This window comes from Schistocerca gregaria, chromosome 4, assembly GCF_023897955.1.
Source record: "Schistocerca gregaria isolate iqSchGreg1 chromosome 4, iqSchGreg1.2, whole genome shotgun sequence".
Classification (NCBI taxonomy): Eukaryota; Metazoa; Arthropoda; class Insecta; order Orthoptera; family Acrididae; genus Schistocerca; species Schistocerca gregaria.
Window position 1 is genome coordinate 672,386,140 of NC_064923.1, and position 72,089 is coordinate 672,458,228.

The following is a 72,089-nucleotide window of genomic DNA, read 5'->3' on the forward strand; positions in this document are numbered from 1 at the left end:
AACGAGCTACAGTCGCACGATGTTGTTATGACATTTAAACTGTATGACGATGTCAACTCGCAATGCGCGTTTCGCTCTATGAACACACTGATTTCAATTTCAAACTAGTAAATGACTTGAATGTATTCTAAAACGAAGCACAGATCGCTTTTGTAGTTTCATAGCTGATCTTAGTAGACACCCAACTTCTCATTACCACCATCCATAGTGGTGGTAATGAGAGGTGTTTTCGACAATGATAATTAAGTAAGAGATTTGTCTTTCAGTGTTTTACATTCTCCGGAAATGCAAGCAGTACTTCAAAGTGATCTAGTGCTGAAAATGGTTATGAGTTTGCACCATCTCATTTAAAACGTCTTCGTACTACGACGCTGACTAAATAAAGTGAATGGGACTGGGAAAAAAAGATAATAACCCTGTCATCTTCCCATCGAATATTTACAGTGGGTTTTATAAAGAATTGCTGAACAAATATAAATCACAGCGAGCATTTGAACTATATATTTTTATGATACGTTGAGCATTTTTCGGTCATTTTTGTGACGAGATCAATTTTTACCCATGAAAGAATGTGGACAAAAAATTAAAAGATGTCGATAAGTAGTTTGAAACGACGCTGAAAGAGATTAGATCATATTTTGAATTACTTATTTTGAAGTCAGAAGTGCTAAAAACTGAAATCTTATTGTACTGGAGCAAAAACAGGCGTTTAGAGATATCTGTTTGTCATGAAACAAAGTATTGAGAGAGATTCCTTCTTGTTTCATGTTTCACGCATTTTATGGATAATGAAAAAGCAGAGTATCAGGACGGAATGGGTGGCTTAGACCTAGAAGACCAGATGACAGTCCTATTTCGCATACAAGCGACTCACACTGAACGGGTATAGAAGGATATTTTTTATCTTCACGATATGTGCATCATCAACTCATTCACTGTGGATTACAAGATCAGTTAAAAAAAAGACTTAATGTAAAAACACTGGCTGCTTTGGTGATGAGAAGAAATGATTTCACAGAAAGGTGTATTGTGTACTACTCGAAACGAAAAAGAAGTGTGCATACTTAGTATAAAGCATGGTAATGCTCTACTTTTCCAAGACTTTCGAGATGTACCATACGGAACAACCATACTAGGTGCTATGTAAAACAATCATATTGATGAAATGTATTAAATCCACAGCAACCAGCATCTTATTTAAATAGGAACTCATTGGCTTAATTAAAGACAACTGCGAATGTGTGGTTGCGGGCCATCACTGACTTCGGTATGAAATGTTGTCTAGATAAGGTAAATGTATTTGAAATGTAAGCATTTCGATGAAGTCCGCTTGTAACTAGGGCAGTAAGCCACACTGCAGCCGAAAGCATCTTGCAACGTCGTATCTCGCTAACGGCTTGTTTGCGGACCCGTGTGCACGGGAACTTCTCTTGTCGGATACTTTCTCCTTTGACCGAATGAGATACACCCTTCGCAGCTGATGAGCATTCCGGTTTTATCGTACATATGGAATGAAATATTCAACCGTAGTTGATGTAACTGAAGGTCAGAGTCCTATTAAGAGGGAAAGAATACAACTGACGCACTACATAGTGAGCTGTAATTCCAAATTACCCAATAGACGAAGTCGCGATCGTAAATAAATAAGTTCAATAATATTCCATTAGATTTCGCTGTAGACACACACTCGATTTCTCACATCTGGGATGCTATCGGGCGCCACCTCTACGCTCACAAATAATCGGTCCATAATTTACGGGGTGCATGACCTGTGTGTAGATATATGGTCCCACTTATTCCCGAAAACTACCAAGTGTATTTAGCACATGTAAAGTATTTTTAAGTGTACCAGCGCATTCAGAATTATGATGACATCAATATCGAAATTGGTCTTTAGCATTATTTCAATAAAGCTGAAAATGGCAAGTGACAATGGCTTCACTCAAACACGTGAAAAATCTTGAAGGTTTTTTTTAAAAAAAAAATGTTCATGTGTGTGTGAATCCTTATGGGACTTAAGTGCTAAGGTCATCAGTCCCTAAGCTTACACACTACTTAACCTAAATTATCCTAAGGACAAACACACACAGGCATGCCCGAGGGAGGACTCGAACCTCCGCCGGGACCAGCTGCACAGTCTATGACTGCAGCGCTGTAGTTTTATTTCAAACAAAAGTTATTAACATGCTACTTACTTATTCTTGACGTCTGCGTGCTTATTTCTCGACACAGTCAGCCTGGCGACTAACACATTTCTTCCAACGAGAGTCCACTTTGTGTATACCATCACTGAAAGATGTTTGACTTCGTTGACAGAGCCACAACCTCATGTCTGCTTGCACCGGTTCATCACTCTCAATATGAAGTCCTCGAAGACGTTCTTTCATTTTTGGAAACAAACGAAAGTCGGATGAGGTCCGGTGGGAACTTCATGAAGGATAATCGATGACATTGAACCCAAGGCGTCGGATCGTTGTAGATGTAGCAGCGCTTGTGTGTGGTCTGGCATCTCATGCTGAATGAGACGGTGCTCCACGTCTGGACGAACTCGATTACATCACGCTGTTTGTAAAGCACCGATGTATTTATATTACGCAGTGCCATGTTACACGCTACAATTCGGAGTCCTCTGTCGACAGAGGGCTACAAATATGTAGACGTGGAGAATAAAGACGTAGAATGTTAACAGCACTTGGTTTGTTCAAAAAGCTTTAAGAGTTATCACATAAAGATTTCGGGGGCACTAGTTTTCAGCACGTCCTCGCGTTTCAAACTTGAAGTAACCATACAGTTACAGTATCTTTCCAGTAAGGATGTCGACCATTTCTACGTGTGGCTGCATTCCGAATACAAGGTGCTTCATCATATCAATAAGTAATATACAAGAAGCCTAATGTTTGTTCTTTCTTGTCAAAGACAGATAGTTAGTCTCTTTCATAGACCAATACTTTCCGTATAAGTCGTTTATCGAGAAGGTGTGTAAAATAGAGCAATAAACATTTTGTTCTGATTAAGTCAGTGACAAGTCTTTTGGAGTGTATTAAGGACTGCCGTTCGTAGGTCTTAAACCAGTATGTATCCTAATTTTAAGTAACGATACCTAAAAAAACTGGTTGTTTAGGTTTTACTGGTTGCCGGAATACTAGCATTATGAAAACTGCTGTAAAGAGAAAATTAACGAAAGCAATTGATTCAAAAAGAGACTCTGTATCAAATCTTACATATATAAAGCAGGTTTAAACGCGGTCAGAGAGAACGATTGCTCGTGTGTGGAGTGTTGGGACAGAGCTCCCGGCAGCGTAAGTGAAAGCTGTAACGGTACGCGGAAGGCACTACCGGCTATGACTCCGCGTTACGGTTACGTCGGGAGATGTAACCGGAGGCGTGAGACGAGATCTGTGGGCACTGAAGTCGTACATGGTATGCGTATATAGAGGCTCTTACAACAAGATATAATACAAATAACTTGGCCAAGTGCAAGTAGGGCTTTCATACTGAGAAACTACTTGAAAAAAAGTAAATTATTTACAAACTATGACGTGCACACACGTTATTCAACGTACAAACGTCACTACAGATATTCGGATTTAGGTTATGACATGTTCGATATGCCTGCCATCCTTGGCGGACGAATAGCGAAATGCTTAGTATGGTTTATGGGGCTACATATTTTAAGTGTTATTTGCACAGGAAAAAATTTCCATACTGCTCTGAAATGGGACTAAAGGATACATGTAATAGATTTGCAAGGTTGGCTCTAAGGCTTAGTGAGTTTAATTAAGATGTCTTACACAAGACAAGGAAAAGCACAGCAATGTGGATGCACTAAGTAGAAAAGTGGCAATCGTGGAAGTCCTGGGCCACGATTTTGCGGCGTGGCAGAAAATGCAGGACACTGGCAGGGATGGTAAGCAGTACCAGATACAACTGCAGTTTAGCACGTACGACTGTCATCTGTGAAGAGGTTAGGATTTCGAGTAGTGGCGTCAACAAGGTTGAACGAGGGCATACTAAGAGATGTATGTCTTTAGAATTTTATGTTTGCCTTTAGAATTTTAACTAATTCAGTGAGATTTTTAAAAATAGGTGGCCTTAAGATATTTATAAGAAATTCTGTAACAGCAAACGTAGTCTAAACCTTTACGACTTACTTTATTTTTATTTTCTTTCTCTGTGCCTAATGTAGCTCCAGTCGATATCAAAGCACAATTTTAATGGTTAGGTAGAGAGCCTCTGAAAGTTAAAAGCTCATCCTCGTTCCATGTTGGTTACTTAGTACTATTTTGTAGTGCAGGGCCTACAATATTCCATAAGAAAAGGAATAGAAAATGACAGGGGTGCAAATAACTGTAACTGATATTAAAATGACTGTATTTTATTAATTAATGCATAGTTAAAGTGTACAGGAAACAGGGAACGAAAAAATTTATCAAATAGAAATCATAAATGAATATGGTGACAATAATGTGAATAAAGGGCTGTATAGGAAATCGAATGAAGTAACGGAGGATATACAAAGTAAAATTACGCAAATTCATCAGCCAACGCAAAAAAACCTCAAATGAAAAAAAAAAGCATGAATATAAAAGTGAAACAGAATGAGAAAGCGTCAAAAGATGGTAAAAAAAGGGGACAGGATACTCTGAATCAAGGAAAAATACTTCGAATTGTCTTCGACAAAGTGTCAGCATTTGCATTGAAATTTTTGTAAGAAAAGCAAATCAAAACCGCAAATGTATGGTTGATTATGTTAGACACTTAGCACCTCCATTAGTTTTATTTTTTAAACGTATATATTCCCTTTTGCTTGCTACGTTTCCTATCTTTCTATATTTCATTCATTCATAGATTTCTACCGGAGATTTCTACCGGTCCTTGTCTTTTTTCCTATTTGAGCCGTTGCTCTCTTCACTATTTCCGCTATCGCTGTATACACAGTAATATTTGTAGACTGACGAAAAAAGCTCACAACGCCAAACAATAATTAATTTAGAGTAATGATATTTTTGGAATACATTTTTCTAGGTAATATATTTAAGTGATTAACATTGCAAGGTCAGAGGTTAACGTAAGCGCGAGATAAGCCATTACAGATATGAAGTACTAGTACAGAAATAACCGCCATAATGTTGAATCGAAGAATGTAGTCGAGCATGCATTCTGTTGTACCGTGGTCGGATGTTAGTCTCTGGGATGGAGCTCCATGACTGTAGCAGTTGGTCAATACAGGGGGAGTTAATGGTTCAAATGGCTCTGAGCACTATGGGACTTAACATCTGAGGTCATCAGTCCCCTAGAACTTAGAACTACGTAAACCTAACTAACCTAAGGACATCACAGTCATTCATCATGCCCGAGGCAGGATTCGAACTTTTCCAGACTGAAGCTCCTAGAAGCCTAAGAACCGCTCGGCCACAACGCTCGGCTGGTCGTGGAAGACTCTGGAGTTGATCCGAATTTCCCGATTGGAAACTGATCTGGTGATCAAACAGGCCAGGGCAACAAGTCGACACTCTGAGTTGTGTTACAACAGCGTTACATGGGCGAGCGTTATCCTGTTGGAAAGCATCGCCTGAAATGATGTTACTGAATGGCAGCACAACCGATCGAATCACTAGACTGATGTTCAGATTTGCGCTCAGGGTGCGTTGGATAACCACGAGAGTGCTCTTGCTGTCATTCGAAATCGCATCCTAACCCGTAACTCGAGGTGTAGGTCCAGTGCTTCTAGCACGCAAGCACGTTGACTGCGGAACCTCACCTGGCCTCATTGTAATCAACACACTGCCATCACTGACACCGAGTGAGAACCAGCTTTCATTAGAAAACACAACAGATCTCCACCCTGCCTTCCAATGAGCTTTCGCTTGACACCAGTGAAGTCGCAACTATCAGTGGTTTGGCATCCTTAGACTGCGCGCTAGGTGGTGTCCTTGAAGTAACAATTGTGTCGCTGTGGCACCAACTGCTGGAGCTGCAATACGATGCATCAGAGCCATACACCGATGATCTTCTAAGTCGGTAGTGCCACGTGGCCGTCCGTAGCCTGGTCTTCTTGCGACTTTACATTCTCGTGATCATCGCTGCCAGCCAAGTTTTTCTGCAGTATCGCAGAAGTAACATCCAGCTTCTCGTAGCCCTATGAAAAGACCTCGACCAAACTTTGTAAGTCGTTCATAATAGCCTCTTCGTCTCCTTAAAGACATTGACAACATCAGCTCTTATGAGTCTGCACGAAATTTGAAGAGACATTTTCCATCAGATATAGAAACTCGGCTACAAACTTTCGTTTATATCGTTCAACTCCTTCTTGTTGTTGCGATTTTTTTCCGTCAGTGTTTTTATTTATTATTGTCCCGTCAACCATTGGTTAATGCTCCCTAAAAAATTCGCTACAGCCACTCATCGTTTCAATTTATTGGCAGTTCGTAATCAATAAAATATGATCGGAGTCCTAATCTGCCTCTGGAAATGATTAGCAGTTTAAAATCTGGTTTCGAGATTCTGTATTACCATTATATCACCTTTCTAAAACCTTCCGATGTCTCCATATCTGTTCCGTATACAAACTGCTTCCATATTCCTTCAACCTAATATTAATAATTATTAAATCTACATCTACATTCGTACTCCGCAAGCCGCCCAACCGTGTGTGGCGGAGGGCACTTTACGTGCCACTGTCATTACCTCCCTTTTCTGTTCCAGTTGCGTATGGTTCGCGGGAAGAACGACTGTCTGAAAGCCTCCGTGCGCGCTCCAATATCTCTAATTTTACATTCGTGATCTCCACGGGAGGTATAAGTAGGGGGAAGCAGTATATTCGATACCTCATCCAGAAACGCACCCTCTCGAAACCTGGCGAGCAAGCTACACCGCGATGCAGAGCGCCTCTCTTGCAGAGTCTGCCACTTGAGTTGGCTAAACATCTCCGTAACGCTATCACGGTTACAAAATAACCCTGTGACTAAACGCGCCGCTCTTCTTTGGATCTTCTCTATCTCCTCCGTTAACCCGATATGGTACGCATCCCACACTGATGAGCAATACTCAAGTATAGGTCGAACGAGTGTTTTGTAAGCCACTTCCTTTGTTGATGGACTACATTTTCTAAGGACTCTCCCAACGAATCTCAACCTGGTACCCGCCTTACCAACAATTAATTTTATATGATCATTCCATTTCAAATCGTTCCGCAAGCATACTCCCAGATATTTAACAGAAGTAACTGCTACCAGTGTTTGTTCCGCTATCACATAATCATACAATAAAGGATCCTTCTTTCTATGTATTCGCAATACATTACATTTGTCTATGTTAAGGGTCAGTTGCCACTCCCTACACAAAGTGCCTATCCGCTGCAGATCTTCCTGCATTTCGCTACAATTTTCTAATGCTGCAACTTCTCTGTATACTACAGCATCAATCGCGAAAAGTCGCATGGAACTTTCGACACTATCTACTAGATCATTTATATATGATGTGAAACGCAATGGTCCCATAACACTCCCATGTGGTACGTCAGAGGTTACTTTAACGTCTGTAGACGTCTGTCCATTGATAACAACATGCTGTGTTCTGTGAATTAAGGTCTACGCAAAACTGTAACGGAAGGCTTCGCTTTCATTCCTTTTACCGACTCCATGTCGTACTGTTATTTGTTCTCTTTCTTTTCCTACTATTGAATTTCACTCACGGTTTAATTTTCATCTCCGTTAACTGAATTCATTATTTTATCTCGTCTAGAGTAGCTTTACTCTCTTCATTGCGTGATAAGAGCAATGTAAACCTGCAGTACTTTGGTGTACGTTGGCTTCTTGTCTGCATTGGCTACGATAATGCGTATATTATGTTGTTCATGATAGCTTATCAACGTTCCCATTATTTATTCATTGTCAGAACTACTCTTACATTACCTGATGTGCTCAACTGACCAGAAGTCCTGTTATTCCTGTCATTGTAGCTCACTAATTATTGCTCTATCTAGTTTCAGCCTACCTATTTTGCTTTTTAGTGTGGCTGGAGGACAAATGCAAGTCTGCAGAAGCATGTATGACAAGTTGCAAAATGGGTGCCTCCAGCAGGAAAATTAAACATACTGTTGAAAAAAGAGCTTAAACCAATACTAAGCAAAGAAGGAAAAGCTGAGAAGTGGCAGGAATATGCAGAGGGGCTGTACAAGATAAATGAAGATAATACTGTAGAAAAAGAAGAGCTAGTAAACGAAGATGAAATGGTAGATACCATACGGTGAGAAGAATTTGACAGACCATTAATCAGCGTAACTCAAACAAATTCACTGGAGTAAACGACGTTCCCTTAGAATTAATGAGAACGTTGGGAACGTCAAAACAATTTCACCTGGTGTGCATGGTTTGCAAAAAGGCAAAATAACCCCTGATATGATGAAGAATGTATCAAATGTATTTCAAAATATTGATGAGAATTATTATTGACAGAAGAAATGGCAGACTCTGAACTCGAGTAAGATCAATTTGGGCTTCAAAGAAATGCAGGAACACAGGAGGCAATACTTAACGTACGACTTGGGTTGCGTTGTAGTTCAAAGAAGCTTTTGACGATTTTAACAAGACTACACTCTTTGAAATTCTGAAGGTAGCAGGGATCAACTACAGGGAGCGAAAAGGTTGTTAGCAACTTGTACATAAACGAGACTAGTTATAAAGTGTCGAAGGACATGAATGGGAATCAGTAGTTGAGAAGGTAGTGAAACAGTGTTTCAGACTAGGCCCAATGTTATTCAGTCTGTAAAATGAGTATGCAGGACATTGCGGATATACAGGGTGATTCACGAAGATATGCAATTATTGTAATATGTCATTCTACAAGTAAAACTAAAGAAAAAAGTTCATATAAACATAGGTCCGCAAATGTTAAGTTACGGGGTAACGACAAATAATAAAGTTAGCCTGAAATTTAGCAATTTCACTAATATGAAGCCATTGCAAAACTGTACGAGATTGAGGTAAAGCACGATTTCCATTTATTTTGTTGATCGGGTGAATCTAATAAAACATTTCCCAGACGTTTAGCTGCAGTAGTTTTCCAGAATATCCAGAAAAGCAAAGATGTAATCTCGTAAAATTTTTAATTTATTTGCTACTTTGCCAAATTTGTTTTTTAAATTGCAGATAATTGCACAAAGTTTTGAACAGAAGTTGTAGAGAATTTAATTTTGGAGAAATGATGGTAATAACGTTAACTGAAACTGTATGAATGTGTTAGATAATCTGCTTTTATTAATACCATAGCATACGTGAGTTCATGTCAAACTGGAGAAAATAAAGCTCAGTGTTAAGAAAGTTGTACATTGTATATACAATTTCACAATACATTCACAACAAATATTCAAACATGTCTCCACCGAGTCAATGCATTTAGCTGCACGAGTATGAACAGATTTTGTTGCTCGTTTCAGTTTAACAAGGTTGTTCTTAATTTAGTTTGTCACATTCATAATGTGAGCAAGTAATGCCTCACGTGTTGCATCACCATCACATATGACATACATAAACACCATATCGACGTAATCCTCTGTCATAAATTTGAAAGGCATCCCCGTTTCATAAATAATCTACAAACTACAACAGTTACTACGTGGTTTCACGCAAAAACACTTGTTATTATGTTCTTTCACTCAACAATACAGAAAACTAACTTGTTTCAATGTTAAGAAACGACTGAAACAACACACTAACGGTTGCCAACAATGACGTAAACGTTTCTACATTCTTAATGGAAAGTTAACAAATTTACTTGTATAATAAATTTTGCTTCCCTGGATGTTCTGGAAAGCTACGGCACATACATCTATGTGACACGTCTTTTTAGATTCACCAAACCAATAACAACAAAGTAAATGGAAATCGTGCTTTACTTTAATCTCGTACAGTTTTGCGATGACTTCATATTAGCGAAATTGTTAAATTTCAGGCATAAACTTTTATTAGCCGAAACTCCTAACTAAACATTTGCGGACCTATGTTTATATGAACTTTTTTCTTTTGTTTTACTTGTAGAATAACATACTGAAATATATGCATATTTTCGTAAATCACCCTGTATACACAAATATGCCCTTCGATTTAAAGCTATTGTAGTTTCCCATGCGGCATGCATTCGCTTTGAGTATACATGGAGCTGAGCCAATCACTTTTTGTGGCAGATATTAAACATGCCAGGGTACACTGGGCACTACAGTTAGTTAATAATGTTAGTCACGCTACGTGAAACAGATCAGGCAGGAGAGAATTAAGTCTGTTGAAGTGTGGAGCTAAGAATAAGGCAGAAGGTTACACGGGTAGGTCGAATAACTAATGGGGATATGCTGGACCGAGCTGGGGAAGAAGAAGTGTATTGTACAAACTGGGTAAATGGCGGGATCGGTTGACGGGACACATCCTGAGGAATTAAGTATAGTCAGTTTGGCAAAGCAGGGCAATTTGGGGTTAAAATTTGTGACGAGAGACCAAGGGTCAAATATAGTGAGCATGCTGAAATGGTGAAGCTTGCCGAAGTAATGCCAGTAGAAGAGACTTGATAGAAAACTCTACAGGGCTGCATCAAAGCATTCTTCAGACTGAAGACCGAAACAGCAGCAAGGAAAAAGATGGATTCCGTGTTAACTGAAGGCATCTTAGCCAACTTCGTTTTACTTATGACTTCTTACCGCATGTGAATTTCAACAACGAATTAAAATAATTTAAAAGTAACCATTAAAATCAGTATGTTAAGATACAGTAGTGCAAAATAGTACAACAGGATAATCAGCTCTAATTAACAATGAATTATTTAGACCTAGTGTTTGTGTGTAGGTCACTGAAAATGGATAGTGAAGATAAGGAAAAAAGAGAAGAAAAATAAATAAAAAACGAGATAAGCAGGTGTGGATCGGGATTTTGTAAGCAAAATAGAATTTTCAGGATTATGTTAGTGATGCGTATGAAGCGGTAACTTTACGAGCAGTGTGTTTTTGAAGTTTTGGTTTATGGTAATAAAATGTGAGCTTTTAATACGAAAATCATTAACAAAACCTCTGAAAACCAATAACTGAACTGAAGAATGCTGCGAATTACTAGTGAAGACTGCCCACGTTCCCAACTTGTTTCGAAGCACACGTCGTGACATAAATCACTGATATCGAGGGCACAATGTAGACTTAATAATGGTTGAAAAAGAAAATTCGGCCCAGCGAATCACAGACAGTGTCTATTCCATTCGCAGTACTGATTTAAATTCATTAACTGTCTGTGCTTTTATGCGGGAATCTCTCAGATAACGGTGTTCAGGTTCTACGAGATCACAAAAGGTGTCCAAACATGGAGTGTTTACGGGAAAATTTATGTTAGTTATAGGCAAAAATACCGTCTACTATTCCGTTGGCACTTGTCATTCGTTTTGAAAGAACGTCGTTTCTAGCAGGTTTTCTGTCAACGACCATAATATTATTACAATTTCAGTCTGTATTTAGCTTCATCCGTTCATTGTCTATTGGCGGTCCTCTGTCATTTTTAACGTTCTAATGGATCATTAAATGTACATTACGTTATCCTCCAGGCGTAGAGCTGGAAATTTCTTCCACGTTCTAAACATCGTCGTGTTGCGGAAGGAATAACGCTCCATTCGGAAACTATGAGCCACATCATTTTCAGTTCATTGATAACGGCCACGCGTAACCTGATGCACATTTAATACGCTACAGTGAGACAAAGTACCTTACCTGATTGTAAGGAAATTGACCTCCTCCCCTCCCCGCCCCCCTCACCCCACCTTACTCCACCAACCTTTTCTATGAAAAAATTTCAAAGGATTTTTAAGGTTCTGTGGAAATATGTCCGAAAGCTCAAGGAGATTTTACCAGCACAGTAAAATTACGGGGTGTTATTTTAACCGTAGACATGTCCTGCTTACATCAATCCAATAACTCGTTCTTTCGGATTGAGATTTCAACCAAACTTAGTACACGTTTCTCTTCCCGTCAAGCAACAATGGCCGGAGGGGGGGGGGGTAAGATATACCTAGATCTAGACGTTAAACGGTAAAAATAATGGAGTTTCCTGAAGAATGTGAACAAAGCAGTTCCCGTATGGTCTAACGTGGAGCATAAGCTACTATTCGAGTCTATAAATTTGACGCAGCGCTCCGTTACCGTCTCGAAAAAATGTGTACCTAATGCGTAAGAACGTCGTGAGAAGTATGATTTTTATACATATTATTTTTGTCTTGTAGTTTGATGCAACTCTCCACGCCACTCTATGTCCAACATTTTCCTATAGTATCAAAGTGACGACTCCTTGGAGCTTCAGGACGGATGGTGTCAGCTGATCCCTTCTTTCGATCACGTTGTTCCACGATTTTCTTTTATCTACAGTTTAATTAAGCATTACTTATTCTATCTACTCATCTAATCTACAGCATTTTTCTATAGTGCCACTTTTCAAATGCTTCTATTCTCATCTCGTCCAAAATGTTTACTGTAAAGGTTCACTTCAGTGCAAGACTACGTTTATTCAAAACAGAATTGCAGACAATTTTGTTTACATTCGGCATTAACAGATTTATCTTTTACAGAAACGATTATCTTGCTATTGCCAGTCTGTATTTTACATACTCTCTATTTTTTCCGTCAGTGTTTGTTATTTTCCTCACAAAACAGCAAAACACATCTACCGCTTTTAGTGTAATTTCCTAATTTAATTTACTCAGCATCACATAATTTATTGCGAATACATTACCTTCGCTTTCTTTTGTTGATGTTCATTTTATAACCTCTTTTCAAGACGCTATCCGTTCAGGCTTTAGAAATTTTGCATTGATTTTCCTTACTTTTCAAGCATAAGCTTACTAAAAATGACAGCCTCAAAGCTATGATTCATTCCACTACAATCCACATATATTATAAAAATATACAATGTATGTGTGTGTGTGTGTGTGTGTGTGTGTGTGTGTGTGTGTGTGTGTGTGTGTATCTGTTCTACATCTCCAAAGCCACTAGACAGATTTCAATCAAACTTGGTACACGTTTCTCTTCCCGTCAAGCAACAATCGCCGTGGGGGTAAGAAATACGTACCTATCATAGATCTGAAGGTTTGATGTAATAAACAATGATCTGCGTGAAAAACTGACCCATGATGTATGATGTTTAAATTTATTCCATCTTTGCTACTATATTCGCTATACATTTTGCAGACGATATCCACGTATGCCGCTAAATGTACCTACGAATTTGATATAAGGTATATCAGGAGATACGACGTCGTGAACATTGATGAAAAACTGCATCATGCATGGCATTTAAATTTATTACACCTTGGGTGCTAACTATATTCGCAACATATTTCGCAGTCAGTATTCACATATGCCACTGAATGTTTCTGCACAAATATAGGTTTGCACGACAGGTAGTCATACATGATGTTTTGTTACATGTATTATTTACTACTATTCTGACACCTGGCAGCGCTTTTTACAGCTTTGAAATGGGGTGTGCAAACGGCTGTAGGCGAAAATAATAGCTCTTTTAGTGCTGTGATCAGGCGTTGCCATAGAGACGTTCAGAGAATATCGTTGTAGACACGCGATGCGGCTGTAGTTGTACATTTGTACAATATACATATTTCTCGGTACTACTGTCTCATAATTTCAAAGGTGTTCCCACGAATACGTAGGTATGATATTTTTTCGATTCTACACTACGAACACACGTCCTTTTTTGTTTCATTTTCTAATAGAAAACTGTCAAAATGAATATGCGGGCATTACATTGTTTGTAAGCTAGCATAAAACAATGAAGACAGAGTTAGTGGCGGTAACAGAAGCTGCTCGAAGTCTTCCAATAACATTCAGAAAAGTGTGCGCTCAATACAGCTTCTGGAACAATGTGGTCGATCAACATAGGACAATGTATGATAGGACTTCATGTTAATCGTAAACTGGTGTGCTTCTACTACCGAAAATAAAATCATCGGTCTTCTAATTTTGTAATTATTTCGTAGTATGTAGTCACCTTGATTTTCTAAGATTTTCTCGTAAAGCTCTTCCGATTAGGTTAGCGACGAAGGCAAAGTTAACAGCTACAGACGGATACGAACACAAAAATTTTAATAATAGTACTATGTTTCTACGAACTATTAACCTGTGATCAACTGATCATCAGCTGACTATGTTTTGCTCAGTACTACCGGTTTCGATGAGTGGAGCTTTATCAAGCCAAAGCAAAGCATAATTAGCTTGTCACTACAACATTTGAAATGACCAATTTCGGTGTAGGTAGAAAACATTGCTTCTGTTATAACAAATAATCTCCAAGGGACACAGATCAGTAGGAGACGAACACAAGACCATCATACATTTCAAACTGAAGAAACCTGTTGCAAAATCTGGCACCCAGCACTTGACTATAGAAAGTTACTAACGAAATTTAAATGTGCCAATTTGACTCAGCTTTTCGGAAGAACTAGTCTTTCCCTGCATTTATCTCGCTTGGATCTCGAACACGTGTATGTTGGTGTGGAACAAATTGACTCACATTCCGTAAGGCATGTACTAGTTTTGTGGGACAGATGGTAATTCGCTCAGTCCAGCACTGCAGCAATTCAGAAGTGGAGAGCAGTGTGTAGGACTTTTTATGTCGTGCTATCAGCAGTACTTTGTTACTCTCAGTCACATGAATGTCAACAGGATTTCCGTACTACTGAAGAACTGTATACATAGACGAAGGTGGTAATTCATCTACACGTACGTGTACATCTACAGGGATACTCTGCAAAACACATTTAAGTGCCTGGCAGAGGGTTAATCGAACCACCTTCACTATTCTCTATTATTCCAATCTCGTATAGCGCGCGGAAAGAACGAATACCTATATCGTTCCGTACGAGCTCTGATTTCCTTTATTTTATTGTGTTCGTTTCTCCCTATATAGATCGGTGACAACAAAACATTTTCGCATTCGGAGGAGACAGTTGGTGATTGGAATTTCGCGAGAAGATTCCGTCGCAACGAAAAATCCCATTATTTTAATGATGTCCAGCCCAAACCCTGTATCATTTCTGTGACACTCTCTCCGATACTTCGCGATAATACAAAACCTGCTACACTTCTTTAAACTTTTTCGATGTACTCGGTCAGTCCTATCTGGTAAGGATCCCACACCGCGCAGCAGTATTTTAAAAGAGGACTGACAAGAGTAATGTAGGCAGTGTCTTTAGTAGACCTGTTACATTTTCTAAGTGTCCTGCCAAAAAAACGCAGTCATTCGTTAGCCTTCCCCACAACGTTTTCTGTGTATTCCATCCAATTTAAGTTGTTACTTAAGATTTTGCAGGTACGGAGGAAAACGGAAGGAAAAACTCAAATGAAACAAAGGTGATAAAAAAATAGAGTTTCAAATATACTACAGAAACGCGTAAAAATAGAATAGAATTATTCCAAAATGTTTTACTCAGTGTGTAAGAGTATAGAATGAAAATCTACTAAGAGAGTCAAATGAAAACAGCAAGAGCATGAATAAATCAAGAGGACACTTACGTTTGTGTTGGGTAGGTATCAAACTTCTTCAGTTATTGTCGCTGATGCTACAGCAACGGAAATTATACGAGCATTCCAACCTATGGATATCAGCCAGCGCGGGCCAAGGTGGTTGTGTTGCTGTTGGAATACTGATTATTCTTCATAATTTACTGCTCCTATTAACACGTATCAAAGAAACTAATATCGCACTTGACTAATTTGTGACCACTCCAGATAATGGGAACGTAAACTTCCGCTTCTGCCTGCATATGATTACTCTGAAATTTACAATTAAGTGCCTGGCAGAGGCTTCCCAGGACCACCTTTAAACCACTTCTATACCGTTCCGCACTTGGATACTGCGCGGGGAAGACGAACACTTAAATCTTTCCGCTCGAGCTTTAATTTCTCTTATTTTATTATGATGATTATTTCTCCCTATGCAGGTGGGTGCCACAAATATATTTTCGTAGCCTGAGGACAATGTTGGTGATTGAGATTTCTTGAGAAGTTCCTGCCGCAGCGGAAAACGCCTTTTTTTTAATGACCGCTGCCCTGGTTCGCATATGATATCCGTGGCATTCTCTCCCTTATTTCGAGATAATACAAAACGAGTTGTCCTTCTTCAAGTTTTTCGATGGCCTCCGGCAATGCTCTCTTATGCGGATCCCACACCACCCCATGCATTACTCCACAAGAGTGCGGGCAAGCATAATGTAAGCAGTCTCTTTAGTAGACCCGTTACATTTTCGGTTCCACCAATAAATCGAAGTCTTTGGTTTGCTTTCCCCATACATTACCTACGTTATAGTTCTAGGGTAAGTTATTCGTAATTGTAATCCTTAAATATTTAGTTTACAGCCCTTAGATGTGTGTGATTTACGGCGAATTCTTTTTAGTGCTCATGTGAATAATTTCACACATTTTATCATTTAGACTTATTGCCGCTTTTTGCACTACACATATACCCTGTCTAAATCACTTTTCAATCGTTTGGATCATCTAATGCCTTTACATGACGGTAAATAACAACATCATCTGGAAACAGAGTAAGAGGGCTGCTCAGATTGTCTCATAAACCGATTATAGGCACCAGGAACAACAGAGAGGCTATAACACTTCTTGGAGCTCGCTAGACAGCTGTTCTGTTTTACTCGATGACTTTCCGTCAGTTATTACTGACTAATTACATAGATGACACACTAAAGGCGTGCAATTTAATTGGAAGTTGTTTATGAGAAACGGTGTCAAAGCCTTCTGGAAATCTAAAAAAATACGAAATCAATTTGACGTCTCCTTTCGACAGCACTCATTACTTTGTGAGAGTAAAGATCTAGCTGTTTCTCACAGGAACGGTATTTTCTGAACCCTTATCGGCTATTTATTAAGTAATCATTTTCTTTGAGGTACTTCATAATCTCGAGTGCAGTACATGTTCAAAAATCCTATTGAAAATCGAGTGAGATGAGTCAGTAATTTAGTAGATTATTCCTATTTGGTTTCTTGGATATTGGTGTGACTTAAGCAACTATTCAGTCTTCGGGCACGGATCTCCCTAGGGGCGAGCGGTTTAATTTTGTTCGTAACGGGGAACACACAGAAACCGCCCCGTCTACACTGTGTGTCTCATGAAAGACGTGATGAGCAGTATTTATTTGAGCTGACTCTCGAAAACACAAAATTTTACATCCCTGCCGAAACACCAGAAAAAATTCGCCTTGGGGAGTCTTAAGAAAGACACACCGCGTACTGTGAAATACGGGTGTACCTCTGCTGCTTCACTGGAAACACACATTAATGACGCTCTTCAGAAAATATATTTTCTTGGATAATACATCAGGACTAACGTGTGACTTCCTCTGTTTTAGCACAGTAATTAAACTGCTGCTTTGTACACCTGAGGTGGCCTGATGATTCAATAAATGCTACAATGTCGTTTATTTAGTCCTCCGTGGAAACTCGGCCAGTTCAAATAGCGTGTAATATTGGCCGCCGACTGCAGCCGACGCTACAGTTGCGACACGAACTCATTAGACGCTGTCCTGTTCCGCTGTCTGCCCGCGGTTCGCGGCATGAATGGCGGTTGCTATTGGGCTCATTGTCAAACGGAGCGCAGTCGTAAACAGAACATAGGCTGACAGTTTAATTACAGTTTATGAATGCCGACGAAAAGTCGTTAATTTGTTGCAAATAGAGCGTTAGTTAGCGCATTACGCACGCCAGCCGCGTAATCCTATTACGTTTTCCAATTCAGATGGCACTGGCGTCCTAATGTGGCGTTTGAAGTGACATAAATAAGCAATTAAATCTGGTGTGGTCAACTGGAATAATTACGTCGGCTACTAAGTAATGAACTTGTTTAAATTGCTGAAGCAATGGCAGTATACTTATTATTGTACCAAACGTACAATGTGCCAATCTAAAGAAAATAAACTACTGGCCATTAAAATTGCTACACTAAAAAGAAATGCAGATGATAAACGGGTATTCATCGGACACATATATATATATATATATATATATATATATATATATATATATATATATATATATATATATATATATAATACTAGAACAGACTTGTGATTACATTTTCAAGCAATTTCGGTGAATAAATCCTGAGAAATCAGTACCCAGAACAACCACCTCTGGCCTTAATAACGGCCTTGATACGCCTGGGCATGAGTCAAACAGAGCTTGGATGGCGTGTACAGATACAGCTGCCTATGCAGCTTCAACACGATACCATAGTTTATCGAGAGTAGTGACTGGCGTATTGTGACGAGCCAGTTACTCGGCCACCATTGACCAGACGTTTTCAATTGGAGATAGATCTGAAGAATGTGCTGGCCTGGGCAGCAGTCGAACATTTTCTGTATCCATAAAGACCAGTACAGGACCTGCAACATCTGGTCGTGCAGTATCCTGCTGAAATGTAGGGTTTCGCAGGGATCGAATGAAAGGCAGAGCCACGGGTCGTAACACATCTGAAATGTGACGTCTACTGTTCACAGTGACGTCAATGCGAACAAGAGGTGACGGAGACGTGTAACCAATGGTACCCTATACCATAACGCCGGGTGATACGCCAGTACTTCGATGACGAACACATGCTTCTAAAGTGCGTTCACTGCGATGTCACCAAACACGAATTTGACCGAACCCGGAGTCATCCGAAAAAATGACGTTTCGCCATTCATGCACCGAGGTTCGTCGTTGAGTACATCATCGCAGGCGCTACTGTCTGTGATGCAGTATCTAGGGTAACCGCAGCCTTGGTCTCCGAGCTGATAGTCCATGCTGCTGCGAACGTCGTCGAACTGTTCGTGCATATGGTTGTTGTCTTGCAAACGTCCCCATCTGTTGACTCAGGAATTGAGACGTGGCTGCACGATCCGTTGCAGCCATGCGGATAAGATGGTGTCATCTCGATTGCTAGTAATACGAGGCCGTTGGGATCCAGCACGGCGTTCTGTATTACCCTCTTGAACCCACCGATTCCATATTCTGCTAACAGTCATTGGATTTCGACCAACGCGAGGTGAAATGTCGCGATATGATAAACCGCAATCGTGATAGACTACAATCCGACCTTTATCAAAGTCGGAAACGTGATGGTACGCATTTCTCCTCCTTAGATGAGGCATTACAACAACGTTTCACCAAGCAACGGCGGTCAACTGTTGTTTGTTTATGAGAAATCGGTTGGAAACTTTCCTCATGTCAGTACGTTATAGGTGTCGCCATCGGCGCCAGCCTTGTGTGAATGCTCTGAAAAGCTAATCATTTGCATATCTCAGCATCGTGTTCCTATCCGTTAAATTTCGCGTCTGTAGCACGTCATCTTCATGGTGTAGCAATTTTAATGGACAGTAGTGTATATCTACATCTATGCCGTAAGTAATCCATTAAGCTCATCGTAGTTGTAAGATACGAGTCTCAAAATCAACACTGTTTGCAGACAGATGTTCTACTATGCATAGCAAAAATTTGTTACAAACAGGGTGAGCGAAATTTCGCCTACTGGACGACACAGCGCGGTTGCTAGCATACATACAATTAGTACAAAGAGTATCCAACATAATTTCGTCCAGTGAATACTTTAGGTATAACACTGTAATCACACGTACAACAAGAATCTGCATTCAAGTATGTACTTGTGCTGCTAATTTAGTATAGTGAGTAGGAAGTTTCGTAAGAATATTCAAGTCGGAGACTTCCATTTCGGCAAAAGGAATAATTCTTTTATTTTCTAATTTTCTTCTGTACTGTAATGTTGTAGTACGCCTGTTCCTTGACTGATATATATCCCGAACGTATACCGTGAACATAGCAATTTCTGGTCAGTCAATACGACGAAACAACTTTTCGGTTGCATGACGTTAACCAAGATTCGCAGTAGCATATTCACGGGCAGCAACTCCATCCATGCACCAACGGATGAAAGTATGTGCGATATGCAAAGAGAGGATAAAAATATGGAAACACCAAAAGCACAACACATTACTGTTCTGGCATAACCACGAGTGCTGGAACGAAGACGAAGAACGCAATAGAAGAGAATGCGGTGATATGACGACGGCAAATAGCTCGCTGACCAGGACGTCACCACCAAAGGAACAGCACCTAGCCGAAGTGAATACAAGCTCCGCTGCTGCCAGCCCCGGCCGGACATTATAGGAGTATTAGCACGGCCTAGCACAACGTGCTTGATAGCAGTTACTAGTGATCCACAAACTGTGTGCCACACTTGGATGAACATTATATACAGCAAAGGACTCGAATTTATGTTGCATGTCGTCCATCAAATGGTTAAAATGGCTCTAAGCACTATGGGACTTAACTACTGTGGTCATCAGTCCCCTAGAACTTAGAACTACTTAAACCTAACTAACCTAAGGACATCACACACATCCATGCCCGAGGCAGGATTCGAACCGGCGAACGTATCAGTCGCGCGGTTCCGGACTGAGCGCCTAGAACCGCAAGACCGCCGCGGCGGGCTGTCGTCCATCTCATGCGATATCATTGTTATTTAAAATTTAATCATTGCCGATCTGCTTTGTTGAAATAAAACAATTAATGTTATTTGCTTGAATTGTTATACAGGGTGGTCCATTGATACTGACCGGGCCAAATATCTCACGAAATAAACATCAAACAAAAAAACTACAAAGAATGAAACTCGTCTAGCTTGAACGGGGAAACCAGATGGCGCTGTCGTTGGCCCGCTAGATGGACTTGCCATAGGAAAAACGGATATAAACTGCGTTTTTTTAAAATAGGAACCCCCGTTTTTATTACATATTCGTAAGGTACGTAAAGAAATTTGAATGTTTTAGTTGGACCAATTTTTACGCTTTGTGATAAGATGGCACTGTAATAGCCACAAACGTATAAGTAAGTGGTATCATGTAACATTCCGCCAGTGCGGACGGTATTTACTTCGTGATACATTACCCGTGTTAAAATGGTCCGTTTAACAATTTCGGAAAAGGTCGATATCGTGTTGATGTTTCGGTATTGTGATCAAAATGTCAAACGGGCGTGTGCTATGTACGCTGCTCGGTATCCTGGATGACATCATTCAAGTGTCGCGACCTTTTGCCGGATAGTACGTTATTTAAGGAAATAGGAAGTGTTCAGCCACATCTACATCTACATTCACAGCCATACTCCGCAAGCCACCTGTCGGTGTGTGGCGGAGGGTGAAACGTCAGCCACGACCTGCAACAAATGATGATATCCAAGTAGGTGTTTTAGCTGCTGTCGCGGCTAATCCGCACATCAGCAGGAGACAAATTGCGCGAGAATCGGGAATCTAGGAAACGTCGGTGTTGAGAATTCTGCAACAACATCGATTGCACCCGTACCATCTTTATATGCACCAGGAATTGCTTGGCGCCGGCCGGTGTGGCCGTGCTGTTCTAGGCGCTTCAGACTGGAACCGTGTGACCGCTACGGTCGCAGGTTCGAATCCTGCCTCGGGCATGGATGTGTGTGATGTCCTTAGCTTAGTTAGGTTTAAGTAGTTCTAAGTTCTATGGGACTGATGACCTCAGATGTTGAGTCCTATAGTGCTCAGAGCCAATTGCATGGCGACGACTTTGAACGTCGTGCACAGTTCTGCCACTGGGCACAAGACAAATTACGGGACGATGACAGATTTTTTGAACGCGTTCTATTTAGCAACGAAGCATCATTCACCAAGAGCGGTAACGTAAACAGGCATAATATGTACCATTGCGCAACGGAAAATCCACGATGGCTGCGACAAGTGGAACATCAGCGACCTTGGAGGGTTAATGTATGGTGCGGCATTATGGGAGGAAGGATAATTGGCCCCCATTTTATCGATGGCAATCTAAATGGTGCAGTGTATGCTGATTTCCTACGTAATGTTCTACCGATGTTTTCTACAGGATGTTTCATAACATAACAGAATGGCGATGTAGTTCCAACATGGTGGACGTCCGGTACATAGCTCACGTGCGGTTGAAGCGGTATTGAACAGCATATTTCATGACAGATGGATTGGTCGTCGAAGCACCATACCATGACCCGCACGTTCACCGGACCTGAGGTCCCCGGATTTCTTTCTGTGGTGAAATTTGAAGGATATTTGCCATCGTGATCCACCGACAATGCCTGACAACATGCGTAAGCGCATTGTCAATGCATGTGCAAACGTTATGGAAGGCGAACTTCTCGCTGTTGAGAGGAATGTCGTTGCACGTATTTGCAAATGCATTGATGTTGACGGACATAATTTTGAACATTTATTGCATTAATGTGGTATTTACAGGTAATCACGCTGTTACAGCATGCGTTCTCAGAAATGATAAGTTAACAAAGGTACATCTATCACATTGGGAAAACCGAAATAAAATGTTCAAACGTACCTACGTTATGTATTTTAATTTAAAAATCTACCTGTTACCAGCTGTTCGTCTAAAATTGTGAGCCTTATGTTTGTTACTATTACATCGTCATCTATCACTAAGCGAGGACTGTGGTCCAAATAAAACATTCATATTTCTTTACGTACTACACGAATATGTAATAAAAAAGGGTGTTACTCCTTAGCAAAAGAAACGCAGTTGATATCCGTTTGACGTATGGCAGCGCCATCTAGCGGGCCAACCATAGCGCCATCTGGTTTCCCTCTTCAAGCTAGACAAGTTTCGTTCTTTGTAGTTTTTTGTTTGAGGCTTATTTCGTGTGATATTTGACCCGGTTACGATAAATGGACGACCCTGTATTGCATTCGGAGAACGCAGCGTCCATAAGGCACCCTATACGAGACGAGTGAGCAAGACCACACAGTTGCTACGCTTCATTCGGTGTAGAGAAAGCGTTGTCATTCAAAACAGCTTCCAGTCGTCTCGGAATGCTGTATATTTTTCAAGGTAATGCAAGAAAAGCAGCGGCTAGTGCAGATAACGATAGGAATCACGAACCCTGTTCTCCAACGCAGAATACAAGGGCTCGGTAGTTCTGATGTCTGGTAACTCTAGTGGCCAGGGAAGATGCGACAGTTCACGCTCGTGCTGACAAAGTCAGTCCTGGACGATGCCAGATGTGTGAACCGGTGTCCAGTCTTGTTGGAACGCAGCATCACCAATGGAGGACAAAAATTGTTTTAGGGGATGGACTTACTAACCCAAAATGGTTATATAATTCTTGGCAGTACTGCGACACTGCAGCGTAATCGTGGAGCCCAGGGAATACCACGATACAGCTGCCCCGATCATCGCAAAACCTCGGCGATGTTTCACTCTTGGAACGTAATCTCGGCAAGAAGTTGTAAACACTGTGAAATAAGACTCACCCGACCAAATGATAATCTTCCATTGCTCCGTAGTCAAAGTGTTATGGATTCGCCATCACGTTCTCCTGTTACGGGCATTTGCGTAACTGATAAGTAGTTTTGGAATTCCAGCGCGTGATGCAATTCCCTACTTACGGAGCTCCCTTCGTAATGTTTGGTGCTGACACGGTTCACGAGAGCGACACTGAGTTCTGCAATGAGTTTTGCAGCTATCGTTCTGTTATTTTTCACCAGAGTATTCTTCAAACACCAACCGATCACTTAAAACACGTTTCATTGGCGTTGTGATTTAGCGGTTGAAGTTTTCTCCACTTTCACTGTGTGCGGTATAAATGTTTGATACCCTTAAGCTGTGGTTCCTCCCTTTAAATAAAGGACTTACAGCTAAGCGATATTATCTTTCCAAAATGATATATCTACACAATGGCTGTCCTATCTTCAGAGTATGCTGTACTTTCTATGCTTTGAGCAAAGAGATATAAGATAATGCAAGCGCTCCTGACAATGGACCAGAAAGCATAAAGGGTTGTAGTGAGTGGATTATAACAATGTTTAAAGGTACAATACATATTTATTATCGTAAAGATGAAAACGGTCGTGCTCTCATTTTTCTGTTAATATTAAATAATTACTGAAATTTTCGTGTAAGACCTGAACTAATTGCTATATAATGAATAAGAATCCAAACTGAAATTGGAAAATTACAAAATTATACTTAGACTGAAAACGAAGTCCTCTACTCGCAAACCTTTGCCCACTGTACTAACTTTTTATGAATGCTCGTAGTCTTTGGGCGCCCTGCCTTCCTTTATAGTCCATCCTCAGGTCACCAGTTTTGTCTTCATCAGCTAGCTTCAGCTGCCATAATCATGTACGAACCAAACGAGGGATTCAATCTGAAAATTCTGTTTTCTGAATTAGTGCTTTTCTTCTCTTGTAACTTTCTTCTTCAGACAAAAATTTTCTTCTAAAGCAGATGCACCTCGAAATTAGGCACTATAGCCGAAATTTATCTTCTAAAATTAGTACGTAACGTGTTTTCTTGAAAACGTATTGTCATTAGTTAAAATTTTCAGAGACAAAGTAATAACTTCAGAAAAAAATTTAATATTAAAATAGGGCCTTATTGACCATTAGATTTTGTTTCTTTTAAACTCAAATATCTTCTTTAAAAGTAAAATGTTTTTTTCCCGGTTTTTCTTCATACGTGATATGGGTTGCCCTACTCCTCGTTTTTCAAGTTTCCCGAATAATTTTTCTACGTCACCGAATATTTTGTATTCCAGTAGACCATTTCCATGTAGATTTGACGCTGGTGAGGTTATCGTCCGCTTATAATTGTAGTTATGCAACTGAAATAATATTTAATCGATGTAATTTTCCAGTAACCGAAGTACAGTGTTATTTTTTGTGGTGGGATGAAGTCTGGAATCAGGCCGAAGTAGAATGTCCGTCGTCGAGCTGGTTTTTGAATTCCTGGTCAACAGTGTAAAGCTATTCCCGATTCACCTTCAGATGTTTATATTAGCACAAGTGAAACGATGAAGCAAGGGATCAACTAATCTGAGGGGATTTTATCTGAAAGTGCTGTTATGAGCAGTATTCTGTTTGCTGCTAAGGCGTTATTAAGAAACCTGCACCATGTTGATGAAACGTCTGATGTATGCAACTTAATGGTGATTGTTGTCCGCACAGTCTTTTCTGTGGTGGCCAGTTGCTTGTATTCTATTCACGTTGGAAAAGTCTTGTTGCTATGTGGTTATCCGTAATATACTTGCGTGTATGTCGCTAGCTTGGAAGTAGAATTCTCTGACATGTTCCTACTTGTAGTTGAGTTTGCTTACGTCAATCGTGTGCTTGTTGAAGCCACGGTTTGGAAACGTTTTGCTGTGATATTGCCTGGACGTTAGTTTAGTTGTATTATTGTTATCTTGAGAATCAAAGCCAATTGCTTCTCTATGAATGAGAACAACTTTGAGCCCACCAGAGTTCCCTGTATTTGCCTAGTTTATCGTGTGACAGTTTGAATGTGCTTCCCTTTCATCTGTGTCTGATAACTGGACATATTATCCGGTTGCCTTGCATTTTCGTAATAGGAAAGAATTATGCAACGTAGTATACTTAGGTGAACAAATATGTGTTTATGTTGCTAAATTTTTCAGTTGCGTTCATCGTGTGCCAGTCATTTTCCACAACTGACCCTTGCATTTTGTTTGTTACAGATGTCCGGTTTTTGGCTGCGCCTTTAAAGGGCACATGTCTAAGACAAATTCCAAAGTTTTGTGATTTTTCACAACTTGTGTCCTCAGTAAACCCAGATTATCCAATTCCCTGATGCTTGTGATTTTACATTTTGGCTAACAGAGGTGTACCCCGGATTGGATGCTGTATTTACCAATGTCCCGTGTATGTTGTCTCATCTTTAGGTCTTATTGGAACTACAGAGACCGTAATAAGTCGTTACTGAAATCCCTATTTAAGAAGGGTGATAGAACAAATGTTAATAACTACACATCTCTTTCACTGCTGACATCGTTTTCCATTTTCCAAAATTTTTGATAAGGCAGAATAACATCCCACCTGAGGAACAATAATATCATCAGAAAATCAACTTTGAATTTCTGAAGAGATGCTCTGTTGAGAATGCCACTTACACGTTCACTCATCAGATTCTGCAATCATTAAATAATGAACTAGCGACAGTTGGTATTTCATGCAGTCTGTATAAGGTGTCTGACTCTGTGTATTCTCCTAGATAAACTGAAGTTTTGTGGGAGTGATGATATAGCCATTCAAAAAATGTCATATCTAACCAAAAGAAAGCAGAAATATGTACTTAGTAATTCAACCAATTCAGACTGGAGACAATATCCTGACTGGGAAGAAATCACGTACGGGGTTACAAAAGGCTCAATCTTAAATTTAGTATTGTTCCACGGGCATATATACGATCATACGTCTAATACACAACAAGCAGAGTGGTTATTTTTGTGGATGACGTTAGTATTGTAATCAGTCAGAATATACACACAGAAACTTTAGAAACGGCAAACACTGTTCTTAAAAGTACCATTGCTAGTTTTCAGCGAATGGTCACATCCTCAATTTCAAAAAGACGTAACATTTTAGTTCTGCACATCTAGGGTTACTACATCAATAAGTGTAACACATGGTGTGGAAATAAATGGGATGGAAACTTCGAAATTGTGAAATATTAGAATTTAAGCTGGAAAAAACACAGTTTGGAGCTCCTAAAACAATTAGTTCACCAGTATTTGTAGGTACAAACGTCCCAAATCTTGGGCAGAGACATATCGCTAAGTTGACATATTTTGCATGTTCTCATTCAAAAATATCATATCGAATAATGTTCTAGGCTAACACGTCTTTAAGAAAGAAAGTCTTCATTGCTCAATCATCTTGTAGATATCTGTTTAAGGAATTCGGAATTCTGAGTACTGCTTCACTGTATATTTATTCCCCCATGAAGTTTGTGAGGAATAATCCACAACAGTTCAAAAGGAACATTAATGTAAAAATTGTGATACCAGAAGGAAGCATGCTACTCATTACTCCACATTAAGGTTGATGGCATTAGCAGAAAAAGGGTACCACAAAGCTTCACCTAAATTTTTTGATCACTTTTTTTTGTTGTGGTCCTCAGTCCAGAGACTGGTTTCATGCAGCTGTCCATGCTACTGTATCCTGTGCAAGCTTCTTCATCTGCCATTACCCTGACAGCCAGAAAAGTAAACTTCGAAAGCAAACTGCAAAAATTTCTCCTTGACAATTCCTTCTACTCTGTAGAAGAATTCTTATTGCAACATGTAAAAGGTGGTGCGCATTTTTTTAAAAAAATCTGATAAAAGTTAAACACGTAGCCCTACTTAAAAATTAATTTGCGATGTGACTGTAATATACCTCGTTTCAAATCATTACGATTTATAATACAAAATGATCCTTGTGTCATGAAACTAACTGATTAACTAACATCATCAGCATATGCTCTTACGACAAATAGGACATAATGTTTCTTTAAAAACCCTACGAATGGTTCCAGCAGCAGCACGAAGAGAAGCGTTGAGAGCAGAAAGCCCTGTGGCACACCTCGCTAAACGTTAAAAGACATTAGCTTGCACTCCCGCGGGTATGACACTGAACATATTCCGAATGGCTTTCAATAAACTCTGTTCCATAGCCATTCCCTCCATTATTCTCATATGTGCTGATGGCTACCAAAGGTTTTATGTTGAAATCGATGAGAAAGAGGGCAATTTAACGTTGGTCACAGCACCCACTGAAATGATGTCTCTAATTTCCGAAGCAATACGATAACAGTCCTGTGTTGATGCAAACGTGATGTTTATTGGTTGCTTTTGAAAGAAATGGGTTCGTCCTCCTGGTAATAGCTCTGGTGATCGTTTAGCCGTCAAATATCAACAGCGTAGCAGGCCGCAGATTTACGAAGTTCTTCAGTCTGCTGATTTTTGTGGTACGACAAAAATTTTTAATTCTTTTTTCTCGTTAGACATAATACTGTCACATACTATATTATTTAAGAGTACAGTAAATGTTGACCCGTTGATGTCCCAAGATTCGTGACAAATTTCTTTGGGGACTGTATCCGGTACTGGGACATTTTTAGCAGCTGATTTAACGACTGACACAAATATTTCACCCACATTGAAATCAGTTGCAAATTCTCCGTTCTCTTCTTTACTGATTTCTCCGTTGAGCAGTTGTATGGCTTCAGCTATCAACTCCTCATCGATGGGATTCACGAGTGGAGGTTCAAGTAATGCTGCTGTATTTCATCTCGTTTTGGTGGGTGAATAGATCCCTATACTCTGCTTGCAATTTTTCTAGGAGTATGAGTTTACACTTGGTTTGATGTTTGATGTGATACATGAACGCTGTCTATACTTCTACTATGGCTCTTCCTTTGCATTAGATCTACAAGTCATTTAACTGTTCCTTTTTTTCTTTTTGACAGCAATGAATTTTGGTTTAATTCTCCTTATCTGTTGCAAGCGGTCATTTATTTGGGTTGTTTTTTCGTGTAGTTCTCTAAGGCCGACGAAATAAAATTTCATGGTTTTCCTTTCTTCACTGATTTTATGTCTTCCGTGAGTCATTAGGCATGTTATTAACAATCCATCAGCCGCAAATCTGTGACTCCCGTGTTTGGTTGCAATGACCCTGTCTGGCACTGATTTTTAAATCACCTGTTGTCTCATACTTTCAACTTTAGTGCCCCAAACGTGACCAGTGGCTTTCACGGAAATGTCTGAAAACAGGACATATGAAAATGGATATTAAACAAAGTGTATTAAACACGAAAGAAACAAAATACAAAGGATGGAAATTTTGACAGCACCACTGAACATTTACTATTTTCAGTACATACATTTAATCAAACAATAAATTTGTGCAGAAAACTGCTATTTTAAGTCACTATTTTGCTGCTGGTGTATGTCACACTCACTCAGAATTACCAGAAGAAAGACACTGACGCACAGAGAAGCAAAGGTGTCAGACCATATACGCACAGGATAAGCATATCGCGTTGCGGTAGTTTTTACATACATATTTTGACATTCTTGTGCGACTCTTTTCTGTAATGCAGGTAGTGCATCAACATCTCTTTAAATTTGTGAGAAGTGGTGATGCCTCTCTGTCTTATGGGGAGATAAATCTTTTGAGTCAGCTTTGCAAGCTGGAAGATATTCCAATCTTCTTCATATTTTTTCTGCATTGCTTTCTAAGAACAAGTTGGGAAGTCAACAATTTTAGGTAGACTCTTCTACGCAGTTTCTCTAGTTGATTTCTAAGGTAAATAACCTGGGAGTTGATACCACCCTCATTTAACAATGTGAAGACAATAATCATTGACAAGCACTTTCTGTTTCCTTTCACACTGTAAGCACCACACATTTTATCAGGAGTATCGACGCTACCTTTGGTTGAATTGTAGAAAGTAGCTTTATCTGGTTTATGTTTCTCTCCAGATTCTGGATGTCATTATGAAGTGATGATACAAGGATCACTTATTTGTTCTGGCACAGTATGTAGGAAACGAAAACCTTTCCATCATTAAAGCCTAATACACTGCTATACTCTTTCTTCCCTTTTACAACAACAAAGTCTGGTGACAACTGTCTTTTATTTTTTTCTGATAATTCCAACATCCAACAGCTTTATTGTCCTTACGTAGTCGATGATCTCAAAAGCAGAAAACCACTTACCAGCAGTGATATGACGACTAGATATTGGTTTGTTGCTGACACAGAAACGACCCGCAGGCTGTAGTCCAACATAGATCTCAATGCTGATTACGTATAACATTTTAGCATAAACAAGAGCAAAATGTTTTATTCTATATTTGTTTGGGTTTGAGGGCATGTTCTACCGAAAACCACATCTACGAATAAAAATTGTCTAACCTTCTGCGTGGTGTCTGTTTGTTCTATATCGTGTCTCCCTACCACTTTCACGCACAACATTCTGAGTATGTTTTTCAGGGAATTGACTAGTTTGAACCTGAGACCTGTTGCTGGTAAGAAGACGCCAGACCACACATACATGCAGAATTCAGAAGAGTTCAGTGAGACTAGCGATGATATAACCAAATACTTAATGATTTCAGCGTCCGCTCCACTGCACTCCCTGTAAAAGAATCTTAATACTAACTAAACTTAGTGGAAAGGGTTCAAGGCTTTCCTATTTTTAGGTAGCTGGTAAAATAACGTCGAAAAAGCAGTTAAGTTTACCATTGGAAAATTTATTCTCCTCACAAAACATAGTTTATAAATTGCACTATTGATAAAAGGAGATGTTTTAATACATGATGGTAAAAACCACCTGCGTTCAACAAAAATGTGAACGAATATTCCCTGAATCGGTTTCCAAGTTCTACAATGGATGGAAGGATGACCTATGCCATATCACATCTGTAATCTAGATTTAAGTTAAGTTTCATAAAAGAGAAAACTATCAAAATGGTCTACAGTGACCCTCAATTATCTTTAATTACTTATCTGACTTGTCGTAAATTACAGTGGCTGATGTGGCTTCTCAATAACTCTATAACAGAAAAATCATCGCGTTTCAGATTTTTACTTCAAGTGGCAAATGTGAACACCATGAGCTTTAATTGACGATCAACACTAGTATTACCAAAAAGGTGGTGTAACAGATGAGACTTCTGCAGTTCTGAGTGAAGCTTTATGCGCTGTTATGCGGCATCACTTGCGTTCAGTACCTTGTCGGTGTTCGTCAGGAGGCGGCGTGGAGCACAGCTCCGCTCACCTCTCCGTCTCCGAAGCAACTCCTCTCCAAACTTCTCCTTGCTACAATTTACCGAAGCTGGTTTAAAAAAACTATCTGGCTGTGGTTTCATCTGACCAAGCAGGGTCTCAATGTTAACCTCAAGCTCCGCCTACAAAGATTCTGTCAATCTAATGAGAAACGTTTTACTTTTCGTGGTGGGAAAATGTTTTTAAAGTTTGCAACGAAACAGAGACGTGAAAAAGTCTCACGCTCAAACTTGCAGCTGGTGTGGTCCTTTTAGCGTAATAGTAAGATCTATACTGTTCTTCTGGAGGGCTCTATCTTATAACATGGGCTGGGGGCTGGTCCTAACGTAACAGAGACGCGAAAAAGTCTCACACTAAAACTTGCGGGTGGTGTGGCCCTTTTTGTGTTATCGTAAGATCTATAGTGTTCTTCTGAAGGGCTCTAGCTTTTAACATGAGCTGGGGGTTGTCCTAACGGTTAGCTGAGTACGTGGGTGTCCGTCCCTTATCGTAGGGCCTTTTAACTTAACACGGTTCTGCTCTCGGCTGCTGTTCTCGTTTCTCCCCTCGGAACTGCGTCTGTCTCACGGTGGGAACGTATGACATGCATTTAGGCATTCTTGTGTTAGTCTGTGGTATTCCATTTGCTCACTCGTTACTCGTATTACTTTGGTTAATTTTATGTCACGATTTATTCGGAGCTATGTGACATACTACTGGATTTGCTTATCGAGTCAGGGTTTTCATGGAAGGTGTTGGATTTGCCTGATAACTTACAATTTGAAGCATTTCACCTGTTATGACGTTATCCTTCGGGCAACAGCTCTTTTGACAATTTTCCATTAACTTTCGGGAAAGTTAACGAATTAATATAGTCGTCAAAACGAAACCAATATTTCAGACTCTTGAAGCGTTTGGGATTCATCACAAGACTGAACTTTTCAACGCCGTTTCTTTCAATCCCCCAAAATTCCCCCATACGACTCCCTCCTTGGTAGTGTCAGTGTATTTGTTTGTGTATTTGACGGTTTTAAGGGTGTCGTTATTGAATACATTATTTCAACATTCAACTGCAGTTTTAGTGTTTCCTATGCCTCCAGGAAGGTGAGTGACAATGTCGTGAGGTCCAATACGAAGTCTCTTTCCCAGATGGCTTTTTGGCCCATGTGGTCTCTATTTCCTTCCAAATAAAAGTTTTGTTGTTTTGTTGTCTTTTCCTTCTTCATACTTTGCAGTGTCCCACCACTTTGCTCCATTACAAAATCGCCTTCACATTTTTTATTTTTTCACTATGTCTTCTGAATCAACGTCACTCTCATTAACAAGATCCTCAGATAGAATAGGACCTTCTTCATCTGAAAATTCTGTATTCCTTCGAAATGACATGGTGCGACAAATCTTAATAATAATGAGCCAAATTTTGGAGTATCTGCAGTGTAAGAGAACATGAGGATAATTACGTATTCAGGTCCAGTTTGGCTGAGCTCAGTATATCGTATATTTTCGTAAAATAGTCATAAATTTTGCATGACTCATTCATCAGATGAGAGAAAAAAATCTCTAAAGAAAAATACCAAAAAATGCACAACTCTGTAAATGAGAAGTAATCGGGCGCAATGAGTTTGAGAGGCCACTAACATCACATCTGCACTCCACGTAGGTCCCGCGAAAATTTATGCCTAATGGAGGAGAGGGGAATAAAATATACACTTCTAGAAATGGAAAAAAGAACACATTGACACCGATGTGTCAGACCTACCATACTTGCTCCGGACACTGCGAGAGGGCTGTACAAGCAATGATCACACGCACGGCACAGCGGACACACCAGGAACCGCGGTGTTGGCCGTCGAATGGCGCTAGCTGCGCAGCATTTGTGCACCGCCGCCGTCAGTGTCAGCCAGTTTGCCGTGGCATACGGAGCTCCATCGCAGTCTTTAACACTGGTAACATGCCGCGACAGCGTGGACGTGAACCGTATGTGCAGTTGACGGACTTTGAGCGAGGGCGTATAGTGGGCATGCGGGAGGCCGGGTGGACGTACCGCCGAATTGCTCAACACGTGGGGCGTGAGGTCTCCACAGTACATCGATGTTGTCGCCAGTGGTCGGCGGAAGGTGCACGTGCCCGTCGACCTGGGACCGGACCGCAGCGACGTACGGCTGCACGCCAAGACCGTAGGATCCTACGCAGTGCCGTAGGGGACCGCACCGCCACTTCCCAGCAAATTAGGGACACTGTTGCTCCTGGGGTATCGGCGAGGACCATTCGCAACCGTCTCCATGAAGCTGGGCTACGGTCCCGCACACCGTTAGGCCGTCTTCCGCTCACGCCCCAACATCGTGCAGCCCGCCTCCAGTGGTGTCGCGACAGGCGTGAATGGAGGGACGAATGGAGACGTGTCGTCTTCAGCGATGAGAGTCACTTCTGCCTTGGTGCCAATGATGGTCTTATGCGTGTTTGGCGCCGTGCAGGTGAGCGCCACAATCAGGACTGCATACGACCGAGGCACACAGGGTAGCGATGTCCTACACTGGCCGTACACCTCTGGTGATCGTCGAGGGGACACTGAATAGTGCACGGTACATCCAAACCGTCATCGAACCCATCGTTCTACCATTCCTAGACCGGCAAGGGAACTTGCTGTTCCAACAGGACAATGCCCGTCCGCATGTAACCCGTGCCACCCAACGTGCTCCAGAAGGTGTAAGTCAACTACCCTGGCCAGCAAGATCTCCGGATCTGTCCCCCATTGAGCATGTTTGGGACTGGATGAAGCGTCGTCTCACGCGGTCTGCACGTCCAGCACGAACGCTGGTCCAACTGAGGCGCCAGGTGTAAGTGGCATGGCAAGCCGTTCCACAGGACTACATCCAGCATCTCTACGATCGTCTCCATGGGAGAATAGCAGCCTGAATTGCTGCGAAAGGTGGATATACACTGTACTAGTGCCGACATTGTGCATGCTCTGTTGCCTGTGTCTATGTGCCTGTGGTTCTGTCAGTGTGATCATGTGATGTATCTGAGCCCAGGAATGTGTCAATGAAGTTTCCCCTTCTTGGGACAATGAATTCACGGTGTTCTTATTTCAATTTCCAGGAGTGTATGTATATATGTCAGCTGTGACTGTCAGGCCGATTGTAGCCGAGGAGAACTGAGTGCCTTTGAGCATGTCTGGCCCAAAAATCGCCTTTTGATGTGAAATTGTCGACTGAGTGTTGGCCGTTGCTCCTTGTTGTTCTGAGGGCCTCGCATGCGTTTTCACCTTCTGGGCTGAAGAACTGAAGATCTCTGACATCCATGGGTCCCTGTACCTTCTTGCGGGCTGTTTGTATACGTTTAACTCATAGATTATGTACAGTGATCTGAAAATAGTGTGAGGGTGACTTCGATAGCGAACATTCTTTGACGATTGTTCTCTGTTATGTGCTGGCCGAAGTCGACTACGAGGAAGTATACTTCACACATATGAGGTATTCTTATTTCCATGCATCCTTGAGACGCTAGAACTTCACCAGCAGTGTAATTCTTGACAGTAATTAGTATTCGGTCGCTGGTCCTTCACATGAAGTACGCAACTGAAGTCCACGTTTTTTCCGAGAAAATGAATTATTTCATCCTTAAAGAAATCAATCTTGATGACGTTTATGTGGGCTTGTACTTTGGTACGAATATGTGAACTAATATTACCTCTCGCTACATGTGACGGTGACGGGAGGAAAACACGTCCTTTTTCTGCTACTCATCTCTTACCTGGCGTACAGGCATCTCGGGAGGCTTTTCGTTTAACTGGTCACCACTCACATTATTACTTTCACTTTCCTCGTGTTTGTGTACACCTGATAGGAATGACTCCGATGTTAGACGGGAACGAGAGTTTTTGTTTTATTGAGAATAGTTTCCTTTACTTCACTGTTTCCCTTACGTGCGTGTCTTGATTCTATTTGTTTTCGTACCTGGTGGCGTGCAATTCATAGGGAAAGGGGGGGCGCGTCTTCTTGTTGTCGCTCTGTAATTTAAATCTTGTTATCATATGGGCAACTGGCAACTTTATCATCCAAACCTGTGTTAAACGCAGGTTTTCGAACATCAGTGTTTCCGATGCGGGAATGCCGTCATCACAGCTGTCTGCTTCGTATGTACGTTATCTCTTAGTAGGTGTGACAGCGGCGAAATTTTAGGGATAGACCGTTTTGCATCGGGTTTGATTACTAGCGTTGTAAAATCATAGTTATGCTATATGTCAGGCTTTTGCTCGATTCTGAATGGACTTGGCTGAACTATGTCAGTTGCTTGATTTTAAAAATGAGGAATAGTGTATGACAGTTTTGACGAAAGTTGTTACTTATAAAGCACATAAAAACTATGCCTGGGTATGAAACCTGACCCATATATCCTGCATTCATAATACACGACGGGATATGGACTTCTACCTACAATGGTACTGATGGCACAGCACTAAAAAGTTGTAATTTATATTGAATGGACCAGTGCTCATTTTTCATTTTTTAAACTTCAGAAAGCAGTTTTCTCCTTCACGTGGGAGATTAAAAAATACAAATAACTTTATAATTAGCCCTGTAAACAGAAATAGTGTTTATAATACCATCTCGATGATGTAGTTTAATTTCGTCACAATGTTTCATCAGTAACCGGTCCAACGACACAGGATGCAGCAGCTTTACAAAAAAGCTTCACTGTTCCAGGTCATAATAAGCTGTCTCAACTTGGTTCTACTGCATCTCCATGAGCCGTCTCAGTTTCTAAAGAGTTATGTAGTACTCCTGAGATGTCATATCTGTTCTCAGCTGTATTAAATTCGTATCAGTTCCAAAGCACACCTGGCACGGTTTTCTCTACATACTGTATACTTATGATCGTTTTAGTTTCCCTGGTGATGGCTGCATCACCGATGCAGAATGTCGCTTCTTCTTTCTAGTCACATTTGCAACCCTTTACAACACGATCGTTTCTGTGGGTTACAATTATGAATTGCGAGAAACCTCCAGAAATCTACTTTTTCTCAAGTCACGTAAATGTGCTACTGGTACTTCCTGTTACCACCCCGTCTGCCTCACCCAAGTGTTTAGCAGGTCTTTGAATCCATCCTCTCCCGACACATACAGCAACACCTGAGCCGACACCACCACCGTCCTGTTCGCCAGTGTGACTACCATCCCAACTTCTCCTACGATAACTGACTCCTGTACCTCACTCATCACCAGTCCCGCCTGCTCAACCAAAACTCTGCTATTTCTGTATCCCTCGATATGACGAAAGCCTTTCAGCATTTATAGCTCTCTGGTCTTCTTTTCAAATTCCGTATCGATGTACCTCCAGTTAACTAAGTCCGCCTTATTGTATCCTTTTTTGTCTAATCATCCCTCCTTTGTTACAATTTGTACCGAGGCCCCGTCCTCGCTATCTCCTCTATACAGCCAATATGCCCAAAATACCATCATCACAAGTCCACCTCTTTCAGTAAGATGATGACACCGCTCTCCTAGGTATTTTCCCTACTTTTCAGAAATCCCAACGGGCCCTTTACATCTCACCCATTCAGTTTTCCAATGGCTAAACAAAAACAACCCTTCTAAAACCCAGTCAATAACTGTGTGAAGTATCACCCACAGCTTCCACTGTCAGTTCAACCTCACGATTTACAACTGTCCTATTTAGTTAACTAATATTCTACAATATCTTGGACTAAACCTCTACACGTAACTACCCTGTAAGACTCACTTACTGACCGTCCATCTTAGATTAAAACTACTAAAATATACAACTGGCCGAATTGGACGATTACAACCTTCTAACTCCATATTTACAAAACCTTGATCCGATCATCTATGCAAAACTTGCATGGATATCTGCTCCATTGAAATTTCATTCAGTGTATCCAAATCATTGAAAGTTATGAACTCCACCATGCTTTCTGTATCCTTTACCTTCTTCGACATGGATCCTTTACGATCGTATCAAGTTCTAAACTCTCTCCACTCACAATGAACAGCCTACACCACTTGCAAACCTACACCATTTTCAAACCAGACTCCAACAATTTATTGTCTCCCATCTATTTACCATTCCTAGCATGCAGCAGCACCTATACCAGCATATTGCACCAACTCTACACTTGGACACTCACCACATCCACTCGGAAAGAAATTTCAGATGTCTCCGATAGTTAAATCCGTTCCAACACTTACCTACTCTATCAACTACAATTCCAACCCACCCATCCAACATTAGAGCAACATTTTCTTTTCCCTTTTCTTCTCACGTTTCAATACCCCGTTTTGTCTTCCCTCCCCATCTTTCCCCACCCCCCTTTTTTCCCAATTCATATCGTAGCCTTTGGATACCTCCTTCCACATCCACTGCGCCTCCACTGATATCATCTATCAGTCGTCCATATTTACAGCCACACCCTTCTACCCTACTATACACCTAAACTCTTCCCCTCCAATAACAGACTATTTTTTTCAGGGCAGGTCTACATCTGCATATACATTGCGACTCTACAGTTCACACTTTAGTTACTGACAGGGGATTCATCGAACAACTTTTACGCTGTTTTTCTATCATTTCACTTCCAAATGGTGCACGACAAGAAACTAACACTCAAATCTTTCAACTCGAGGACGCCGTTATTAGGAGAAAGAAAGCCGGCGTTCTCCGGATCTGAACGTGAAATGTCAGCTCCCTCAATCGGGTAAGTAGGTTAGAAAATTTAAAAAGGAAAATGGACAGCTTAAAGTTATAGTGGGAATTAGCGAAGTTCGGTGGAAGGTCAGGTGAATACAAGGGTATAACTATAAAATCATACAGGGGAAATGCCGGAGTAGATTTAATAATGAACAAAAAAATTGGAGCTCGGGTCAGCTACTACGAACAGCATAGTGAACACATTATTCTAGCCAAGACTGACACAAAGCCCACGCCTACCACAGCAGTACAAGTTTATATGCCTACTAGCTCCACAGATGACAAAGAGGTTGAAGAAATGTGTGATGAGATAAAATAAATTATTCAGATAGTAAAGGGACACGAAAATTTAATAGTCTTGGGGGACTGGAATTCGATAGTAGGAAAAGGAAGAGATGGAAAAGAAGTAGGTGAGTATGGAATGGGGGTTAGGAATGAAAGAGGAAGCTGGCTGGTAGATTTTTGCACAGAGCATAACTTAATCATAGCTAACACTTAGTTTAAGAATAATGACAGTAAGTTTTATATGTGGAAGAGGCATGGAGACACCGGAAGGTTTCTAATAGATTATACAGTGGTAAGACAGAAATTCGGAAACCAGGTTTTAAATTGTAAGACGTTTCCAGGGACAAATGTGGACTGTGACCACGATTTATTGGTTGTGAACTGTAGATTAAAACTGTAGAAATTGCAAAAAGGTAGGAATTTAAGGAGATGGGACCTGGATCAACTGAATGAACCCGAGGTTGAAGAGAGTTTCAGAGGGAACATTAGGGAATGATTGGCAAGAATAAGAGAAATGAATACAGTATACGAAGAATCGTAGCTTTGAAAAATGACATAGTGAAGGCAGCAGAGGATCAAGTAGGACGATCGCTAGAACAAATCCTTGGGTAACACAAGAAATATTGAATTTAATCGATGAAAGGACAAAATAAAAAAAATGCAGTAAATGAAGCAGGCGAGAAAAAATACGAACGTCTCAAAAATGAGATCGATTGAGTGCAAAATGGCTAAGCAGTAATGGCTAGAGGACAAATGTAAGGATGTAGAAGGATGTATCACTAGGGGTACGACAGTTGTCGGATACAGGAAAATTAAAGAGACCTTTGGAGAAAAGAAAACCACCTGTATAAATATCAAGAGCTCAGATGGGAAACTAGTCCTACGCAAAGAAGGGGCAAGCAGAAGGTAGGAGGAGTATGTAGAGGGTCTACGCAAAGGCGATGTACCTGAGGGCAATGCTCTGGAAATGGAAGATGAGATTGGAAAAATGATACTGAGTGAAGAATTTGACAGAGCTCTGAAAGAACTAAGTCGAAATAGGAGTAGACAATATTGCGTTAGAACTACTGATAGCCTTGGGAGAGACAGACATGACAAAACTCTTCCATCTGATGAGCAAGATGTATGAGATAAGTGAAATACCGTCAGACTTCAAGAAGAATATAATGATTCCAATTTCAAAGAAAGCAGGTGCTGAAAGGTGTGAAAATTACCGACCTGCTAGTTTAATAAGTCACGGTAGGGAAATAAGAACACGAATTCTTTACAGTTGAAGATAAGTTTGGATTCCGTAGAAACGTACGAACATGGGAGGAAATACTGTCAAACGACTTATCTTGGAAGATAGGTTAAGGAAAAGAAAACCTTCCTTTATATTATTTGTAGACTTAGAGAAAGCTTTTGACAATGTTGACTGGAATATTCTGTTCGAAATTATGAAGACGGCTAGTAAAATACAGGGAACGAAAGGCAATTTTCAATTTGTACAGTAATCAGATGGCAGTTATAAGAGTAGAGGAGTACGAAAGGGAAGCAGTGGTCGAGAAGCGAGTGAGACAGGCTTGTAGCCTATCCCCGATGTTTCTCAATCTCTATATTGAGCAAGCAAAGGAAACAAAAGAAAATTTCGGAGAAGGAATTAAAATCCACGGAGAAGAAATAAAAACTTTGAGGTTTGCCGATGACATTGTTATTCTGTCAGAGACAGCAAATGAGTTCGATGAGCAGTCGAACGGAATGTACAGTGTCCTGAAGGGAAGATGTAAAACGAACATCAACATTAGCAAAACGTAGATAATGGAATACACTCTAATTAAATCAGGTGATGCTGACGGAATTAGATTAGGAAATGAGACACTTTAGGTAGTTGATAAGTTTTGCTATTTGCGTAGTAATATAACTGATAATGGACAAAGTAGAGAGGATGTAAAATGTAGGCTGGCGATGGCAAGTAAAGCGTTTCTGAAGAAGAGATATTTGTTAACATCGAGTGTTCATGGGCAGTAAAAATCGTAGAGGGAGTCCAAGAGATGAATACACTTAGCAGATTCAGAAGGATGTAGGTTCAGTAATTATTCAGAGATGAAGAGCCTTGCACAGGATAGAGTAGAATGGGTACCTGCATCAAAGTGTCAGTAAGTTTTTTCTGAAAGTATTCGTATGGAGTGTAGCCATGTATGGAAGTGAAACATGGTAGATAAACAGTGTAGATAAGAAGAGGATAGAAGCTTTTGAAATGTGGTGCTTCTGAAGAATGCTGAAGATTAGATGGGTAGATCACACAACTATTGAGGAGGTATTGAACAAGACTGGGGATAAGAGGAATTTGTAGCACATCTTGATTAGAAGAAGGGATCAGTTGGGCGGACACGCTCTGAAGCTTCAGGGGATTGTAACGGTACCACCGGCCACAATAATTAAACTGGGATGCGTTTCTGAAGCACTACAACAGAGTGTAAACAAGAGTAAACGGTGGGTCTGGACCAGAAGTTCTCTCAGCACAAACGCAAGTTGTAACATTACATATTAAAACAGGTCGCTAGCCTAATTAGGCATTTTTGTGTCAAGCAAAATGATAAAGCAAATGGCAGTGCTAAGGCTAACATAACCTTCTTTGACGCAAACACAAAATTCTTTCCTTACATTTGTTTCTGCTACAACACAATAAATGAGCTACTAACAAACAAATAGCCAATGACATAGTAAACAGTAACATATGTCTCTCAACAACACATACCTTAAATGAATTAGATGTAACAGTTTATAAAACCAATTACCGACACACATGAAACTAGTAGCAATATTGAACAGGGAAAAGGTTGAAATGATTCTGAATTTAAATCGGGGGATATGCTAACGCTCATACTCTGTTATTTCATTGCCTGATATAGTGTCTCTATGCCTGTGTATTAACCAACAGGCATTATAATAGATAACATAGGAAGTAATGCTTTCTTAAATTCGGTTCTAAGCAACTAAACAGAATGAAAATCTAAGTACACTGGCTCTGAAGGAGCCTTTGCATTGATTCATTAACTAGCTAGCCTAGTACGTAAGGACCTTAAAGTTTCATGGTTTGAAGAACAATGCTTATTACCAAAACTACACCCGTTTGTATGAGAAGTGGTAAGTATTATTGTCATGAATTATTAATCAAGTAAAGCACAACAAACTATAATTCTTTAGTAACTAATGTGTTATCATAAACCATCCTTAGACCTAATCAAAAGATATAATTGGCTGTGAAACTGACAACACAACATTAAATTTAAGTTAAACCAGTTTCTCATAATAAATTAGAGCCTTGGAATTAAATTCACTAGGATGGGATCCCTGTCCAGGTTTGTAATTTGGAATAATCACGGTGTAAGAGTTTTTAGCAACACCACGATTATTATTAAAATCAACCAAATTTTACAAATACCTGGTCCATTTACACAGAGGCAAATACAATAGGCTGGTGGCACTGGTGGCGCAATTTGCACCGGCTGTTAGCCTGGCGGCGATGTAGTCATGGCAGTACTGTTGGCCTCACTCTATTATTGATCATCTTGGCATCGAAATAATATTTTTATAGGGCTCCCCCCCCCCCCCCATGAACCCCAGAGGCCAGACAAACGTGTGGTTCCTGAAGAGGGGAAGCAGTCTTTTCAGTAGTTGCAAGGGCAACAGTCTGGATAATTGACTGATCTGGCCTTGTAACAATAACCAAAACGGCCTTGCTGTGCTGGTACTGCGAACGGCTGAAACCAAGGGGAAACTACGGCCGTAATTTTTCCCGAGGGCATGCAGCTTTACTGTATGATTAAATGATGATGGCGTCCTCTTGGGTAAAATATTCCGGAGGTAAAATAGTCCCCCATTCGGATCTCCGGGCGGGGACTACTCAAGAGGATGCCGTTATCAGGAGAAAGAAAACTGGCGTTCTACGGATCGGAGCGTGGAATGTCGGAACCTTAATCGGGCAGGTAGGTCAGAAAATTTAAAAAGGGAAACGGATAGGTTAAAGTTAGATATAGTGGGAATTACTGAAGTTCGGTCGCAGGAGGAACAAGACTTCTGGTCAGGTGCCTACAGGGTTATAAACACAAAATCAATGAGGGGTAATGCAGGAGTAGGTTTAATAATGAATAGGAAAATAGGAATTCGGGTAAGCCACTACAAAGAGCATAGTGAACGGATGATTGTGGCCAAGATAGATACGAAGCCCACACCTACTACAGTAGTACAAGTTTATATGTCAACTAGCTCTGCAGATGACGAAGAAATTGAAGAAATGTATGATGAAATAAAAGAAATTATTCAGATAGTGAAGGGAGACGAAAATTTAATAGTCATGGGTGACTGGAATTCGAGAGTAGGAAAAGGGAGAGAAGAAAACGTAGTAGATGAATATGGATTGGGGCTAAGAAATGAAAGAGGAAGCCGCTTGGTAGAATTTTGCACAGAGCACAACTTAATCATAGCTAACACTTGGTTTCAGAATCATAAAAGGGGTTATATACATGGAAGAACCCTGGAGATACTAAAAGGTATCAGATAGATTATATAATGGTAAGGCAGAGATTTAGGAACCAGGTTTTAAACTGTAAGACATTTCCAGGGGCAGATGTGGACTCTGACCACAATCTATTGGTTATGAACTGTAGATTAAAACTGAAGAAACTGCAAAAAGGTGGGAATTTAAGGAGATGGGACCTGGATAAACTGAAACAACCAGACGTTGTACAGAGTTTCAGGGAGAGCATAAGGGAACATTTGACAGAAATGGGGGAAAGAAATACAGTAGAAGCAGAATGGGTAGCTTTGAGCAATGAAGTAGTGAAGGCAGCAGAGGATCAAGTAGGTAAAAAGACGAGGGCTACTAGAAATCCTTGGGTAACAGAAGAAGTATTGAATTTAATTGATGAAAGGAGAAAATATAAAAATGCAGTAAATGAAGCAGTCACAAAGGAATACAAACGTCTCAAAAATGAGATCGACAGGAAGTGCAAAATGGCTAAGCAGGGATGGCTAGAGGACAAATGTAAGGATGTAGAAGCTTATCGCACTAGGGGTACGATAGATACAGCGTACAGGAAAATTAAAGAGACCTTTGGAGAAAAGAGAACCACTTGTATGAATATCAAGAGCTCAGATGGAAACCCTGTTCTAAGCAAAGAAGGGAAAGCAGAAAGGTGGAAGGAGTATATAGAGGGTCTATACAAGGGCTTCAGGACAATATTATGGAAATGGAAGAGGATGTAGATGAAGATGAAATGGGAGATACGATACTGCGTGAAGAGTTTGACAGAGCACTGAAAGACCTGAGTCGACACAAGGCCCCCGGAGTAGACAACATTCCAGTGGAACTACTGTCGGCCTTGGGAGAGCCAGTCCTGAGATAGCTCTACCATCTGGTGAGCAAGATGTATGAGACAGGCGAAATACCCTCAGACTTCAAGAAGAATATAATAATTCCAATCCCAAAGAAAGAAGGTGTTGATAGATGTGAAAATTACCGAACCATCAGTTTAATAAGTCACAGCTGCAAAATACTATCGCGAATTCTTTACAGACGAATGGAAAAACTAGTAGAAGCCGATTTCGGAAAAGATCAGTTTGGATTCCGTAGAAATGTTGGAACACGTGAGGCAATACTGACCCTCGACTTACCTTACAAGCTAGATTAAGGAAGGGCAAATCTACATTTATAGCATTTGTAGACTTAGAGAAAGCTTTTGACAATGTTCACTGGAATACTCTCTTTCAAATTCTGAAGGTGGCAGGGGTAAAACACAGGGAGCGTAAGGCTATTTACAATTTGTACAGAAACCAGGTGGCAGTTATAAGAGTCGAGGGGCACGAAAGGGAAGCAGCAGTTGAGGAGGGAGTGAGACAGAGTTGTAGCCTGTCCCCGATGTTCTTCAATCTGTATATTGAGCAAGGAATAAAGGAAACAAAAGAAAAGTTCGGAGTAGGTATTCAAATCCATGGAGAAGAAATAAAAACTTTGAGGTTCGCCGATGACATTGTAATTCTGTCAGAGACAGCAAAGGACTTGGAAGAGCAGTTGAACGGAATGGATAGTGTCTTGAAAATAGGATATAAGATGAACATCAACAAAAGCAAAACGAGGATAATGGAATGTAGTCAAATTAAGTCGGGTGGTGCTGAGGGAATTAGATTCGGAAATGAGACAAAGTAGTAAAGGAGTTTTGCTATTTGGGGAGCAAAATAACTGATGATGGCCGAAGTAGAGAGGATATAAAATGTAGATTGGCAATGGCAAGGAAAGCATTTCTGAAGAAGAGAAATTTGTTAACATCGAGTATAGATTTAAGTGTGAGGAAGTCATTTCTGAAAGTATTTGTATGGAGTGTAGCCATGTATGGAAGTGAAACATGGACGATAAATAGTTTAGACAAGAAGAGTATAGAAGCTTTTGAAATGTGGTGCTACAGAAGAATGCTGAAGATTAGATGGGTAGATCACATAACTTATGAGGAAGTATTGAATAGGATTGGGGAGAAGAGAAGTTTGTGGCACAACTTGACCAGAAGAAGGGATCGGTTGGTAGGACATGTTCTGAGGCATCAAGGGATCACCAATTTAGTATTGGAGGGCAGCGTGGAGGGTAAAAATCGTAGATGGAGACCAAAAGATGATTACACTAAGCAGACTCAGAAGGATGTAGGTTGCAGTAGGTACTGGGAGATGAAGAAGCTTGCACAGGATAGAGGAGCATGGAGAGCTGCATCAAACGAGTCTCAGGACTGAAGACAACAACAACAACAACAACATAGGGCCAAAAACTATGCCATGATAACAGTATCACCAAATGCATCATCTGAGGCCCATAAATGCTGCCCTTAATCTTTTCTGGCCTCAAAACCCCAGGAATATGAGCCGCGATGATCCGCTGCTTCTAGTGTGGTGTTTACCAGGTTACTGCTCAGTCTACACTCCTTACTCGTTGCAAAGGACAAGTTGCCCCTTGCGTGCCAGCCACCCCTTACCCATTTCGCCATGCTATTTCCGTAGCTGCGGCGCCTCCCTGCATCTTTTACAGTCAACCCTATGTTCCCTAACTATGGGCCAAGTTATTAACAGTACATTATTAACAACTATTCCAGTAGTTATTTAAATTCACAAGCACAGTTTAAACAATATCGTTCAAAAGTTTACATAACTAATACGCATACAAAGTCAAAGAATTTCCATAACAGATGCAACATTATGCGACATTCTTTCTTCCACGTGATTCAGCTATCTGGCCACTAGATTAGCCACACATACTGTCATCGCCTTACTTGGAGGAGGAGGTCATTAGAGACGGGGCGCAAGCTCGGGTGTGGGAAGGATGGGGAAGGAAATTGGCCGTGCCCTTTCAAAGGAACCATCCCAGCATTTGCCTGAAGCGATTTAGGGAAATCACGGAAAACCCAAATCAGGATGGCCGGAGACGGGATTGAACCGTCATCCTCCCGAATGCGAGTCCAGTGTGCTAACCACTGCGCCACCTCGCTCGGGCCTTACTTGGTTCAAATGGCTCTGAGCACAATGTTACTTAACTTCTGAGGTTATCAGTCCCCTACAACTCAGAACTACTTAAACCGAACTAACCTAAGGACATCACACACATCCATGCCTGAGGCAGGATTCGAACCTGCGACCTTAGCGGTCGCGCCTAGAACCGCTCTGCCAGTCTGGCTGCTTCATCGCCGTACTTCTTCCCCACTCGACACTGAAGGCCCTTCCGTGCACGCAGTTCATTATGAATTTGGTCCGTACTATACCTGCTTTACCTGTACCTCTAGTCCGACTCCACATCTGAGCAACCGTTGCATTTGATGGCACTGGCGAGAGCGTAGTTTAAGTTTCAAGTAATGATGGCGTTTTTCCGTGGAGGGAGGACTGTTACGAGACGTGGCAATAAAGAAACTGGACTGGTTGCTGTGCGCATTTCCAGCTTTGTCGATGACAACGACAACTGGCTCTGAGCACTATGGGACTTAACATCTGAGGGGATCAGTCTCCGACAAAGAGATGATTGGGGGAATAACCATGGGCTTTCCCTGATACGCGTACAAAATTTCACGCCTCTCTGCTGGTTAGTCTGTATGTGAGTCCTTTTAGATACGGGTCGTGTGTTTTCGTTCTGTCGCAATTATGTCAACATGAAATTTCTCACAGAACTTGTGAAATCCGCCACAGAAACTTACGATTGTTGAAACAAGTTTACGGTAATCGTTGTCCATCTCCGAGGATACGACATCGGGTCGTCCTTCCACTTCAAAAACTAAAGAGAATGTGGAGAAGGTCAGTACAATTGTTCGAGAGGACCGCCGCCTGAGCATTAGAGCAATTTCAGAACTTCCCTGCATCAGTCAGGAAACCGTTAGACGGATTTTGCACGATAGTCTTGACATGGAAAAGGTTAGCGCTAAAGTGATGCCAAAAATCATCACAAACGAACAAAAGCAACAACTAATAGACTGCTGTGTTGACACTCTTGATGGCATTGACAATGACCCCGTTTACCACAGCGGAATAATTACGTTTGATAAAACATGGGTATTCCGATACTATCAAGAGACTAAGCGACATTCCCTGCGTTGGAAGAGCCCTCAATCCCTTAGGAAAAAGAAAGCGCGCAGGAGCAAATCAAACTTCAAAGCAGTAATGAATGTTTTCTTCGATATCCGAGGTTTTATCTACATTGACTTGGTGCCTGAAGATCAAACTCTCATTCAACCTTATTATTTTTCACTTTCACTCAGGATAGCAAAGTCATCAGCAAATCGTAGTATTGATAACCTTTGACCTTGAAATTTAATTCCACTCCTGAATCTTCTTCGACGTAGAGGTTAAACATTAGGGGCGAATGACTACATCCCTGCCTTACATCCTTTTTAATCCAAGTACTTCGTTCTTGAATCCACTCTTATTATTCCCTCTTTGCTCTTGTACACATTGTATATTGCCGGTCTCTCCCTATAGCTCACACCTATATTTCTCAGAATTTCGATCATATTACATCAATTTACAATGTCGAACGCATTTTGTAGGTCTACAAATACTATGAATGTGTCTTGATTTTTCTTTACTCTTGCCTCCATTGTCAACCGCAATGTCAGATTTGCCCCTCTGGTGCCTTTGCCTTTCCTAAAGCCAAACTGATCGTCATATAACTCCTAACATAAATAAATGTAAAATAATGTGTGTATGGACGGGAAGACCCGATATAATTTTACAATATCCAAGAATAGTTAGCAAACAAATATAGCTCTCGTAAAACTGAAATTTATTTGAGGACGTGACTTACTTCATAAAGTACGAGTAACGTGCGCAGATTTATTGGTAATTGGGACACTTAGCCACAGGTTTGTTTTTTACCCGACAGTGATTCGGATTCCTCATCTCGCGCGGACGTGGACATGTTAGAGGTGCTAAGGCAGCGACCAGCGGCTGCAGTCTGGCGTCATGAGAGGAGCCACCTCCGACATATGCACGTCACGTGGCGCCACCCGGTGCCGAATGTTTGCTGCTCGGGCTGTGGCCCCGGCTCGTGGCGAGTCGCATTCCTTCCCGGTCTTCATAGCTGTTCGTATGGCGCCACTACAGAACCATTTGGACTTTATTTCCGTTCTCGAGCGGTTGCTCATTTAGATCTATTGTATTGCCACGCCGAATTCGCTACCTCCCAGACTTGGCAGCTTCATTCACTACTCAGTCTACTGCGGACGTACAGGAACGTGTGTTCCATTTCCCGCGGTTCAGTGTACCTGCCGGAGCAAGTGATGATAAACAGTTTCTGTCTGTGCCATGCGTGATGGAAAAGTTTGTCAGAGGGCTCGTATAAATGCACAACATAATCTAATTTCAACTATTTGCTGTGTATAGCAGTCTTGGGGGTGTTCTCGATAGCGGAAAAGGATTTTTGGAAGCGGAAAGATGGCACATGTAGATAAATGCCTACAAATATACTGTTAAAATTTGAGCAGTTTTCTACAGTTAGTTATTTAAATATCCACCGCTGATGGCGAGAAAATAATTAAAAACGCTTTTTGCGTTGTTGCATGAGCCCCTTAAGGCGCACCGTAGGCCACATCTAGTGCAAAAAAGAACCAATTCTCTTGAGTCGCCTATGCTGGAAGAAGTGGGTAATATTCAAAAATGGACCCTGTACTGTAGGATGGCTACTGTAAGAGGCTACTTCTCTTGGGTATGCATATTGTCCTTAGCCCAGGCACTATCCAAAACTCCCTTCCTTTGTGTCAGGAACACAATACGAAGTATGAGCCCCGGAAAAATCACGTTCATATGTGGAGCGTTTCGGTACATACTGGTAGCGCATCTGTAGCGTGCCTACCGATATGTAGACAAGAATAATTAAGATGTAGAATGTTAATAAAGTTTGTTTTATTTAGAAAGCCTTAAGATTCTTGACAGAAAATGTCTGAAGCATTACTTTTCAACAGGACCACGTCGTTCCTTTTCGTAGATGTCACATACACAGGGTGAACCAAAATTCGCCTGCACGGACATCACAGTGTGATTCCTTGCACAGCATATATATAAACATGTCTGTACAAAAATTAATTATAGGGAATATTTTATGTAGAATAAGGACGTCAAAGGAAGGCAACCTAGCAGCACTATAATCGCATACATTACAGTTATCTCGATTCACTATTCTGGAAGTGTGCTGCTCACTTAGTACAAAGGTTTGTTATTTTTTGAAGTTTGATCTGTCCAGTAATCTGGAACACGCACTGTTTATCAATCGATTCATATCCTTCAACTACAGTTTCTTTTACTGATGAACCTAACTATTGTTTGTCAGTAGTATTCATCAGGAGTAATAATTAGTTAAAAATAAATTAACTATGATAGTACAGAAATAATTTGAAACTTATCAGTTCGGAGATATTGGACATTTCTATTTAATAGAAGCTGTCAGTTGTCATACAGAGTGATTCTAAAGTCACTATAAATTTTGTACTTAAACAAATTTTATTAACCAATATGCAACGGCACTGCAACTTATGTTATAATAGGACATAATTTCAGTACATTTCAATGTGACCACCTTGCATGTCTAGGCACTTCCCCCCCCCCACCCCCCCCCCCACCCCCACCCTTGGGCGCGGAGACCGAAAAACCCGCCCAAGCATATCTGGCGTAATCTCAGCAGCTGCGGCTCGTTCAGTGTTCATTGCTGCGCATCTTCACCTGGTACACCTTAGACTTGATAAACCCCCATGCAAAAAAGTCCAAGGGTGTCAAGTCAGGAGAGCGGGGTGCCCACATCCGTGGAGAGGCACGACCAATCCATCTGCTGGGAAATGCTTGATTCAGATAATCCCGAACAGTGAGGGCAAAATGGGGTATTCCATCAGATACCAACTGGGGCTCCAAAAACAGTTCCAGTATATCTAGGTTTGTGGTTCCAGTAACGGTTTGTTGTGCGAAGAAGAAGGGACCGTACACTGTAGACCTCGTTGTCCCTAACCACACGTTCACTTTTGCTGTGTCCCGTTGCCACTCCTGCAGCGCACTTGGCTGTTCGTCTGCCCATATCCTGTAGTTGTGTTCGCATGTCCACAGGTATGAAATGTAGCTTCATCACCGAACAAGGCATTTTGCATCAAATTATCATTTTCCACAGCTTGTAGCAGGTCATGACACATGGCTTGTCTGACTGCGTGGTCCTCCACTTTAGGGTTATGTACGATCTGGATATGGTACGCACGTTTGTGCGGCTTGTAACGAAGAACTCTCCATACAGTGGTTTGAGGAATACCAAGCTCCCTACTAAGTCTCCTGGTAGATGCGGAAGGGCTACGTGTGATCGCAACTTCCACACTTTGCACGGTATCTGGCGTTATGGCCGGCCTCCCTGGACGTTCTTCATCTGCAACACTACCAGTACGCTGGAATTTATTTATGAGGATCTTGATAGCAAGTCTGGTGGAGCCTGTTTACCGAAATCGACGGGCTAAGTCTGTCCCCACCTGTTCATACGACATTCCACGAAGACGAGCAGAAACAACAGAGATTCGTTCTTCTCTCTTCTTCTTGCAGGTACTACGACAGAGACAGAGAGAGAGAGAGAGAGAGAGATTAGGAGAAGAAACAAATATTCCTTTACTATATCACTGAAACGCATATTGACTTACTATATCACTGAAATTTATAGTGACTTTAGAATCACCCTATATTTTAAATATGCTGTCAGTATGGTATATTTTTCATAAAACGTATACAATCTTAAGACAAGAAGTTCAAACAGACGTCCCTGCATATCCAAACATTTTGCAATCTGCTCGGTGATGCTCTCTAGAAGTCTTCGCAGCGTGTACGCTACCACAGGTACATAGGCAGTAGGAAAGATTGCTCTTAGTTCTTCCACATTCATCAGAGGGCAAGCTAGACGTAAATAAGTAAATATTGTGAAATTCGTTACTAGGCCTACTGGTAATGAAACGTCCAAAAGAAATGTAATAGACATGAAGGTAGTAAGTATGATAGTTGGTTGGTACTAATCGACAGAACCAGCGGCAGAAGAGTGTACTGTAAACTGAGTATGAATGTAGTTGACGAAATAATGCGACACAAAACACATTAGGCATTTTGGATGGTTGCACAAGAGCTACCAAGGATAAAAGAAGCAGCGGTAGTCCAAGAAGGAGGAGGGTGCAGTTTTCATTACAGTGTTGCCAGATCGTCTGTCTTTGACATCAATTTTCTACCAAGATCATGCACGGGACGAAGTTTTTGTAGTTCTAGTACACAGTAAATCGTGCTATACCGAGCGCACGAATTTTGGTTCACTGCGTATATTGTAAAACATGGCGAAAAGGGAAGATACTTTCTATCACCAACGCCAGAATACTTACAGGTGCCGTTCACAAAGGAAGAGAAAGTAAAGAGTGTTCTAAATTGATGTCTGTGTTATTTACCCAAACGGGATATCTTGGGCGAAGACGTGTACTGAGTGCTAACTTCCTCTCCTAATATATATATATATATATATATATATATATATATATATATATATATATATATCACACACACGTTCCATATTCCATACTTCAACTGTATTGGTTTCGCATGCCAAAAACAGTATTTACTGTTTCATTATGATGTGACGGGCTCTAAACTTTACTCAGGTTGAGCTGTTCCTCGTAAATACGTCTTCCTTTTCATTGCAGTCCGGGCATGCGTCCTCTCTCTCGATTCACCATCTTCCTCTTCTCTTTGGTAAGTACACTGAGCAAGAAATTTGGAACTCGGATTTAAAATCTTGTCTACTATTAAGTAACCGGATATGGAATACATACTTGTATATGATTGACAAAGTTGCTGATGTCCTTTTAGACATTAACAATTCCAGCAATTGTCCAAATCGGTTTACAAAAACGGTGGAAATCTAAACCTGGGTTCTCGTACGTGGATTTAAAAACCACTCCGCCAGAATGTATGTCGAACGTTTCAGCCGTCCTGAAGAACTAGATTTGCCTGATGATGAACGTCCATTTCCGAAGCTTATTAGTGGTTAGACACTGGACTCGCATTCGGGAGGACGACGGTTTAATCCCGCGTCCAGCCATCCTGATTTAGGTTTTCCGTGATTTCCCTAAATCGCTCTAGGCAAATGCCGGGTGGTTCCTTCGAAAGGGCACGGTCGACTTCCTTCCCCGTCCTTCCCTAACCCGATGAGATCGATGACCTCGCTGTCTGGTCTCCTTCCTCAAAGAACCAAACCAAAACGAAGCTTTTTGATACCTGTGTCGTTTCTAGTCATCTGTTTGCACGGAAAATACTGCTCAATTGTGTTAGTTTCATACTGTGTACACCGCTTCTTTCAGCTACGAATTTTAGTTCGATTCAAAAGTTTTTTTCCCTTTTGTTCTTGGCCGTTATGTCAATTGTTCTCTACCACAGAAATCGTGGAAATGGTCATTATTTTGTGCAGGCACAGGCTTCTATGTCCGTTGTCATCTTCCATTAAACTCTTATGACATATTACCTGATCGGCATGTTGCTTTATAGGCCAACGTTTAGTCCACTGTTCAAAAGCCGCATTCATCAACTTGATAATTACCACTAACCTCAATATCACGACTTACAAAGGTGGTCGAAACGCCAAACCAACATGTCAATGTGGGCACATGTGCGCAAAAGTTGTACCGATAAGGCCGTCTCCGCGCGGAATTAGCTGAGCGGTCTGAGGCGCTGCAGTCATGGACTGTGCGGAGGTTCGAGTCCTCCCTCGAGCATGAGTGTGTGTGTGTTTGTCCTTAGGATAATTTAGGTTAAGTAGTGTGTAAGCTTAGGGACTTATGACCTTAGCATTTGAACATTTGAACACTGATAAGGCCATCATTTGTGGGTGTCGTTTGTACAATGCAATCATATAGCTTTCCTAATCCACAGGTTATTGAGAAATTAGTAGACAGTGTGTTGCAAGATACTTTACCACCACAACGTTACAAGATTATCCAGACGTATGTTCAATCCAGCCAGACAACTCCACCCGAATTTCGCTATTTATTTCAGATTTCGATCATCCGCAATTGTTTCTCACGCCGAAATGATACAGGGGAGACTAGAATGGCGTTATGATAATAAAAGCAAGTGTTCTCTTGTATTTGGAGATCAGGTATATTACTTCCAAAGATTGAATATTTTATGCGGTTTGCTGGGAACTAACGACGCTTCTGGGGTTTTAGGTTGCGTCTGAAGACGTGACCGGAGGCTCCTGAAGAAACCACTACTGACAGCTACAAATGACGTCGGAGGAATTTCCAATTGGGAAGTAAATCGCGAGTTTCAAGTTGTTTCTTTACATGCAAGAAAGTTGAAGTTGCATTTTACCTACATGGTTATCTAGTGAAAGGAATGGTCGACATTTTCTTAGCGACTTTTGTTCTTTGTCTCCCAACATGGAAAACTTGTAGATCATTATATCGTAAACGTAGGTCGTTCGCGGTGACGCTGCCCTTGTACTGCGATAACGCTTTACAAGGACAAATATTTTCCACGGCGATCACGTTTACTGGTGTTATCTGACTGGCGGAGTTGTTTGTAAACAAGAGGGAGCCGGAATAGCGCCCAACGGGTTCGCACTGTTCCTGGCGATAAGCTGATTTGTAGCGAAAGTACGTGACAGGAGAGAGGAGAAACGCCTAGAGGCGGGCTATCACCCAGCCGAACCGCGCTTCACATGCGCCCTTTGTTTCGCGTTCAAGGATAGCAGTACCGTGTGTTTTACATTACACTAACTCCCAGGCCTTCTGAAACTACTACTTGTTACTCTTCATTGTAATACATTATTTTATGCGTAGATGCTTAATAAATTTCAAGTAATCGCAGATGTTTGGGATATAATTCCTATGCCACAAATATAAACAAAAACGCTAAAGTGTAATTTACGGAACAATTTTTCCCTCATTAGCTGTTTGGTCATTGCACCTGTTGTAAAATGTATCAGAAGTAGCGTCGTCAGTACGAGGGCTGTCCAAAAGGTAAATTACGATTGATGGCGAAATGGAAACCACAGTGAAAATCAGAAATGTTTTATTTGTAACACCTTCCAGCTACTTCTTTACGTAGTCGCCGTTCTGACTTAGACATTTGTCGTAGCGCTGTACCAACTTTCCAATACCCTCATCATATAAGGCAGCCGCCAGTGCTCTCCGCCAATTCTCTACGCTGGCCTACAGGTCGTTGTCTGAGCCAAAATGTTGTCTTCATAGCCAGCGGTTCATGCCAGCAGAGATGAAAGTCAGAGGGAGAAAATTACGGGCTGTAATGTGGGTAATCAAACATTTCCAATTGAAAACGATGCAGGAGCATCTTCACTACCCCTGCAGAATGCAGCTGAGAATTGTCTTGAGGAAGTAATCGCACGACAGTTATGTAATGTTGGCTGCATAGCTTCAGGCGAAATTTTTCACCAGGCCCTCGTACTTAGCGGGCGACAATATTTTCTATACATCTTTACGCGCTCACTTTGAACACAGAAACGAGAAGAGCGATGTGATGCTATCTAGGGTCATACTACAGACACTGCCCAACACATCCATACAAAGCTTTATCGGATTTTCATAGTCGTTTCGATTTCGCAATCGATCGGAACTTACTTTGTGGACACCCCTAGTATTTCTGCTTGATTCATGCTACCGAGGTGGTCACTTGTTTTACATCTGTATTGTCACTAAACCCAACACCTTGCTTATTTATGTTCAAATTATTCAAATGGATCTGAGCACTATGGGACTTAACATCTGAGGTCATCAGTCCCCTAGAACGTAGAACTACTGAAACCTAACCAACCTAAGGACATCACACACATCCATGCCCGAGGCAGGATTCGAACCTGCGACCGTAGCAGTAACGCTATTCCGGACTGAAGCGCCTAGAACCGCTCGGCCACCACGATTGGCTCATATTTATGTATTTTAAACTTTGGCTGCCTGTGTAATTTTGTACACTCGACTATTCCATCCTGACAGAAATGATCCATTATCAGATTTTTTGACAGATTTCCAGCTTACCCTTCACTACTTCCGATCTTCTTCACAGGCAACTATGTGCCCAGTATCTCCATACTTTGTACGTTTCCTACTCCTAAGTTTTTAGCAGCGTTCTGTAACTTCACATTCTAAAAGGTACCAGTTTATTCTCCTAAATTATGACCGACCACGTTGCGTCCTATACAATAATGTTCTACAGACACAGACTTCTAGAAAAGTCCCCTTCATTATTTTACATCCATAGAAGTTTTAGAACATTTTTTATGTTCGCACAATTCTGACAGTGTTATTGTTCGACTATCTTGGCTAATCTGGTTACCTGGATAGCATAATCATTTCTTCCTGCTACTGCGATTCCTAATTTTGATAACACGATTCTCGTTTCTAGTTCTACGTAGCCTTTTCTCATTGCTTCCTTGCCAAGTTCCGTATTATGTGGAGTGCTCGTTTCAGCCACTAATTCTTTTGTACTTTTCACGAGAATAGACATACATTCCACCAACTTTGACACTGTCACCTTTTTTCAGTGGATTATTGACATCATATCAACCAAAATCACTAAAAAGAAACGCAAAATATATCAATTTAAAACAGCAGATAAAAATTCGCTTGATGCCTTCCTAAGAGAGAGTCTCCATTCCTTCCAAGCTAATTATGTAAGTGTAGACCATATACGGCTCAAATTCAAAGATGCGGTATCGAGAGCCATAGATAGATTCATACCGCATAAGTTAATAAGAGACGGTACTGATCCACCATGGCACAGAATACACGTCAGATAGCAACGAAAAAAGCATGCCAGATTCAGAAGAAAGCAAAATCCCCAAGACTGTCTAAGTTTCACAGAAGCTCGAAATTTAGTGGGGACGTCAATGCGAGATGCTTTTAATAGTTTCCACAATGAAACATTGTCTCATAATATGGTAGAAAACCCAAAGAGATTCTGGTCGTATGTAAAGTACACCAGTGGCAAAAAACAGTCAATACCGTCATTGCGCGATAGCGATGCAAATGTTATCAATGATGGTACCACTAAAGCGGAGTTACTAAATACAGTTTTCGTAATTCCTTCACAAAAGAAGACGAAGTAAATATTCCAGAATTCGAAACCAGAACAGCTGTTAGCATGAGTGACACAAAAGTAGATATCTTAGGTGTTGCGAAACAACTAAAATCACTCAAGAAAGACAAGTCTTCCGGTCCAGATGGTATACCAGGCAGGTTCCTTTCAGAGCATGCAGAAACAATAGCACCTTTCTTAGCAATCGTATAAAACCTTGACGAATGGTCTGTTCCTAAAGACTGGAAAGTAGCACAGGTCACACCAATATTAAAGAAAAGAAATAGGAGTAACCCTTTGAATTACAGACCCATGTCACTGACCTCAATTTGCAGTAGGAGTTTGGAGCAAATACTGTACTCGAACATTATGGATCTCCTTGAAGAAAATGACGTATTGACACATAACCAACACGGATTCAGAAAATATGGTTCTTGTGCAACATAGCTAGCTCTTGATTCCCATCAAGTAATGAGTGCTGTCGACAAGGAATCTCAGATCGATTCCATATTCCTAGATTTTTAGAAGGCTTTTGATACCGTTCCTCACAGGCGACTATGAATCAGATTGCGAGAATATGGAGTATCGTCTCAGTTGTGTGACTGGATTCATGATTTCCTCTCAGAGAGATCACAGTTCGTAGTGATAGACGGCAAATCATCGAGTCGAACAAAAGTGATATCTAGCCCTCTCCTGTTCCTGATTTACATAAATGATCTAGGGGATAATTTGGGCAGCCCCCTTAGATTGTTTGCAAATGACGCTGTAATTTAGCGTCCAGTAAAATCATTAGTCGATCAATTCCAATTACAAAATGATCTAGAGATAATTTCTGTATGGTGCGAAAATTGACAATTGGCACTAAACAAAGAAAAGTGGGATGTCATCCACATGGATACTAAAAGAAGTCCGATAAATTTTTGATATACGATAAATGGCACCAATCTAAGGGCTGTCAGTTCGACTAAATACCTAGGAATTACAATTACGAGCAACTTAAATGGGAAAGACCACATAGATAATATTGTGGGGAAGGCGAAACAAAGGCTGCGCTTTGTTAGCAGAACACTTAGAAGATGCGACAAACCCATTGATGAGACAGCCTACACTACACTTGTCCTTCCTCTGCTGGAACATTGCTGCCCGGTATGGGATCCTTACCAGGTAGCATTGACGGAGGATATCGAAAAAGTGCAAAGAAGGGCAGCTCGTTACGTGTTATGGTGCAATAGGGGTGAGAGTGTCACTGATATGATACGCGAGTTGGGGTGGCAGTCACTGAAACAACGGCTATTTACGAAATTCCCGTCACCAACTTTCTCTTGTGAATGCGAAAATATTTTGTTGACATCCACCTACGTAGGGAGGAATGCTCATCACAATAAAATAAGTGAAATCAGAGCTCGAAAGGAAATGTTTATGTGTTCCTTTTTCCCACGCGGCATTCGAGAATGGTTCAAATGGGTCTGAGCACTACGCGACTTAACTTCGGAGTTCATCTATCGCCTAGAACTTAAACCTAACTAACCTAAGGACATCACACACATCCATGCCCGAGGCAGGATTCGTACCTGCAACCGTAGCTGTCACGCGGTTCCAGACTGAAGCGCCTAGAACCGCACGGCAACAACGACCGGCAATTCGAGAATGGAATGGTAGAGAAGTAGCATGAAAATGGTTCGATGAACCCTCTGCCGGGCACTTACGTGTTAATTGCAGAGAAACATGTAGATATTATGAAAGCCCCTTCAACTCCTCTCGTTGTGTCTTGGGCGTAACATGACAAAGGAAAAGAATGCCTACACCCAATAATAACTAGACTAGCTTCCTATATATTGAGCTTCGGTTTCTTGCGTTCCATATAATTTTGAACATATTATCTGGCATCATCTAGTAGACCGTCCTTTGAAGGTATATTGGCACCAATTAATCCTTATTTTCCTTCTGATTGTTAACTCTTTGTCACTTACCATCTTTGAAGAAAAACTACTCATCGTCCAATATCCTATTACCTATCGTTTTAAAAATAATTGGGTGGTGTTTAAATATAATTGAAAATGATAGTAACTAGGACAATTTTAAGACAACATGAAGTTGCTTGTCGGGAGTGGCCATAGTGAATACTTCCCAATATCTACACCTGGTGGTTTTTTGGACGGATAGTAGGTATAATATTTGTAAGCGGAAGTAGTACAGCATCGTCACAGAATTCTGACAAGAACGAAACATTTCTAATGACCTCGGTGAAGGCCAATCGTCAAAGAATGTTCCTGCCTTTCTTCGTAGACACCAAGCTCTGTTCACAGTGAACTACTAAATGAATATTGACTTAACGAAAAGCAAATTGTTTGACAACTCAGAGCTGCTCAAGTATTTCAGATTATTCATTGACACAATTCTGATTTTAAATGCGAACATTTTTAGGTTAGGCTTTACCGTGACTGTTATTGACATTAAATGAAACGATAAGTTTACTGTTACCAGTCACTGTTTATTTGTTTCCACGACGCGTTTCGAAGGTTTAAACCTCCATCATCAGGTGGATATACATCAGTTAATATGGCATTTGTGTGTTTGTGTTGTGTTACGATTTCTTTGGAGGAAGTTGTGACACTGTCTAGTGGAGAAAACAAAACAGTATTTCAGAACTTGGTCTGTTTTCACAAAAATTGAACTTGTATCTAGCAGTAAACATAAATTAAGTAAGATAAAGTACCTCCAGTGGTCACAGGATCCTTTCACAGTCGTAACACATCACATGAAAACTATCATATTGTATAAACAAATATGGCGTCGTAATCTATTAGGTGCATTGATCGTACAGCAAAAGAGAAAACGTTCTCACAAAGTCCAGAGAATATACGTCCTAACAACATTATTACAGAAAACTTTTTTGAAGGATGTGGAGGTGTTGAATACATTTGTTGGAGTAAATATTTCAGGCAGTATGTAAATACGATTTTGACAGCTTAAAATAGCATAAAGTTCATACTCATTTATACAATCAGGTGAGGTGTTAGAAACTTTAAGTACAATAATCCTATTGGCTACAGTGATAAAATAAAATAAAATAATACACAATTGACAATTCTTATAGGGGTTCATGGATAGATATGAAAGGATGGAGGCAGAGGGGAAGGAATATAAAGAGAACATGAGAGGGAAGGAGAGGGTGGATAGAGAGATTGTATGACAGCAAACATACAAGGCAAAGGATCTTAAGATTATATCTGTTGCATGTATTAACTGTCTAAAGGTTGTGGTAATACATTGGTAAATGCTTAAAAAGTGCACATGGATGTGCATTTGTATCAGCAGTTGTATACATAGTTTCAAGCTGACAAGGGGTACAAGCTGTTGGTGTGATTGTATATCTGTAAATGAAGTCAATCTCCTGTACACTCAGGGCTGTTATGGTAACATAAATAAATATTAGTGGTAAATCTTAGGGTCTGTGTGTGTGTGTGTGCTTAGCAATTTTTAATGACGTAGGCAGTTGTTGAAAACGGAGATGATACTACTGTAAATATTGTCATTTTTGTCATTTAAGATGCATTCAGGTTGTTTAGTTTGATGTTTGTATATTTGGAGTGTTTCAAGGATGTCTAGTTTTCTGCCTTTTGGTTGGATGTGTAGGATGCTGATACTTGTGTTGTTAACATGGTGTTTTGTTTCATGCAGGTGGGTGGCAATAGCTGATGTGTGGTATTTTTTGTTTTTTAGTGCTGCCATGTGTTCTTTGAACCTAATCTCAAATGATCTCCCTGTCTGGCTTATGTAGAAGCAGTCACAGTCTAAACATTTAATTTTGTATACGCCTGTGTGATGCAGAGGGTTTTGTGTGCTGATGTTGTGGGGTAATTTCTGTCCGATCCTGTTGTCTGTTGTGAAGGATACGCTTATGCCTTTTCGTTTGAAGACATTGGCTATCTGATAGGAAATCTTACCTAGAAAGGGGATTGTGTGGAAGATGATATTTTCTTTTTGATTTTTGTGTTGTGATTTCTTTGCCATTATTGAGTGTTTTAGGGTGTCTACTATGGAGCTGCTATAACCATTTGCAATAGCTGTTTGTTTTATTATTTGAATTTCTTGATCACTTTTGTCTTCAGAGAGTGGTAGTTGGATAGCTCTATTGATCATGTACCGGAATGCCGCCATTTTGTGGGCTGTGGGGTGACAGGAGGAGTTGTGGATTGTAGTATGTGTTGTGGTAGGCTTCTGGTAAATTTCAAACTCATGTCTGTTATTCCTTATTCTAACTGTAAGGTCTAAGAAATTTATACTGGCATCTGTTTGGTGTTCGACTGTGAATTTTATGTTTTCATGGGAGCTGTTGAATAACTGGTTCTACTCACTGATGTCATCATTAGTGCCTTTGATTAAAATGATGGTGTCATCCACATATCTGTAGTAGTAGATGATATTTTTGAGGAGGTGGTGATCAGAATTCAGGATTTTGTCTTCTAAGTTACTTATAAATATTTCAGCTAGCAACCCAGAAAGATTCGAGCCCATTGCCAGGCCATCTGTTTGTATGTAGATTTTATGATTGAATTTAAAGTAGTTGTGTGAAAGTGTGAAGCTAATGGACCCTAAGATTTACCACTAATATTTATTTATGTTACCATAACAGCCCTGAGTGTACAGGAGATTGACTTCATTTACAGATATACAATCACACCAACAGCTTGTACCCCTTGTCAGCTTGAAACTATGTATACAACTGCTGATACAAATGCACATCCATGTGCACTTTTTAAGCATTTACCAATGTATTACCACAACCTTTAGACAGTTAATACATGCAACAGATATAATCTTAAGATCCTTTGCCTTGTAAGTTTGCTGTCATACAATCTCTCTCTCCACCCTCTCCTTCCCTCTCATGTTCTCTTTATATTCCTTCCCCCTCTGCCTCCAGCCTTTCATATCTACCTATGAACCCCTATAAGAATGGTCAATTGTGTATTATTTTATTTTATTTTAACACTGTAGCCAATAGGATTATTGTACTTAAAGTTTCTAACACCTCACCTGATTGTATAAATGAGTATGAACTTTATGCTATTTTAAGCTGTCAAAATCGTATTTACATACTGCCTGAAATATTTACTCCAACAAATGTATTCAACACCTCCACATCCTTCAAAAAAGTTTTCTGTAATAATGTTGTTAGGACGTATATTCTCTGGACTTTGTGAGAACGTTTTCTCTTTTGCTGTACGATCCATGCACCTAATAGATTACGACGCCATATTTGTTTATACAATATGATAGTTTTCATGTGATGTGTTACGACTGTGAAAGGATCCTGTGACCACTGGAGGTACTTTATCTTACTTAATTTATGTTTACTGCTAGATACAAGTTCAATTTTTGTGAAAACAGACCAAGTTCTGAAATACTGTTTTGTTTTCTCCACTAGACAGTGTCACAACTTCCTCCAGAGAAATCGTAACACAACACAAACACACAAATGCCATATTAACTGATGTATATCCACCTGATGATGGAGGTTTAAACCTTCGAAACGTGTCGTGGAAACAAATAAACAGTGACTGGTAACAGTAAACTTATCGTTTCATTTAATTCTGATTTACTTAGTAGCTATACGTAAAAAATGAACTTCACAATTCGATTGAATAGCTAGAAGGTATAAAGAACAATTCAAAATTAGAACGTGCAAAACTTATTTCATGAGAATACAGCATCAATTTTAGCAGTACGGAACGCTGGTAAGAATACCAACAATCCTTAATCTCAGTACAGGTAGCTTCCATTGACTTTTCTGTAGTAAAGGAATAATTAAATCCTTAAACACTTTCAGTATTAATGTTGCCTCTTCCGTTTGTTTCTATGCGGTAACATCTACTAGTTATGATATACGTTAGAACTACTTCATTCTTTTGCTCTGTCCAGGAAATTCTAGGATGAAGCTGGAGAGAGCTGAAATAACCTTCTAGCCTTCACGAAAACCTTTCCTATTCTTTTCCTAAATAATTTCAGACTAGCGTTGCAACTATTCTTTATATCAGTGTTAATGCCGTTTTCAATAAGTAAGTCACGACGAAGCATTCATTACATAGAATGAACACCGGTTCTAGGCGCTACAGTCTGGAACCGCGAGATTACTACGGTCGCAGGTTCGAATCCTGCCTCGGGCATGAATGTCTGTGATGTTCTTAGGTTAGTTAGGTTTAAGTAGTTCTAAGTTCTAGGGGACTGATAACCTCAGTAGTTAAGTCCCATAGTGCTCAGAGCCATTTGAACCATTTGAACCACCGATGAAATACAAGTAGCTCTAACTGGCTGCCGTCCCAACGTTGGGAGCTGTTGCGTACACGAGCTCTGGAACCGCTATGCGCTGAGAGCAGTAAGTTGATTTCTAATGTGGTCCTGTGGTTAGAGGTGGAGTTCCCGTAAAGCGGATGACGCATGCGACTAACGCAGTCTGGATGACGCACGTACTGGCGCCGGGCTACTTCAGGGAAACGGGCCCTGAACTACTTACAAGACTGTTTCAGTCTCTGAATGACCAAACGATATTTCAAGTTTAATCCAGCTTTTACATTTCATATTGTCCTCCATGAACCAGCAGAACTTCTAATTCTTTGAATTCGTCACATTTTCAGTAGCTTCATAGCAGAAGGATGTTGAAGTATATAATAACAGAATGAGTTCCATATATGTTTAATTAAACCGTAATCATTCTGTATTTGGCCTGTTTAAGTATCTGAAAATTTTCTCCAGCACTCGTAGCGCTAGTGATACGGAACTTCTTTGCCTGAATCCTCTGGCAATTTTGAAATTCTAATAGAAGCTACAGAACTGATGTAAGCATTCATTATTACGTTAACATAAACTGAATCACTACATTGTTTTTTAAGATTTCTTACTGCAGATGCCGTTGAAACTTAGTCAAAATCTGTCTCAAAATGGTGAAAACCAAACGAAGTGGCAACTCATACTCATTGCTCTCACATACACTACTGCCCATTAAAATTGCTACAACAAGAAGAAATACAGATGATAAACGTGTACTCATTGGAGAGATACATTATACTAGAACTGACATGTGATTGCATTTTCACGCAGTTTGGGAGCATAGATCCTGAGAAATCAGTACCCAGAACAACCACCTCTGGCCGTAATAACGGCCTTGATACGCCTGGGCATTGAGTCAAACAGAGCTTGAATGGCGTCTACAGGTACCGCTGCCCATGCAGCATCAACAAGATACCACAGTTCATCAAGAGTAGTGACTGGCGTATTGTGACGAGCCAGTTGCTCGGCCACCATTGACCAGAGATTTTCAATTGGTGAGAGATCTGGAGAACGTGCTGGCCAGGACATCGGTCGAACATTTTCTGTAGCCAGAAAGGCCCGTGCACGACCTGCAACATCTGGTGGTGCAGTATCCTGTTGAAATGTAGGGTTTCGCAGGGATCGAATGACGGGTAGAGCCACGGGTCGTAACACATCTGAAATGTGACGTCCACTGTTCAAAGTGCCTTCAGTGCGAACAAGAGGTGACCGAGACGTGTAACCAATGGCACCTCATACCATCACGCCGGGTGATACGTCAGTATGGCGATGACGAATACACGCTTCCAATGTGAGTTCACCGCGATGTCACCAAACACGTATGCGACCATCTTGATGCTGTAAACAGAACCTGGATTCATCCGAAAAAATGAGGTTTTGCCATTCGTGCACCCAGATTCATACTTGAGTTCACCATCGCATTCGCTCTTGTCTGTGATGAAGCGTCAAGGGTAACCGCAATCGTGGTCTCCAAGCTGATAGTCCATGCTGCTGCGAACGTCGTCGAACTGTTCGTGCAGGTGGTTGTTGTGTTGCAAACGTTCCCATCTGTTGACTTAGGGATCGAGACGTGGCTGCATGATCCGTTACAGCCTTGTGGATAAAATGCCTGTCATCTCCACTGCCAGTGGTACGAGGCCATTGGGATCCAGCACGGCGTTCCGTATTACCCTCCTGAACCCACCAATTCCATATTCTGCTGACAGTCATTGGATCTCGACGAACGCGAGCAGCAATGTCGCGATACGATAAACCGCAATCGCGATAGGCTATAATCCGATCTCTATCAAAGTCGGAAGCGTGATGGTACGCATTTCTCCTCCTTACATGAGGCATCACAACAACGTTTCACCAAGCAACTGCGGTCAACTGTTGTTTGTTTATCAGAAATCGGTTGGAAACTTTCCTCATGTCAGCACGTTGTAGGTGTTGACACCGGCGCCAACCTTGTGGAAATGCTCTGAAAAGCTAATCATTTGCATATCACAGCATCTTCTTCCTGTAGGTTAAATTTCGCGTCTGTAGCACGTCATCTTCGTGGTGCAGCAATTTTAGTGACCAGTAGTGTATAATTTTACTGATGATTTCAAATGGCCCATTCTGATACATTCACATATATGACAACTTGTTCCTTTGTTTTATTAAAGTACAAAGTATTTTTTCGGTGTGGTTGGTGATAATTGTACTGGAAGTGTTGTACATTACGAAAGGATGCTGAGAGGATGTACTTTTTATTATGTGGAAGATTGCAGATTTCATCAATCTGCATCTTCTTGATGTCCATTATCCATAAACATACATGGACTTTTTTGGAACACACATTCCGTTTTCAGATGTGTCTGAGAAAACAGTCAAGATGTAAATATATCTATGAATGGGTAGGCGACAACCTGCAGTATCCTGTAATATCTAAATAAGATAGTTATGTAAAAACTTTTCTTTATATAAGGTATATAATTTATAAAAAACAGCTACCAGCCACATGTATGGTTTATAAAGGTTTATTTTTCTTCAGACCATGACCGGTTTCGTATTTTTCTTTACAAATCCATCTTCAGATGGCAGTTACAAGCATTCTTAGTTGGTCCTAGTTTTGTTTTTGTTATTCGTTTGCTGCAGTGCTATGTAGTTCTGCCTGACGAAATATTCGTGCGTTTTTGTTTTCGAACGCAAGCTTAATACACTTTTCATACTTTCTATCATACTTTCCAACTTATTCAAGAAGAAGAATGTCAAAATCAGTTTCTCTACCAATAACAAGCTCCAACAAAGAGTCATACGCTCACTCACACACAATAGCATACCCCATAAACGATCTGGAATTTATAAACTCAAGTGTAACAACTGTCCAAAATTCTACATTGGACAAACAGGTAGAGCTTTTGAAACAAGATTCAAGGAACACCTTGATGTCCTACGTCTGAAAAACCTAAGCAAATCTGCTTTTGCCACCCATCTTGCAGAAAACAATCATACAGTTGAGAATAAAGAAAACGACCTGCAGATATTACACCTCAAAGACAAGGGTTTCACATTGAATCTCCTAGAGGAGATTGAGATTCATACACATAAAAAACAGGTTCCCTGATTTCATTCTGAATGAGCAGACAGAGTCAGTTAACACCCCCTTCCTAAATAACTTTGAAGAAGTCTTCACTTTTTTAAAGTAACATATGCCTAATATTCCATTAAAAACATTCAGTAGACAGGCCCCAGAAACTGCTTATTTGTCATTGAAAAATTGTATAATGTAAACATGTGCATTGCTTATCATGTCAAATATTAGAATTTATCTCCGACAGTTGTAACAACTAATTAGTAAACATACAGTAATTCTGTACTACATATAATGTCTGTAATCCTACTTGTATGTAATTTTATTTTATTCCGTTTTAGGTTAATTTCATACACTACCAAAGAGATATTTTACTGTACCCATATCGACTATACAGCATCTGTAAGTTAACATCGTCATGACTGTAAGCTCTTTGCAAATATTGTTCTCGTTTGTAATATGAAGCTGGGCCACGTTTTGTAAACGTTATTCGTGTGTGCTGCGTGTGTAATTAAAATGATGAGGTTCAAAGTGACGTCCATTGACTGGAATAGCACTCACATAGTGCATATTGAAAAGTGTATTAAGCTTGCGTTCGAAAACAAAAACGCACGAATATTTCGTCAGGCAGAACTACATAGCACTGCAGCAAACGAATAACAAAAACAAAACTAGGACCAACTAAGAATGCTTGTAACTGCCATCTGAAGATGGATTTCTAAAGAAAAATACGAAACCGGTCATGGTCTGAAGAAAATAAACCTTTATAAACCATACATGTGGCTGGTAGCTGTTTTTTATAAATTATAAACCTTATAGTACAACAGCCACGTTTCTCAACATGTCGATTTTCGACAAAATAGCCTTTTCTTTATAGTTTCCAACATATGCGAATCCCTAACTGACCGTGAATCATGCCTACATGGTTTGTATCACCACATCTGTGACCCTCCTCTCATTATATTCAATAGTTACAGGCGTTCTCGCTTTGCGATTCAGCTTCTTTCAAAAATGCTCTTACAAATATTAACAGCGACTGCATTCGAAAAAGTTATAATTTATGTCTGAATTTGCCAAGGTAGTGTGCATAACATCATTCGGTGATCCATTTAGAAAAGTTTAGCTACGTCATCTGTAAAGTAATATTGTTGGCAGTAGGCAATACAGCTGCAATTATTTCGCTCAGTCTGCTACAGAGGAGAAAAAAAACGTGGGATGTTAGAGATGGTTTAAGAGAGGAAGAGGGTGAGGATATAGTGTGGAAGAAGGAGAAGAAGGTAAGAGAGGGATGGTCGGGAAGCAGAGTATGCCAGAAAGGTGAAGATAGAAAGGGAGAACGAAGGAGGGAAGCAAGAGATGGGGAGACAGAAGAGAGTCTGAGTGAGTGAGAGACAGAGAGAAGAGTTTCTTAGTTAGTTAGTTAGCTACCTGTTCCATAGACCATTTGAACGATTCTTTTATCGAAATGGCGTCGAACAAGTCAGTTAATATACATGTATAAGTGATTAGTATAAACATTAAGGAACACATATTTCAGTTCTGTTAGCACATCTCCACTCAAAAACCTTTTTTTTAGTTAGATTTCAAACATTCTTTGCTATTTGTCAGACATTTTATCGTATTGGGAAAATGATTAAAGAAGTTTGTTGTTGCATATTGAACTCGTTTATGAGCCACTGAAAGCTTTAGTAATGAATAATGAAAATCATTGTTCCCTTTGTTTCTCAAATTGTGATACATTATTTACGACGAATCTTGTTAGTGAATATGTGCATGGTAACGACATGTTTAAAATGCCCATCTCCTTGAAGAGGAACCTATATGACATCCATAGGTGAACACCACATATTATTCTTACTGTTCACTTTTGTGCAGTCAGTACTTTATTTCTAAGTGGTAATTGAACCCATAAAACCATTACGTAACACATTAATAGTGGAAATATGCAAAATAAGCCAGGAAGTTAATTTCCAAGATCAGTGATTATACAAAGAGCAAAAGTAGCTTAACTTAATTGTTTGAGAAACTCAGTAATATGCTACTTCCAGTTGACGTTTTCATCAGTATGTAAACCGAAAAATTTGGAGCATTCTACGGTATTTACTAACTTTTACTCATGTGCTTCATCAGTTGTTTGAGTATTTGTTGTACAGAACATAAAATACTGCGTTTTTCTCAAAATCCATGGAGTGTCCGTTTTCTGAGAAGCACATTATAACAGTTTCAAAAATAAGTTTTCAGCCTCTTTTGTTGCTTTCTCTCTAATAAGATTCCTTACAACACTAGTATTGTCTTCAAAAAGTACCAATTCGGCTTGTAGAATGTTAAGTGAAAAGTCGCTTACATAGGAAGGCATTGAAGTGGATCCAAAATAGAACCCTGTGGGATCCGTTTGTGATTTTTCCCCAGTCACTAAAATTTTCTACCCTCCGAACATTATTTTAATTACAATTATTTGCATTCTGTTTGTTAAGTATAAATCAAACTATACAACTTTAAAACTGGCAGAAGTAAAGCTGTGAGTACCGGACGTGAGTCGTGCTTCGGTTGCTCAGTTGGTAGAGCACTTGCCCGCGAAAGGCAAAGGTCCCGAGTTCGAGTCTCGGTCGGGCACACAGTTTTAATCTGCCAGGAAGTTTCATTTCAGCGCACACTCCGCTGCAGAGTGAAAATCCATTCTGTATACAACTTTAGTTTCTCTGAGAGCGTAACATGAACGACATAACGAAACCCTTGGAAAGATCACAAAAATACAAATATTCTGGTAAAAGACGTCTTGGCACCTCAGACACAGAGAGAGAAAGAGAAAGAGAAACAGAATTATTGTGAGGAAGAAAGCAGAAAAGAGGAAAATAAAGAAATAGAGGGAGAGAGACATAATGTAAACGTAAGAAGCAAAGCAAAAGACTCGGAAGGGGAGAGAAGGAAAGAGAGGGAAAGAGAATGGGAGGAAGATGGGTTGAGGAAGAAAGTTGTTGCACGTTCTACATTCATTATGTGTTTCGTCATCTTGTAGCATTGTGTAGTTTCTGCCTGCTGTTAGCCCAGCTGTGTTGTCTCTGAAGTACGTAGCGTTGTCGGAATGTCACAGGCTGCCCCTGCGCCCTGCTAGTTCAGATATGCACAGCACTGTTGACTCATTGTGTGTGTTCGAGCGGTCCCCTTTCAAGACGGTCATTATATATTCACAACTCATACAAGCCCCTTTCATAACGAACAACAGTTTAGCTGCAGTTGGATAACATTACGACGCCTGCTGGATGACAACATTTTCATGACTGCTCGCGATGCGCGGCCTGTCCTTCCGTAGGACCAAAAATCTTTTACAATTTTTATGCTTTAGTACAGAAACCTACATTCGAGTGAAAGCGCACCTACATTATCGGTTACTTCATTAAAAAATTTAAGTCCTAATTTTTTTTAAATGTTGCCCTTTTTGTAACTGGCGCAAAGATTGTACTCTATGAAATGTGAAAACGTCGCAGCTATTAATTACACAAGTACACTACAAGTCGAGTTAGTCGTGTCAGAAACATACCAGGCAGAGCCTTTGGTTGCGGTATCAAGTAAAACGGTGATAATACAGTGCACAATAGGTAAAGAAAAATGGTAGTTTTCGATTGATTTTTGGTACACTACCACACTGTAGTTCTTTTAAGGAAAGTTACTTACAAAATATTTGAACAATTTATACTGAAATATTGATAAAATATAGGTTAAACAAGAGGTTTTTTACTTTAGTTGTTCGTGTCACATATATTTTGAAAAATCTTTATTTGTAGTTTGTCATTGAAGACACACGATATTTTCAGAAGTCGTACCTGCAGAATTCCCAGACCGCGTTAGCTGCTGCACTCTACAGTGTATCTAGCCTAGATGCTCATAAACAGTCGGTCCTAGGACACTTTTTCCACATTTGAAACGAAAGAAGATGCGGTATAATGGTAAGAACCCTTCAACATAGATTCAAAATTATATGTGTTGGAGAAAAAAGGGGAAAACATGGCGAATGCGTCCGGACGTGTGGCTAGCAGTTGCTAATGCTTCGCCGGTAAATGGTTGATCTGGTGGAAGATGCGGGTAGCTGCTTCATCGTCGTCGTCGCTTACGCCCCGAGATATAGGCGCTCCTATATTTTATGTTGTCATTTTTCCAGTAAATTAACACGAACATCTACAATTATGGCCTATTCACGTCGTATAGCGAAAAACGAACACTTAAATCTTTCCGATTTCTCTTACGTTATGATAATGATCTTTTCTCCCGTTGTAAATGGGCATCAACAGAATATTTTCCCATTCGGGTGTGAAAGTTGATGAACGAAATTTTCTAAAAAGATCCCACCACAAAGAAAAAAGCATTCGTTTTAATGGTTGCCACCCCAAATCGCGTATCATATCCATGAAACTCTTCTCCCCTGTTTCACGATAGCACAAGACGAGATGGCAGCCTTTGAACGGTTTCGATGTCTTCCGTCAATTCTATGTGATGCAGCAATACTCCAGAACAGGACCGACAAGCGTAATGTAGGCAGTCTCATCAGTAGGCCTATCGCATCTTCTTATTGTCCTGTCGACAAAATGCAGTCTGAGGAAGGAGAGACACACAGCAGTCGCTCGCAATCCCTTTAGTTTTTATTATCCTTGCAAATCTAGTTTTTATTATTCTTGAAAATCTAGATTTCGAGTATAAATAGCCTACTTCAGTGCATTTTCGTTACAGTTCAACAGACTCGAGGAGTTCATGTCACTATATGTTCTTACAGATGTATAGCAGTTCCTCAGGAATTCAAAGTTAGTTTAAACGCAGCCTGTGGTGGCGTTGCACACAACATTATCTGTGCGATCGTTCCAGTTTCAGCTGCTCATAATTGTAATCTGTAGGTAGTTGTGTATTGTTTGTATTGTGTACTGAATGGGGGATCAATAAACGACGGAGAGGCTTCGACCCGCCGTAGCCGTCAACGGTTCACAACCCCAAAACAGGCCACCAGGGTACTGCCTCCTGGGAATGTATCATGGAACATGTTACCCCAAATGTTGGCATGGTAGAGTAATTATGGTGTACGCGTACGTGGAGACAGTGTTTGTGCAGCAATCGCCGAAATAGTGTAACTGAAGCAGAATAAGGGGTACCAGCCCGCACTATCCGAGGAAAATGGAAAATCGCCTTAAAAACCATCCACAGGCTGGCCAGCACACCAGATCTCGACACCAACCCGCCGGGCGGAGAACGGCACGCTAGGGAAGCAGCGCTTTACACCGCGCAGGCAGTTAGTTGACTTGAAAGCCTCTACGTTCGTGCGATTTATCGTTTAACCGAAATATAACGGATTCTTGTTAGTACAGATGTGGATGACCTTGTTCACTGCTTTCGATCAATTGTTGCTTTCCGCTCACTACAGATATGTTTTCTAAATCATTTTACAATTATGGCGGTAAATGGTAGCATCACCTTGTAACGCCGGAAATGCATATCCTTCCTATTTCCATCTATTGGACTATAATTTTTTTTCCTTATTTTGTTACCTAAAGATATGACATTTCTGTTCCTTTATATATTGTAATTGCTTTACTATTTGTATATGTATATATATATATATATTTATTTATGCATTTATGTCAATGTATAATTGGTTTGTTTTGTAAATATTATTTGTATTTTTACGCTGGGTTTCACCTAGAGAAAACTATGCTATCGAACGACTACATCAATAGGTCGTGTGGAGGATCAAAGTGTTAGGATCTTTGGTAGTGTTAACTCTGCCGCATGGAGCGCGGGCAGAGAGAGTCTGGCGGGAGTAGGGCAGTGGAGCACGTGTTTTGAGTGACGCTCCCGCGAGTTGCCGCGCTTCTGGGGTGTGGCAGCATGTAATTGCGGTGGGCTTTCTGAGATAGTTTCCGATACAGTGTCGCGGTCGGAAAGCATTAGCTGGCGCACATCACGGGCCCGTTTCGCCTGGTGACCGTGTCGAGAAGAAGGCGCGCCAACATCGCACTTCAGCAACAGCGAAGGCCGACAATGAGTAACTGTCGTCACCTCCTCGATCGACGGCTTGAAACCTTCAGTCCACCAACAAGGAAGACTGGAAGCACGTAAATTATTAGAACTGTATGGCAGACCTCAGCTTTTCAAACTGTTCCATTTGTGTAACTAAAACTACAGCAACTTAGCATGAACATTTGTTGCTCATTGTCCCAATTGCGTTACTAAGCAGGGTCCCTTCCTTTTCCAGAATGAACCCAAGTGTCGTTGAAATTCAAACGCCATCATTACAGTAATACCATTCCATTCCACTGCTTTAATTTCAAAGTTCAGTTAACGTATTCATAGCAGGTTCCAATATTTCGATTACACAAGCACAAATTAAGAGTGCGAGTTTTGTTACCATATTTTAGCTTACCTGTGACTGCAGCCCTGCTTGGTACGTACTACATTTTACTATTGTTAATTGTTCAGCATAATTTAATTCAAGTTTAAAGGTAAATCTGTTATTTCTAAATTGCATAGATTCAAGTAGCTTTTGAAATGATTGTTGAGGTAGCCCAAGACTAATCTTATTTGATTGAATTTCGTAATGCTTCAGAAACAAAGTTCAATATTAAATTCAGTCACTAAATTTAAGTTTCAATTTTCCAGTTTTATTAATTCTTTTGCTAAATTGAGTCAGAGTGTAGCGAAATTTATTACTTCTGATAGACATTCAGTTTTCACACAACACGTGTCAACCTTCAGTTGCCACGCTTTTAGTACTAATTTTATTTGCATTAATCTTTCATGTTCAGTTATTATAGTTGTTGTCCATAGGACTGGCGACTGTAATTTTTTCCAAATCTCAAATATCTAATTAACGTCCATTAATTGTTAACGTAACGACCGCACATTTACTTTCTTTATTAGTTTTACCCTTTTCTCAAAATTAATTTCCACCAATTTAATTTGCAATTTTCCTTTCATTTAGATGTAACCCTTTCCTCCCTCTTTACCGACAAATTAACTTCGGTGACGATTGCTTTTCTCAAATTTCCATTAGGTTGATAAATGAGGGGAAGGTTACAACCGGCAAACAATCTAAGAGGGCTGTTAAAATTTCCTCCTGAATCATTCATGCAGGTTAGGAACAACAGAAGGCCTATGGCACTTCCTTGGAGAACAGCAGATATCTCTTTTGTATTCATTGTGGTCTTTCCGTCAGTTACTACGAACTGTAACCTTCCTGACAGAAAATCGCGGATCCAGTAGCACAACTGGGACGGTATCCCGTAGGCACACGATATGTTTAGAAGCCACTTGTGAGGAACGGTATCAAAAGCCTCTGGGAATCTAAAAATATGGAATCAATCTCAGACACCCTCTCGATAGCACTCATTGCTTCGTGCAAATAAAGAGCTAGTTGTGCTTCACAAGAACGACAGTTTCTGAATGCAAGTTGAGTATTTGTCAATAAATCGTCTTCTTCGAGGTAATTCGTAC